Source organism: Arachis ipaensis, chromosome B5 (genome assembly GCF_059453495.1).
Source record: "Arachis ipaensis isolate K30076 ecotype BB chromosome B5, ASM5945349v1, whole genome shotgun sequence".
Classification (NCBI taxonomy): domain Eukaryota; kingdom Viridiplantae; phylum Streptophyta; class Magnoliopsida; order Fabales; family Fabaceae; genus Arachis; species Arachis ipaensis.
This window is the reverse complement of record NC_142440.1, coordinates 157,697,601-157,758,548: the sequence shown is the minus strand read 5'-3', so window position 1 is coordinate 157,758,548 and position 60,948 is coordinate 157,697,601. Positions and strand designations below refer to the sequence as shown.

Below are 60,948 nucleotides of genomic sequence, written 5' to 3'. Positions count from 1 at the left end.
AAATATAATCTTAAGAGAATAATGGATATTTTTAAAAATTTATTTGGTACAAAATACAATTTCAGAAGAATAATTAGGATATTTTTTTAATTTATAATATTTTACTTTTACCATTTTTTTAGAATTTGTCACAAATTATAATTTTAGGGAGTGACAAGAATGTTTTAGAAATTTATAAATGGTGTGCTTTGACAATTTTTTTTGGTAAAATTTAGTGAAAAATATAATTTTAAAAGAGTGATGAGCATGTCTTCGAAATTTATAATTTTATTTCAATAAAAAATTTTTTTTATTAATTTTAATACAAAATATCATTTAAAAATTAATGAATATATTTTAAAATTTTATAATATTTTGATTATAAAAAAATATTTTTTATTGAATTTTAAAAAATAAAATAAAAATTGAATAACAATATAAAATTAATGAGCATAATGAATCACAAAATCAATCTTTTTATAAATTAACGAGGCTTGAACCGATTAGTTTAATATAATGATACTTGCCTAATTGAAATTTAGGACACGCGTTCCGTAGTCATTGAAGAAATATTATTGTCTTTACCACAAGTTGTTTTTCGCGTCCGTATGTGAGTGGCGCCCAAATCAATTTTTTGTTTGAAACAAAAAAAAAAATTCAATACACTAAAGTAAAGCAACAAAATAAATAAATACAATAAAAAAACAAAACAGAACATAAAAATTATCAATTTCCTGTTATTTTTTACAATACTATCAACAATAAAAAAGATTAATACCATTTTATTTTTTTTAACTCAAAAACCCCTTCTTTATATGATCTCAACACCTATTTTTTTATTGTTGAAAATTCTATCATTACGTTTTAACCAAATATTATAAATCACTGCAAAAAAATCCAATCCCACATCTTCTGCTTATCTTTTCTATTAGGTATATTAGTCCAACTCTCAATAAATTCTTTGATGATTCTCAAGATAGCCCAAACTCTATTAAAACACTTCAACCAAACGTACCACACCTGTTATGTAAACTCACAGAAAAAATAAATAATAAATAAATTTTATCTCCTTTTTACACAGAAGACATATATTATCACCTTGATGAAGAACGCTTAATCTTTTTTTTTTTTTTTGGTTTCCCACGGTATCCCCCAACCCGGCAGGTCAAGGACTAATCCGTCGCAGTACTGAGCTCCATTTAAGGGTTTGCCGCTGGCCAATGGGTTGCTGCATGCACAAGGCGGGATTCGAACCCCCGACACTTGCTTAAGCAGATTAGTGAGCTAACCACTAGACCAACCCAACTTAGTTAAGAACGCTTAATCTACTCAACCTCTCTTTAGTTTTCACTGTTTTTGTTGGCCTAGTACACAGCCCACATCATAAGGTTCAATTTTTGGTGCTCAAATTTCTATTTTTCCCTAACATTTGATGACCGCATCTTTATCATTCTCAATTTCTCACTACTAATTAAGCAAGTTTCCTTTCATAATCTTTTGGCCAGGTATCACATCTATTGGTGAGTCAACAATTGGCCACCACTAGGCACTACTTCTTGTGCCACCATAGACCTGGCCATATAAATATACACCAATGCATAATGAAATATTTGGTAGTTGGCTTTTACTGTGCATATAACATTTTTTAAGAACAAAATACATACGAATGGGCAAGATGTAAACCTATGCTCATGTCCTTTTAGATCACTTTTCCAAGAGAATTGATAAATGGCAAACCTTCTAGCCTAAGTTATTCACAATGTTTGATCTTTTACTCTTATTGTCATAATTTGAATTCAATTTACAAGTTTTCTGGTAGTGTAGATGATTTATAAATACTTCTATAAATTTCTTATGAGCTCAAAGGTATACCTTAACAACAATTTGAAGCAATTCATCCCATTAAAATAAACCTTTAAGATACCCAACTAAAAGGCAATTCGGCTTGGCAATCCAAAATTTAATCTCTTTCTTTTTTTAACTACAACACTCAAACCCATTACCTTTCACCAGAAGAACTTGTATGGTAGTTTTCTTTTTCCTAACCACACTATTGACATTGACGTTATAATAATGTTGGCTATGATTAAAAGACCATAAGGAGAGATGTGATTCTAGCTTATGATAATCCATATGAATTTCTTGGCTTGGAACTTTAGTATTTTCCATTACTAACAAACAAGAAAATCAACGGGAGATAAATGAAAAAATGAAAAAGTGAAGCCAAAGTTACTTCTTCTTTCCTGCTTTTCCTTCTTTTCTCCTTATAATTTCATCAGCATATTTGATACCCTTACCTTTGTATGGTTCCGGGGGTCTCCATCTACGAATTGAAGCAGCAAACTGGCCAATATCAGATTTGTCATATCCGCTGATCGTGATTCTGGTGTTGTCTTCTACCTTCACTTTCAGGCCATCAGGAATTGTCATCTTAACAGGATGAGAGAATCCAAGATTCAGCACTATCTCTTTTCCTTCTACCGTGGCACGATACCCAACACCGACCAGTTGAAGTTTCTTTTCGAAACCTTTAGAAACTCCAACAACCAGGTTGTCTGTTAGCGTCCTGATCACATTCATTCATTTAGTTAAATTCTCCTAAGAAAAGCATATCCTAATTACTAGGTCGTCTAGTCAACACTTAATTACAAAGCATACCCTACCAATGTTTTCTTGTCATAGTTCATAAGAATTTAACATCTACATATGAGTAAAAAATTTTATAAATTTACCACCATAAGGCGCAAGCATAGAAAACAAAACATTTGTTTACTACTAATAGATTAAATCTTGTAGCAAGAGGTGTTCCCAAGTCTCAAATACAAGAGGGATCAGTAAAATGAAGTACCTAAAAAGTCCATGCATTTGATTGGCCCTTCTAGTTTCGACTGCCTTCCTAACCCTTAGAGCGCCTGATTCCTGCGTCTCAACGATCACTTCGCGAGGATAAGTTAATCCAAGTTCTCCCAGGGGACCTTTTACCCGTATATCCTGCCCTTCTAATTTGATTGTAACATTGGATGGCACTTCAATTGGTTGCTTCCCAATTCGTGACTCCTTACATTCTGTAGTCATTTTACGGAAGCCAACATTTCTCGCAGTAAGAGTTGAAACTCTGAGCTTATTTTGCTCACCAAAAACGGTAGTCTTCAAATTGCTGAAATAGGATAGCACATGACCAGTGAGGTTTTTCGAGAAGTGCAAATTTCAAACAGAAGTAAAGTGCAATGTCCTACTAGAAGACAACACAAGCTTCACATAATAACAATAATAATAATAACAATAGCAGGAAGAATCTATTAACCATGTAAAACTTTTTGGAGGATTTCATGTTGAACTCCTCTTCAAGCTTTCACATGTAGCTCAAACAATATAAAAAACATATTCAGATATGTACCAACATTCCTCAAATGCTACCCTTCTCCTCACAAGCATTTCATCGAATACCAAGAATGCATCTTTCTTTCATTGACATCCAAAGACATGAATTATCACAGTATTGTCTACAATTATGGTCATCTTGATAACCAGACTCAGTTAACTCAAAACCCACTAATTTCCCCAAGTATGAACATAATTCGTCGACCCAAGCTTGTACAAGAAGTAAAAGCAAAACTATATCTACATGTTGAAGCAATGAGAGAGAGAGTTCAGAAAAATTGGGCAGAGTCAAAGTTTGAGACTGTGTGCTCCTATGACAAGAGAAGCTGAATTTCCAGAATGGATGAGTTTTGAATTCATTGTAATTCAACATTTCAAACCATATAATCAGCATCATTGAACAACAGTAGAAATGCAAAATTGCAGCACAGCAAATTATTATTTGCTTGAAGAGGAACTGAATTCGCAAAGAGGAAACAAGAAATAGTAATAGTAAGAGATAAAGGTAAATTTTTTTTACCTGATTTGAAGAGAAGAGGTAACCGAGGACGCCATTGTTAGGACTCAGAAGCTTGTGCTTCTTCTTCCACCAAGTGAAAAGCCTTATCCAAATAGCTAGCGACTGTTATTTGCTATGACGGATGGGTAATTTAGTAATTACACCTTCCGAACCAAAATTGAAATGGGTTCCATTAAACAGGCCACAAAAAGAAGCCCAATTTCAATGAATTTTTTGGTCCTAGGCCCAAAATAATCCGAGTTTTTTTAATTTTTTAAAATTAAATTAGATTTATTTTTATTTTTTAAAACTTATTGCTATTGGTTTCTAATTAACTTAGTGTTGTTATTAGAGAAAAGGACAAATAGGTTTCTGACTTTTTGTCCTGCAGACATTTTGTTTGAAAAATACTTTTAAGTATCTGACTTTCATAAAACTTGGACAGATTAGTCCCTCCGTCTAAATACTTCCGTCAGGGACTGATCCATCCAAGTTTTGTAAAGGTTAGGGACTTAAAAATATTTTTCAATGATCAGGGACGAAAATATTCGCGGAGCAAAAATTAAAGACCTATTTGTCATTTTCTGGTTGTTATTATTATTTTTTTCTTCTCTGTTTACAACCATTGAATTTGAGACTTGAGTCTAGGAAAAGTTTGGCAATGAATCATGTGTGTAAGCTTTATCTATTTTAGTTAAGAGAGCATGGAAAATATTTTCCTAGCGAGATATTTTAGGATAAAAATTAAAAAATTATGGAATATCTTAGTAAACTAACTTTTAGTGTCAGAGATCCGTAAAAAGAGAAAGGGAATATGGCATCACCAAACCAAAGGATGTGGATACATCAAGCAGTATTAAAAAAATAATAATTACATAGACGAAACATGATAAAATAAAAATAGAAAATTAGTGGGATTTTTTTATTTAAATAAATATTAAAAAATATTTTTAAAAAACATATGAATTTAAATTGTGTCAAAATATGTTGGATTTATTTTATATGAATCGTCTGTGAAATGAATTTTAACATCCAAAAAATAAAAATTAAAATGTATTTTATAGACTGTTTATACGAAATAGACTCAGTAAATTTTGGTATTGCTTTAAATTTATGTGTATTTTTAAAAATTAATTTTTTTATATTTATTTAAATAAAAAGGCTAAACTAGTGGTTTACCATTAAATAAATAAAGTTTGAAGAAGCTCTTCCACCACATTGACCACTCATAAGTTGAGGCAAGTTTTTGTAGCTCAAATGGCAAACACCTCTTCCTTTTGCATATGGAGTCATGTCAACCTGTTCTGCTTTTTCTACCAAGTCACTTTCCTTTGTTGTTGTAGTTATTATATTTGCTAACTTTCTGAGATTATTCTATTTTATTAGAGATTATTTCCTCAGTTAAATCAACTAATTATAGAGATTATTTCAGTTAGAACACTCTAGTGATTCATTGATAATAATTCAGTTAAATACCAATGTTCTATTAGACATGCATTGTCCACATCATTCTTGTATATATGAACTTATATAAATATACTAAATTAATATATTAGTACATGCATGTTCAGATTCTTTAATCTAATTAACAAAGTCTATAATGTGTTAACTAACTAGAGAGATCCTATTAATATAGGTGCACTTAGATAGATGCCATAGCCTTATAGGTTTCTCATGATAAAATCTATGATATAAAGGGTTATATAAAATTGGGTAAATTATAATAACTTTTCCTAATGGTAGATGATTAGATTTTCAATTGCATATGAGGTCCATGTTTCAAGAATATCAAAGTGTGTATTATATATATATGGCTCTGGATACAGCAACCTTTATGCTATAAACCATGTCAAGTCCTTCTATCTTCACATTTTCTTTTTTCTGATTTTCTTTCTTTGACTTCTCTCCATCTGCTGATAAATTGGTGTCAAAGTGATGATGATGATGATGTGTGTACTTTGCTCTTTTTCATCACATGCATGCCAGAATATATTGTTGCTGCTGCACACTGATGAATGAGGATATTATGAAGATATATATATATAGGAAGTTTTTGAGTTGTTCACCATTTTCTATACACAATCCTTCTTCATTATTGTGTCACATATTTTTGTTAAAAGTTTTATTTATTTAGTTTGCAAGAATTGCCTTTTCTTTCTGGAAAGATGCTTTGTTGAGAGAGATATTATCTGCTTTAATTCTTTTGTTTCTAAAGAACATATCATAGTTGGTCAAAGCTTTATTAAAATATATGTATATATATCTAGATTAGTTAATTAGTCTTAGCTAGGTCCATATTAAATTTATGTAGTTAAAAGATCAGGCTTCTTTTGGATTAACTTTTTGATAAGGACTGCAGCAACAAGCATAAACCAAACTTTAAGGGGCAATAATGAAAAGGATTTTGAATTTTTGGTGCATTTGCCAATATAAAATTATGCTGATAACTATCCTTAAAATTGTGCACTGATGTTGATAGCAGCAGAAATTATGCAATGTATGTCATAAGCACAAACATCCGCTCTTAAACATAATCATAATACCTTTTTCTAATTCAAGAAAGATCATGTTTTTCTTTTTGTTTTTCAAATATAAGTATACCCTTTGACACATTAAAAGAACTAAAATTTTAACAAGAATATTTTAACTTTTTTGACATGTTAAAACACTAATGTATCTAAATCTATTTAACATTTAGTAGCATTGACTTTTAAATGCATAAAAAAGTTAAAGCTACAATTATTTATATAAAATTTAATTTTGATGTACTATTAGTGTAAAGTAATTTTACATGTGCATCTAATTACGCAATGACACACCAATAAAAATAACTACTTTTTACATTGACCGTGTGATTGATCATCTAAAAGAACGACGCTTTACACTGTCAGTGCATCAAAATTAAATTTTTATTTTAAAATAGATGAAATATATGGTTAAACCACCACTGTAATTTTGGACAAAAATTCTAGTTAAAATTTTCTAATTTTGTATGATTGGTCTGCATAAGAAACTCTACATAGAATGCTTGGAAGTACATGATTGCAGATTTTAAATTGAAGATGATATCTATAAATTAAGTGAAGACACCCCATGCAGCATCCTTAGAGAATGTCCTACACAACAACATATGCAGGTAGTAATCATTTTGTGTTGTGTCACAAACAAAAGAGAGAAAGCTGAAAAGCAAAATGGTACATGGTGGTCCAGTTTCAATGAAGAGAGAAGCAGACACAAAGTGAGGGACTGTGCCTCAAAATTGGGATCCACTTCCCACGCCTCAAATATTATTATTAACTATTTTATTATTATTACTTCTGCATGCTATCTTTTTTTTTTTAATTCCAAGACCTTAATAAAACTTTTTTTTAATTATTTTTTTTCAGCCTATAACTGTTTAAAAGAGACCCTTCATACATCAACTTTGATGCTATATTCCATTCACTTCTTCATCATTCTCTCTCACAAACTGGTTTGAATTTGGTGCTACTTCAAAGTCCAAACTTCAAAAAACAAAGGGACTTGAATTGCTTGTTCATATTTTTTTTCTAAGACTTAAAAAAACTAATAACAATGTCTGTAAGTAACTATTCTTTATTGTTTCTCTTTTGTGACACATATAAACACAGAATGGTTAGCATTTGTGACTGAGATTGTTGCATGGATCTGCAGAATATGGTAGAGGTGAGAGTTCCAAATCTTGATTGTGAAGGATGTGCTTCAAAATTGAAGAGAGCTCTCTACAAGCTCAAAGGTACATTATATTTTTTTTTTTTCAACCTACTTTTTTTGTTTATATCTATTATTTTTATATATATGTAGACATATATATATGTGCCAGAGGAACAGTTTTTATGTTAAGTTATTCTAAAAAAATCCCATGTGGAATGTTTGTGTTACAAGTTGGCAAGTGCACAAGTACAAGCAAGTATTAGAAAGCCAAGATTTTAGGCTTCTGCATATGCACTGAACTATTATCATCTGACACATACAATTCCCCCATTCCTTTTTGTCCATGCCATAAAGATTTAATAAACTTTTAACAAATTTATTTTATGTTGGTTGTAATATGCTGAAAAATTTAAATATGGTAATGTTATTAGTGTATATACTAAAAAAATGAGTCCGATGGTGTAAAACACTTGAATATGGAATCACAACTTTTTAAAAATATTTTAAAAAGTGTAATTCAAAAATTTAAATAAAGAATAACATATTGAAGAAAGTGCTTTACTAACAGACATATTTCTGTATAAATATTTTTTGTTCTAAAGATTTATCTGTTTATAACTGCATATTTTACTAGTGAAATTCGTCATTCTGTAATAAAACGGAAAGAGTACGCAAAGATAATAAAATTGTGAAAGAATAATGAAAGAAAAGAAAAGATGAAGAAATTTTATTGATGGTTGATTGATTGAAAATTGTAAACTATGAAGGTAAAACTAAGTATATATAGAGAGCATTGTCCTATGAAAGATAAAAGCAAATAAAAATAAGATAAAATAAAGACTAAAATTATAATTGAATTTGTGTATTCTGTTGGGCTGGATTTGTGGGTTGTGAGACGTCTTTATTGTTATCATGGGCAAAAATGGAAGAGTGGTTTAATATTCTATAAAACATTATTTTTGCCCCATGTAGAAAATAAAAAGTGATGTAATGGTTTAGTACATTTGTTTTTAGAGAAAAATCCAAAATAACTCTTAACAATTATCTCAAAAGACAACGAGGTCCTTGACAAAAAAAAATACCAATCTGGCCCCTGAGATTTACTTTTATGGGACTGATTAGCTTCTGTACCAAAAAAAAGTCAATGTTATTTTTTTGGCACAGAGACTAATCAGTACAAAAAAAAATCAGGAACCGAATTGGATGTTTTTTTCTTTTTTTTGGATCTCATTGTCCTTTCGAGATAATTGTGAGGGACCGTATATGGGTATTCACTCTTGTTTTTATAATGTTGAATTTTGAAATGTGGTACATTTGCACATAATAGGAGTAGATGAGGTAGAGGTGGAAATGGAGGCACAAAAGATAACAGTTAAAGGGTATGGCTTAGAAGAGAAGAAGGTTTTGAAGGCAATAAAACGTGCAGGGAAGGTAGCAGAACCATGGCCATTCCTAGCAGGCCATTCTCATTTTGCATCATTCTATAAGTACCCTACTTACATTGTTAACCATTACTACAATGATGCATACAAGAGTGAAGCTACAAATGGAGTTCATACTTTCTTCCATACACCTTCTGTTTATTCTGTTGCTGTGGCCTCTGATGAGGCCTTTGCTTCACTCTTCAGCGATGATAACCCTCATGCATGCTCCATTATGTAAGACATGTTCATATATCATATCATATGAGTCATGTTTTTCCACAATCATCAAGGTTTTTTTTGTCTGTTTTTAATTATTATTTGTTTATTTTTTTTTTCTAATTTTACTCAAGATTAGAGGTTATCGGTTCCTACAAACACACAACCATTCGGTTTGCTGCTTTTACAATAATCAAACCGAATCGAATCGAACCAACAACGGTTTGGTTCGATCGGTTTTTCGGTTTTAATTCCTAATGAGAAGAATATGAATCACAATAATTAGATGTTCAAAATAGTCAATAAACTGAAATAATAAGAGTAAAACATTGAAATGGTTAGGGGTTGAAAATTTTTGTTGTTAGGTTAAATGTTAAAATGGTTAAAATATTGAAATGTATGTATATCTTCCGTTCGGTTTGGTTCGATTCGATTTCTATCGAGCCAACCGAAAATCGAACCGAACCGATCGGTTTTGTAAAAAAAAAACAAAAAAAAAATTTCGGTTTTCAAATCAGTTGTTGTAATTTTCGATTCGATTTTGCGATAATTTTTAGTCCGGTTCGATAACTTACACCTCTACTCAAGATATTCGCAATTTGAATTTATAATTTTTTTAAAGTATCTTTTTAATATTTTTTTACTAACGCAATGATGTGTCATATCATATCAAACACATTTTAGATGATTGATATTATTAATTGAGTTTTTATATTTTAAATGAGGTCTACTCGAATAAAAATATCTTTATATAAAAATGATAATTAAGATGTCGAGAAATATTACGTTAAATATGTCAAATTATAGGTTTATATTAAAGGATAATTGCTTACAAAAATAGTATATAAGGGTTAATAAACAATTGATACCTCATTTAGTAAATTCAAATTTTCCCACCTAGTTATGTACTTATGTTCAATACTGATTACTGATACATCATATATTTCAATATTTCATAGATTACATTATTTCTCTTGAATCCCTGTCATACTGCCACTGACACAAAGTGACACATCATTATGTCAATTGAAATTCCATTATTGACCATGGCATTGGCAAATTGATAATAAAAAATCTTGGTATCTGACTCGGTTACTGGGGGGGCTGTACATTTTTTAACTGTTTTTTTTTTTTTTTTCACATTTGGAAACATAGGAAATGTTAAAGTTACAAGATGATTTATGAGAATTTAGAAATGTCCAATATAACTTTTGTTTCCTTTTTGTTGCTGAGACAAATTCCACCTACTTTGTTTGAGTGATGACTGCTATTCAAAGTTGAACATCACATGTGGGGAAAGCCACATGAATTTGAAGCAAAATAAGAAAGAACATCACATATGGGCCCTGCTTTCTTCTATGCAACTGTAGATTTTATCTTATTCTTATATCACCCCTTGTTGACCACCATTATAGTCAGATATCCATCATGCTCATACAGAAAATATTATTTCATTTTTCTCAATAAATTTGTTCAAGCGAGCTCATAATATTACAAAACCACTAAACTCTTTGACTAACTAATTTTTATATACTTAAAAATCAATATAATATATTTTTTGAAATATATAAATAAAAATTCTTTAATTACATAATTATTGATGTTCGATTTCAGTGGAATTTAAAGTAAATAATTTTTAAAGATGCTTCCATAAAGACGCTTAAAACGTCTTTTTGTAAAGATGCTTACGTTTTGCATTATTATTGGAAGTATTAATGAACCGGTTATTTTAAATTTTTTAACAAATTAGAATAAAACCGATTTTTTTTTAAAACAATAACAATAAACTCAATTTTTTTAGAGATTTAATTGTATTTTTAAATTTTTAGGAATTTAAATGTCCACAAAACAAAAAATCAGGGATATATTTATCTTTTTATCAAAAAGTTTAAATATATTCGGTTTAGATTGTGTAATTCGATCGGATCAAATCAGGTCTAATAATTATAATGAAAACAATTAGGTTTATTATTATTGTTATAATAAACTGATTTTGTTCTGGTTTATTAAAAAATAAATTATTAACTAATTTAATAAAAATGTCCAATAATAACATAACAAATATAAACATCTTTAAAAAAAAAGACATTTTTAGTGTCTTTATTAAAGTGGTATCCTAATTTTTATTATATGTTATTATGATTTAATGGTTTGGTTAATAAAATATACTATATATCTTATACATATAATTTGTATCTATATTTACTAGAATTTATACATATGAATTAATATAATTTATATTTATATTTTTCTAAATTTATACACACAAATTAATAAATTTTATTTATTAAAAATAATTTAGTATTTATACTAATCAAATAATTAAAAAAAATACTGAAAAAATGATTGGTCTCCAAGAATTTCTGAAAACATTTTTCTTGCATTTCATTATGAAATTTATTATTACCACCAATGGGATTGCTAGTTACTGTTGTAGTATAGATGTAGGGTAGTAGAAGTGTCTTGTAGAAGTGTCTTTTACATAAATAATTCCATTTCGACTTTTTGAGTAAAGAGAATATTGATTTAGAAAAGGAGCAGCAGAAAAATTAAATAATGGTACCTTCCAATTGTTGCCCTAAATAACTTGACCCACCAATACACTGTAATTTCAACTTCGAACCATTGAATTTGAATGAACCATTAATTTATTCAACCACTTTTCTCTACACAAACAATATATATGAACCACTTTTCTTATTTTTATTATATTACTATCATTTAGTTAAATATTTTCGTTTCTTCATGTAAAAGTTGTAGTTGAACAAGTAAATAAAAGTTCAACAGATAGACATATAACTCATAAGATTTATAATTCCATAACAAATTTATATATGAATATTCATTGATTATATATAGATATGCTCGATCTAGTGAACTTACAAAAAGATATCATTTCAAATTCCTTTTACATATTAGAAAGGTAAGAAAAAGCAGTAGAAAAAAAAATATGTGTATATTTATGTTGTATAAAATGATATAATATAAAAAGATTTGTACTAAGAGAATCGAAATAATAAAGATGTAATATTTTATAATAAATATTTAGATATTGTTTCACTTAATTTTTTGGTACTGTTCAACAGGGTGTCGAATCGAACTTGTATTAAGATATCAATTCGGGAAACACATACTACTCTTCTAAAAAAGAGTGAACTTGATCCAGAAATTACTTATCGAAATAACTTGCGTTAAAATTACTAGTGACAAATTTATGATAAACAAGGTAAAATAAATAAATAAATGAACAGAAAAAAGCTTTAAATCAATAAATATAAAATTGAATTGGAAAGGAAAGGAAATAGAATAACGACAAAATGTAAAAAAAAAAAAAAAAAAGAATCAAACATAAATAAATTAAAATAAAATAATTAACTTCTAACACTTACACACACTTACATTCTATGTTTTTTTATTGCGTTTGTGAAATTGAGAAATGTTTATAAATTTGAGTGATGATTTAGTATTGTTTTTCTTTATAAATTCCTTCTATTTATAGATTACAAAAGTAGACCTATTCTTAAAGAATTTTGATTACTATCTTAGTTTCTTCCTTTTTTTTTATGCCATGATTTTACCTTAACCTTGAAAAATTTTCATATGGTACTCCGATCCTCAATTTTCTTTCTTTGTTCTTCAAATCTCACATTCTTTGTATCGTGTCTGTTTTTGGGGTTTTTTATTTAAATAAAATATTTGGGCTCCTATATTACCTGATTCCCCTAAATGGTTTTCTTGAACGTGAATCCCCTAAATCATATAATATATAAATCGTCCTAGGGTCGTGTGTCTTAATGAATATATAAATCATTATACTCTGGGACGATTTATGCATGAATTGCATAGGTGAATAAGGCATAAATCGTCCCAGCCCACTGTGTGTTATGAATAACACGTAAATTGTCCTAGACTAGGATGATTTATACATTTTAACCTAAAACACTCTACCCTGACACGATTTACATGCTTCTTCCTAATCCTCTATCCCCTAACACGATTTACGTGCAAATTCCAAACCCACAAGCCCCTAGGATGATTTATGTGAAAACTTTTATGTGTAATTCGAATTATAACTCATCTAGAGTAAAAAGACATGTGTTTCTTTAATATATGACAACCATTTTTTTATGCAATCACACCATATTTACTACTATATCAAATTTGAGTTCAATTAAGAAGTTAATTTTTTAAGTTACAATTTTTTTAATTTATTTTTATTTTAAATTTTAAATTTTAAATTTTAAATTTTAAATTTTAAAAAAATAAAAATAAAAAATTAATTTACAATAAAAAATAAACTAATATTAATTAAAGTTAATTTTCATATATTTATTCATCAAATTTATATTGTGTTGACTTATTTATTTGTTCTAGAATATTCTACTACACAAATATTTATGTAAATCATATTATGGGCTTGATTATATATATACTATAAGAAAATGAAATATTTGTAACAAAAATTTTGTAAAAAATTTAAAATTGTTAAAAAAAATAATTTTTGTAATAAAAATTAGTGATTATTACATAATAATAATATTTTATAACAACAATACAATTTGTTACAAAACGTTTTGATATTTTGTAATAATTTGATTTTTTGTTACAAATTATTTTAGCTTTTGTAACGAATCGGTGTGTTATTGCAAACATTTAAAATATTTTGTAATAAAAAATTAATTTGTCACAAAATTCAATATTATTTGTAACAAGTTATTTGTTTGTCACAAAATATTAAAATTTTTGTAACTAAAAAAAATGATTTTAAAATGTTAAAATATTTAAAATAATTTTATTTTGTTTCCAAAATTTAAGTTTTTAAAATATTATTTGTATTAATTGATTATTTTTTATGAAAAATCAAAGATTAAATGATTAATTTTTAAAAATGGTATATATTATTTTATATTTTTTATAAAATTAATATATAATTTTTACTAATAATCAAGTGTTAAATGTTGATTAGAAATTAATTTTTAAATTAAAAAAATTATTGTTAAATACAAATAAAAATCGTCCTAGGACTTGTGGGTTTGTGATTTGCACGTAAATCGTGCTAGGGGTAGAGGGTTAAGAAGAAGCACGTAAATTGTGTCAGTGTAGAGTGTTTAGGTTAAAATGCATAAATCATCCTAGGCTAGGACGATTTACGTGTTATTCGTAACACACAGTGGGCTAGGACGATTTATGCCTTATTCACCTATGCAATTCATGCATAAATCGTCCCAGGGTACAATGATTTATATATTCATTAAAACACACAACTCTAGGACGATTTATATATTATATGGTTTAAGAGATTCACGTTCAAAAAAACCATTTAGGAGAATCAGGTAATATAGGAGTTCAAATATTTTATTTAAATAAAAAACCCCTAACCAAGTTGGGTTGGTCTAGTGGTTAGCTCACTAGTCCGCTTAAGCAAGTGTCGGGGATTCGAATCCCGCCTTGTGCATGCAGCAACCCATTGGCCAGCGGCAAACCCTTAAATGGAGCTCAGTACCGCGACGGATTAGTCCTTGACCTGTCGGGTTGGGGGATACCGTGGGAAACCAAAAAAAATAAAAAATAAAAAACCCCTGTTTTTGACTATGTATGTAGTATTGATACAACTTTTTGACTTACTCTTAACTATTAGCCTTTCGACTTTAGCCTCAAATGCTCTTTGTTTCTTTAATTTAGTCGAAAGAGGTTTTTTCTATAACCAAGAAACACTTATCATCATTTTGATTTTGCTGTATCAAATATTTATTGGTCAAAATTTATATCAATAGATATACTAAATGATTCTAATAAAATTAGTTGATGTTAATATATTCTAACCTTTCAAAGTTTAATTTTGCGGTGCCATTATTAAGAAATAGTTTTGTGCAACATTGAGAAAATATTCTGATGAAAGCATATAGCATATATTAGAACAGACAACAATCTAAAACCAACATTATAAATGTAAGCCGTGCCCATGTCTGCTGTTAAGTAAGTCACAATGCTTTTCTTCATATTATTTTATATTGAATGATTCTTTGTCTTGATAGAGAAATTTGGGTTGGTGCCTCATTGGCACTGTAAAGAAAGCATAAATTTCGAAATGACTTATCATGGGTTTTTAATATTATTAATTAACTAATAATTAATATTTATCTACCACCAAGTTGAGTATTGCATTTTGTTTTTATTTTGAAACACCATAGACTTCTGAGCTTGATCTTGTTACATAATTATTAAAAATTCAATAGATACTTTCAAACTTTCCTGCTACAAAAGAAGAATAATAAGAAACATTCCCTAGAAATTACCTTCTCCAATATACTAGCTTTCTTTTTTTTTTTTTTCTTTATTGAAAAAATTCATTTTAGAGAAACATTCCCTAGAAATTACCTTCTCCAATATACTAGCTTTCTTTTTTTTTTCTTTATTGAAAAAATTCATTTTAGAGAACATTCATTTATTTATATAAAGTTAAAAATAAAAAAAAATGATCATGATGTCCAAATTTTCTTAAACTTTTGAATTTCTTTTGATGAAACAAATAGACAGGGTAGAGCGGGGGCGGGGATGCCTCTCTACTCTCCATTTCTGCCCTCGGATTTGTTCTCCATCCCCGTCCCTATTCTCTGCTGTGGGGAAATATTGCTTCCCATCTCCATTCTCCATGGGGCCTCATTCCCCGCGGAGACCCCATTCCCCATCTATATAATAGTTCTAACTAATTATTAATTTTCATATGAATAAAGCTGCAAGTATCTATCTTATACAAAAACTGCAAGATTTTATACAAAAAGTCTAAATGACACGATGGTGACTTCTTTCGAAATGACGCAATGGGGTGACGCAACGACGAATCAAAGGACAAAGCAGTGGACGAGGTGGGAGACGCGGCAACAGAGAGGAGAATGGATACAACGGCAGAGTTACGAAAAGAAACGCCGCAAATAGAAATTACGACGCGGTAAGGGTGATGGCACGGTGAGGTGTGACGATGCGGTGAGAAGGGTGGCGAGGAGGTGGTTGCAGAGAGATTGGATGGAGTATGGACAGCGTTAGAGATTTCTGAATTGAAAAAGGGGTTATACAAATAAAGATTAGGAATTTTGGGTTTATATATATATGTGTGTGAGAAAAATGACTAAAAAATATATATGAGAAATAAACTATTAAGAATAATTCATGAAATTCATAAATTTCAGGGAATAAGGGAGACGGGTGGGGATCCCCGCTCGGATTTCCACGCCTGCTTCGGGGGAATTTTGTCCCCATCTCCATCCCCACTAAAAAAATTTCTCACAATCGAATCTCCATTCGAGACCGTCCCTGCAGAGATCCCCGCGTCACGGGAGTTTTGCCATCCCTAGAAACAAACAAATGTCTAACCAAAATCCATATAGCAATTTTGCTATTTTATATTTATTTTGATCCTTTTCAATTCTCTTACGTATGAATATTATCATCATTATTATAATTATAATAAGTACAAGTGTACAGCCCTGGCGTGACCAATTTTTTTTCCCACAAGGGATGATAACAATAACGGATGAAATGAAATTATTTAATTGGAAGTGAACTGATTCATATAGATGACTACTCTTAGTAAAGTTAAAATTCTAAGTTCTTATAAATTGCATTATTAATATAAAAATATTATATATGCACAAAAAATAAACTATTGAATTAATCATTATTAACTTATTTTTAATGTATATTTTATATTTTTAATATATCTTCTATATATATAATTTAGTTATTAATTTTAACATATATGTAACATAATTGAATATTTCTCATTTTAATCATTTTTAAAGAATTTTGTATTAATTAAAGATCTTAAAATAAAAAAAATTTGTTATCCAATAAAATAAAATTAAAATTTTAATTTTTAATATATAAAATTTATCAAAAACCTAAAATAAAATAAAATTATATACATTAAAAAAAAAAAGATTGAAGATGGCATCACCATGTCAAAGATTTGTCGCATGTGGGATAGAATTGCACCATGCGGCAAGAAATTTGCATTTAAAGGGCTCCATCTGTTTGATATGACTCTCTCACAGTCACACCCCATAACCATTCACCTAACATATAGTATTAGTAACATAAATATATATATAAAGTATAAATAATTAACTTACCCTCTTAGTCTTAGTACATATTTAAGGCCTCAACACTCTACTCCCAAGTTTGTTTCACACCATTATTCTAGCCTAGCTAGATCCTCTTCAAATGGCTCAGGTACATTCACTTCTCTCTCTTTCTTCCTCTTGGATCCAATACCATATCTATGATTAATTAATTTAAAATTATATGTCTTTACTAATTTTCTTAACACCCTTTTGTGTATTCTTTCTATGGATCCATATAGCAGAAGGTTGTGTTAAAGGTTTTGACTATGACTGATGATAAAACAAAGCAGAAAGCTATTGAAGCAGCTGCAGATATATTTGGTGAGTATAGTTTGTGTTTATTTATTTATTTATACCTTGAATTCATATATAATTTCATATTAATATGTGACTAATAATATAATATAAGGTTGTGATCTGATTAATTTTGATGAACACATATATATATAGGAGTTGATTCAATAGCAGCAGATATAAAGGAGCAGAAGCTAACAGTGATTGGACAAATGGACACAGTGGCAATTGTGAAGAAGCTCAAGAAAGTTGGCAAGGTTGATATCATATCTGTTGGACCTGCCAAAGAAGAGAAGAAGGAAGAGAAGAAAGAAGAAAAGAAAGAGGAGAAGAAAGAAGAGAAAAAGGAGGAAAAGAAGGAAGAAAAGAAATGAAAGAAAAAAAAAAAAATCCCCAATACTTATCTCATTGGTCTTATCAAAATTCTTCACCCTTTTATTTTTATTTTTTATTTTTAATTGGTTTGCATATTTTTCTTATATTCAGAAGCCATTATAAGATGCATAGTTGTCTATAGTTTTTTTTTTCCCCTTCTTCTTCTCAAATCTGCTGTTTCCTGCATAAATCAATTGTCAAGATGCAAATGAGTTTTTTAATAAGTATTCCCAAAATTTGACTAACAGAGAATAAATATTAGACAATGTTTTTCAATTTTGATAGGATAAAATAGTTTCTTTTCCTATTCTCTCCATTTATTTTTTCTATTTTCCTTTTAGCATTTTTCCAATATAAGAGATGCTTTGGTAATTGACAAGCTGCAAATTTCAGATAGCTCTAGTTTTCTACTTATTAATTATTGCATGATATTTTATTTTAGTCTTATTATGCAAATGGCTATTAGGGTATTGTTATTGTGACTATGACAACATCTGTATCTTTTTTATTCATAATTTCATATCATACGGTTATGAATTGTGCTAAAGTTTGGTTATGTAATAAGGCCAAGAAGTTATTTGGGCATCACGAAGTTCCTTTCCTATTCGCTTGTGGGTCATTTTCTCTTAACTCAATGGCACCAAAGTCCAAAGATGCTAGCAAAATCCAGCCTTTCTAATAAAACAATTGATAAAGACAAAAGTGATTTTCAAATGTTTCATAATTTCTTTATGAGACGGCTCGTGCACAATATTGCTTGCTGAGCAAAGCATTTTGATTTAATCATTTTCTAAAAGTAATTAGTTAGGTATGGCTTATAAGCATGGTAATTTTAGTATTGAGGCTCAATATTTTGTTCTAAGAATGCCTAATCAATTTGGAATTATGGCATGGTTTCAACAGTTCCAATAAATATGACTGATATTAGTATTGTGCATCTTTAAGCATAGAAGTGCCACCTTGATGAATTATAGTTATTGACCTTATATTTAACATATGTATTAATGATGGATCTATATATTATCAACATTATCTGTGGCGACTAGTGTCCACAGTCCACAGAAGAATTTTGGGGACTGGCAATTATCATGACATAGCCAATGACAGATGATGTTACATTGTTACTAAATATAGGCCAAGATTGATCTATTTTATCGGATGAAAGAAATTGTCTCATTTTCCTCTTATAACAATCAATATTCAATAGGATGCATGGAAGGCCAAAGATGTAAAGGCAAAGAAAGTAAATCAATATATAAGGTTCTCTCTCTTCAATCTCATTAAGTCATTATTATATGTAAAGTAGGGCAAAGGAGTGAAAGGACTTGCAAATTTAAGGGTCTTTTATATTTATTTTTTGAGTAGTTACTGAAAGATACGTGCAAGAGTGCAACACCATATCACCAATCAGTCAAACCTATTCATGATGCTTGCATCAACAAATTAATCTAGACATCAATGAAGCCTTGAAAAAAAAGAAAAAGAAGAAAATAATTGGAAATTGGAAATTTCAAATTTCCAAGATTAGATTTTTCACTTAGCGGTATTCAACTAGACAACTACTAAGGGTTCATGCCTTGATTGCATGGATAATGGATTGACATGTCACCCTGCTAACCAATATAATTGACCAATTTAATCAACAAGAACATAATACTCATTCCCTTCCAAAATATATCAACTTGTAAATTTGGTATGCTTACAATTATATGTATGTGAATACAATTTAAGTTACAATGTATTTGGTAAACATAAAAAATAGACAATTTGTTTGGCCTATATTTAAATCTTGGAGACATAAAAAATAGTAAGATAAACTGGAAAGACATCGGCATATATAAATGAAATGAATAATATTTTTTCTACCTTGTAAATTTTGAATTGAATGAGAAAGTAATGGAAGTTGGTATACAACAAAAATCAACTTCAATGAATTGTAGGTTTAGATATGCAGATTATAGAAGGGAGTTCTTTTCACTTTTTTAGAGGCAAAACATTATATTATATCTACAGGAGCGGACTTCAATATGCCCAACACCAAAGGCATCTACAATAGCTTGTTGTGAGCCTATTTGCATATGCACAGCAGTAACACATGCCTAAGAAGATGAATAATATGCATTGCACCAGCAAATACCATTCATAAGAGCCAAGGATGGCAGGTTACGAATCAGCATGTACCGCTTACGGTGAGATAACAAGGTGCAAGATACCTAGCCGACAAAATGAGCCAACGAAACAATAAAGCAAGTGAACGTGCTGCTCAAGCTTTATGTTGGAAGTGGTTGTCCTTGAAGCCCCAGCAACAAAGACGTGTGATTGGATACCAGTAAAGTGAAAAAATGCTCATGAAGGTCTTCAGAAACAGCTTGCAATTCTAATATGATACAAGCTTGCTTCGTTTGAGAAATTTGATCAGTGACTGAGATGACCAACAACTCGTTGCTCTCATTGTTTCCAATCATAAGGTCAAGCTGCAGGAAAATAATGTAGAAGTGAGTATATGCAGCACGTTTTGTCATTTATTTTCTTATTATCATTATCATTTTAATACCATACAATCATCTGTACCTCCAAAATACCTGCATTATTGCTTGCCGCCAGTTTCACCACCAGCTATAGGATTGAATCAACCAACTGAAAAGTAATATTATGAAGGATAAACACAAATAACAAGCTTGGCATTGATCACATATTAAAATAAAATGATAAGATTCAGGGTTACATGTCGTATAATAGTCACTAAAGAAAATATATATTAGAAGGGAGAAATCACATACTTTGGTTCTCCGGCTTAATAACTAGCTGCATAACCATCAGAGTTACTTGAAAACCCAGTGATTAAAATCCCCTATGAGACAATCTATATCTGCTATTTCTTGCGCCTTTTCACCTTGATGCTTGAAATAAGGTGGGTATACTTCCCCTTCTCCATCATCTGCCTTATCACTTTATGTGCTAAAGCAAGCTTTCCAGCATTCCGTAAATTACTCACTAGTGTAGTATAGACAATAAAATTTGGACTACAACCTTTGGCCTCCATTTCCTGTAGCATTGAGCATGCTTCATCAAACTTTCTGGCCATACATAATCCGCGAATCATGGAATTGTATGTAAATACATTTGGGATTTGTCCTCTAGAAATCATCTCATTGAACATTTCCTGAGCTCTTTCAAGATCACCAGCCACCACATATCCTGTGATCATTACAGTGTATGCCACCACATCTGGCATACACCCATTTTTTATCATTTCGTCAAAATAATATTTGCAAGCCTCTAGATTTCCAGCTCTGCTTAGTCCATCAATTAATGTGGTGAAATGAAGAACAGTTGGCTCTATACCAGTTTCTTTCATGCTATTTAGAAGATTAAGAGCTGCAAGAGGTTTATCTCCTTTACCAAGAACATGAAGAAGAATGTTGTAAGTATGAAAATCAGGAGAATGACCATTTCTACCCATCTCATAAAGCAACCTGTTAAAGTGATTGAATTTTCCAAGTCGATACTTTGCTAACATAACAATGTTGTAAGTCAAAACATCAGAGGAAAAACCATCAAGCAACATCTGCCTATAAACCCACTCAATCAAACGGTACTGGTTTAAAACAAGAAGACAGTGGAGAATTGCATTGTAGGAGTGCCTAAAGGGCCGGTAGTTAAATGATTTTGACTTAATGAACTTCATCACCAACTTCCTAGCAAACCCTGCCTCACCACAAGTGCAGATCAAAATGTGGAAAGTGCGAGCAGTAGCTGGAAATCCTTTCTCAATCATCTCATCAACAAGCCTCCACATTGCTTGAAACTCATCACACTCGGCAAATATCTGCAGAACCAAGTGATAGGAATTTGCAGTGTGCCAGTAACCCTCCTGCTGCCCACACCACAGAAAAAATTTGTATGCCAGTTTAGCGCATCTCCCCTTGTTTTCACAGTTTATGCCTTTCAACATCCCATACAGAACCTCCCTCACGAGAAAAGCTGATGGCCTAACACGCAATCCATCCAAAGCCCGTCTAAAATCTAACTCGGGACTATCCTGTCCAAGAACCTCGAGAATTTTCTCAGCATCCATTCCCACATTTTCTATGGACCCATTCCTATGCAAAAAATGCTTCCTGTCTAAGCTAGCATTATCCTCATTCGGATCAAAATCAACAGTGTCACAAGAGGTAGCACACATTTTCTTCAAAGGCTCCTCAACCAATTCAAAACCACTCCGAACCTCATCATCATCGCAGTGAAAAGGTTGATTGCATAAATTCCTACAAATGTTCACACAATGTGAAAACTTGTGAACCATCCTATGACCTAAAAGGACTAAAGAATTCATTGCTCGAACCCATTATCATGTATGAAGCTCTGAAACACTTAAAAACACAATCGATTTTCTTCTTTGCAATGGTAGGTTCGATACGCCCATTGAGCTAGAGATTTGACACGAATCCATTGAATTGAAAACCTGAGAGCTCAGAATAGATTGGGCCTAGGATCTCAACGATAAAATCAAGTGATAAAAAAGCGTACCGTTTTGGAGCGATAATTTAGAGTGTAGGACGATAAATTGAAATTCGTGACGGGAAATGGTGCCATTGCGGGATACGGTGCATGGTCGCCGGTGACGACGGTGGTTGGGAAGAAAAAATGGGGTCAAATTTGACTCTGTAAAACCCTAAAGGGGAAGGAAGAAGATGTACACTGCTCCATCGAGCTCGCAAATTCAACCGCCGTCGATCAGCGCCATTCGTCTGGGGAGAACCTAGTTGAAGAGGATCTCCCGCCAATCTTTCCTCGTCGGGGTTCGAGTTCAGGCGGCGATAACTCAGTCTAAGCAACGTGTCTTCCGCGAAGGAAAGTGAAGTGGTGACGAAGGTGAAGGCTAGAATGAGTGGAGGCAGGCTAGCAGAGATGAGAACGCTGGCGTTGAAACCAGAGAGGGGATAGCAGTGGTTCGTGCGGCGCGACACGATCCTGGAGTTTCAGAGAGGAGGAGAATGGAGATGGCACATCTCTTCAGCTGGGTTGGAAGGCGGGTCGGGGCGGATGGGGAGTATGGGCGGGTTTGTCTATTGGACCAGAAGCCGATGACCAAAATTCTCTGGGTCTATATTTCACAAATCCCATTTTGTAAGACAGTTTATTTAGCCCTGTAACCAAATTCAAAGCAATTGGGTCTGAAGTCGGAAACTATTATGACAAAAACTCATCAGAGGCCTGATGAAGATTATGCACTGTTTACAGACCAAAATGAATATCCAGAATTACATGACCAAATATATATATGTCCAGAATCTCGCAGAAGTTATCAATTAACTTTCGGCCAGGCAACCGTTATTTTTTGCTCATTTTACACACATAAATCGCACTAGAGATATAAGATTTTCTTATTAAGAATAAGAGGTTCTAGTTGTAAAACAATTCAGCGCCTAATTATGAGGAGGAGGGGAGGGAAAAAAGAGAAGAAAAGAGACAACATATTACATGTGTTATATTGAGTATAATCATCCAATTACTAATGTAATTAAGGGCTTGAGAGTTGAGACTCAACAATGGGCCGGATATTAAAAACAACCCAAAACGTGGAAAACAACCTTTTGCGTTATATATCATTCTGAGACAGAAATAAAAAGAAGAATTATACTGGGGATGCTCCCATAAAGACGCGTAACGTTTTTGTAAAGACGTTTATGTGTCGTATTATTATTGGACGTATCAATAAATCGATTATTTTTTAATTTCTTAACAAATTATAATAAAACTGATTTTTTTATAACAATAACAATAAATCTTTTTTTTTAGAAATTTAATTGTATTTTTAAATTTGTAGGGATTTAAATGTCCGCAAAACAAAAAATTAGGGATATATTTGTCTTTTTATCAAAAAATTTAAAGATATTCGGTTTAGATTGTGTAATTCGATAGGATCAAATCGGATCTAATAATTATAATGCAGACAATTAAGTTTATTATTGTTGCTATAATAAACTGATTTTGTTTTGATTTATTAAAAAATAAATTATTAATCGATTTAATAAAGATGTCCAATAATAATATAACGTCTTAAAAAAAAAACATTTTGAGTGTCTTTATTAAAGTGATATCCATTATATTATGCCATCATTAGCGAAAAATTAACTGCCTCAAACTCGACAAGAAACAAAAATTACATCTGAGCAAACATGGTGCCCTGAACTGTGAACTGAAAACAGAAAACATATAATCCACACAAAAGTACAAAACACAGTCAACTTGCATTGGTCTTCTTAATCTTCAATTACGATAATTCCCTTTCCCTTGGAAAAGTTTGCAGTGCCCTCACTCACCTTAAACCTTTTGCCCCCACTCTGATAGGCCTGATGAACTGCCTTTCTTTTGGTGGCCTGAATTTCATTTTCAGATTAAAAAAAAAAAAAAAAAAAAACAACCGGTCAAAATAATCTTACTTCAGTAGTAGTACTAGGTACGAATAAGGTAGTTGATTAGAATTTAAAAACATGACACTATTTAGTCAATGTATATAACACGTACTGGCATGGTGAGCATCTGAGAGGATCCAGCTTCATCCTCGCGTGGTGCGGGAAAATTGAGATCGGGAATTTGAGGCTTTTTGAACGGAGCCATTGCCATTTTTTGTTCAAAATCATAGAAGCTTGATTAGTTGATTTGAATTTGAAAACATAACACCATTAGTTAACGTATATAGCACGTACCTGTATGGTGCGCATCTGAGAGGGACCAGCTTCATCCTCGAATGGACCCATCGCCATTTTCTGTTTAAGAGCACAGAAGCTTGCGTAGGCATAATTCTCGAGTGTCTCGTTGGACATTCCCACTTTTTTCGTAAAGGGAAGTGCTAGGGAACAATGAAAATTTTGAACAATATGAACAACTACCAATCAAATGAAAATACACTACACTCTAATTTAATGCTACTAATTAAATTTACTCTTTTAATCTTATTAATTCACATTGTTTACACATTGTTCAAAAATCTTGTTAGTTACCTATACTTTTCCTTTAAGAACGGCATAACTGGAGGAATATGGCCACCATCTTCCTTACTGCATCCATCAAGGAGGAGAAAGAGAGTAAATGTATAGAATATGGTGATTATACATATTATACATAGTGGTGATTATATAGGGAGACCTATCTATTGTTTCCTTCATCAACGTCTCTATCAATAGTAGAAATTATGGTGCTGGAGTCTCTATCAAAGCCCTTTTGAAATTTGAAGTCTATACATGAAAGCTAACAATGTTTCCATTAAACTTTTTATTATTTTTTGGGTATCAAAATTGGTCAATCACCTATTAAACGTATAGGAAAAATCTAAGGGCCATCAATTTTATTGAGTTTTGGCCAGCATGTAACCAGTAGAGAAAGGTGAACCATTGGATGAAATCTCACACCATTAAATCATCATTGATGGCTATTTGATGGCTACTAATCACAAAAGTTGTTGGCCCCTAATATTGCTCGTAGCTATATATAATGTGGTATTGTTAATAATAATATTAAGTTAGGTGTCTAAAAAACTGAATTATTTGTTCTTCCAAGATAGTGATCGATGAAACGAAAATAATAAATTCAGTTAATTTGTCTCGTTAACAAAAATAAATCAGACGTGTATTCTCTAATTTAATGGAAAAATTTACGAAATTAATCAACAACCGAGTGGAAATTTTAGTTTAGAGTCGAGCTAAGCCTCAGAGTGGTCCCTGAAGTTACACTCGTGCTTCATAGTAGTCCCTAAAATTATTAATTACCCAAATTGGTACCTGAAGTTAAACGCCGGGACTCAGTGTTGTCCTTCCGGCACATTTCCTCCAGGTGGCGTCATCGGAAAGCTGATGTGGCTAATTTGGTGACACGCGGGCAAGCATAAAACGACGTAGTTTTGTTGGTGGCGCGTAAATGGCTGAAAACGACGTCGTTTCACTCCAAAAGTTGGTTTTGAAGACTCCCCCATCAAACGTTAACGTAACGCATTGTCTTCCCTCCCTCAAAATACAACACAAACCCCTCCTCCCCTGTACTCGTCAATGGCGGTGGCTGGATTGTGGTAACTGTTGCGATTTCTGTGGAGCACGACTGCTATATAGGATCGGTTATCATCATCTGCCTCAAACGAAGACTGTATCGAAGGCCTGTCTCTCTGAAAAAGGTAAGGAAAAAAGGAAAAATATAATGTGATATAAGGAATGCTCTGTTTTTTGTGAAGGTTGTTAGTTTAATCTCTTCAGTAGTTAGAAACGATTTTTTGGAGTGTTATCTGTGGGTATGCATGTTTGTGTTTCGCAATATTTAGCTAGGGTTTGATCGCAACTAGTTTTCAGAGTGGTTAGGCTAATGAAAGTGTTGACTGTATGAGGGCTGTTTGTCATGGGAAAATGCTATTTCTTATCTATTATGCTTTGCTGCATTTACAGTTAATGTGGTTTCCAACTTGTTAATATGGTTGAAGATGATGAGGTTGATTTAGAAATTTTGTTTCTAAATTGCAGATGGGAGATCCTTGGATCACCATCATGTTTCACCATGGAGGCTTATTTGTGACAGAGCGTGATGGAACTGTGAATTACAGTGGTGGACAGATTTTTCAGTTGCCGAGAGTTGACGTAGACACTGTGGATGTATTTTTTATCCGAGACTACTATAAGACACTTGGGTATGACAATGTGACTCACTGTTGGTGGCTGGTGCCTAATAGGCCATTGCAAAGAGGGCTTAGAGCTTTGACACATGACAAAGAGCTCATGGAGATGTGTTATGCTGCTCAGACCAACAAGGGAGTTGTCCATGTGTATTATGAACATGGGGTCTCTGAACCTGTGTTTGATGAGAAAACAGGACTAGCATCATCCAAAGGCAAGGAGTTGATAGTGCTACCAGACCCTATTCCACATACATACTCCAGCATCAATGTGACAGCCAATAGAATTTCCACCACATCACCACCGATTCCAACCTCAGAACCAATGAACACCACAATTCATACTCCAACAACAATCCCCCCAACTATGCCTACTGGTATTTCACAACCAAAGCATAAGAGTTACCATACTGCAACTTCTGTTAGTTATTCCAAATCACCACCCAAAGAAATGGCAGCACCCACAGCTGCTGCTCCCAGTGTTAAGCTCACCCCACCACCAAAAACAATGGCCAAACCCACAGTTGCCACTACTTCTAAGCCCAACCCACGACCAAAAAGAATGGGCCAGTCCACTGCTGCTCCTACTACGAAGCCCAACCCACCACCAAAGTCAATGGCTCAGCCCACTTCAAAACCTGTAACAAGATCAACATCACAAAAATCAAGGAGGTCTGATATACCAAAGAGAGGCCCTCAGAAAGTAAAGAATGCAGCATTACATGCTAGGAAGCCTTTAACAAGATCAGCTGCAACTGGAACTTTTGGAAGAGCATCTGTTAAGGGAAAGGATCCTGAGACTGTGTTTGTTAGCTTGTCTAGTGAGGAAGAATCTTCAGACTCCCATGACAGTTATGACAGTGTAGAGGATGAACCGTATAAGCCTGCTGCTGATGATGTCTCTAGTGAGGAGGAAGAAGTGGTTGGGAAGAGATCAACTGGAAAGAAGAGTGATGCTAAAAAGAGGACAGATAATAGAGAAGTTAATGAAAAGAGTTCAGTTATGCTTGAGGATGATGGGATTGTGTGTGCAGAGTCAGGGTCTGAAGATGATGAATTCTTCTTTGGCCCGATTCCGAAGGTTGGTGAAACGGGAGCATATTATGATGCTGAAGATGGAGCTTATGATGAATCTGATGGTGGAGAGTCTTGGCACTCTGAGGAAATGAAGACTCCACCGAACTCTGAGGATGAGTTAGACGAGGTTGAGTCAGATGAGGTGTTTCCGGTATTTAGGGAAGGAGGAAGGTTTGGTGAGCTTAAACTAAAGGTTGGGATGAAATTTAATTCTAAGATGGAATTCAAGGAAGCTGTTCGTGAGTACTGTATCCAGGAGGGAAGGCGGATCTGGTGGAAGAAGAATGACAATTTAAGGATGAGGGCTGTTTGTAAGGGAGAGGAGTGTGGGTGGGTAGTATATGCTTCCATGGATAGTGAGGGTAATTGCTGGCAGATCAAGACCTTTATGGACGATCACACTTGTCCTAGAGAGACTAAGAACAGGCTAGCTAACAGGAAGTGGCTGGGTTGCAAACTGGTTAGGAAATTAAGGAAATATCCCAACCTTAGACATTGTGAAGCTGCCCAGTACTTTAAGAGCAAGTGCGACTTGGACCTCAACAAATCTTCACTGACAAGGGCTCTAGGGGATGCTAGGGCCATAGTTTATGGAGATGCTGCTGCCCAGTATGGTATGGTTAGGGATTACGGGTTGACATTACTGAAAACTAATCCTGGCTCCACTGTGAGTATTAGTGTTACACCTCATCCCAATCCTGATGAAGATCCAACCTTTGATAGGATGTACATTTGTCTTGATGGGTGTAAAAGAGGGTTCAAGGCTGGCTGCAGACCACTTATAGGGTTGGATGTAGCATTTCTAAAAACAAAACATGGTGGTCAAATCCTCTCTGCAATTGGTCAAGATGCAAACAATCACATTTATGTGATTGCTTATGCAATAGTGTCCATTGAAAACACGGAGAATTGGCGATGGTTTCTGGAATTGCTACACCAAGACTTGGGTGACTACAAGCAACATGGTTGGTGTTTTATTTTAGACATGCAAAAGGTATGCATATCTATTGCTAGTTATCCTAAGTAACAGTTGTAATTCTTAGATATAGCTGCTGCTGAGTAGTGAATAATAGTAGTATAAATTGAATAATTATTGTGTAAATTAAATAATTGATGGTTGATGGTTGCATAGTTGATGGTTGCATTATAGTGGGTAGTATCTGTGTACTTAGCTAACCCAAGGACCAAGTTGTGTAAATTAAATAATTGTTGACTTGGATATCTGCTGGTTTATAAACACAAATCTGTTTACTTAGATTGGGTAATTGTTGTATGCTGCATAGTTGATGGTTGCATTATAGGGGGTAGTATCTGTGTACTCAGCTGTCCCAAGGACCACGTTGATGTCACTTACACAACTTTAGGGACCACTATGAGTTCATTAAAACAACATTAGGGACCTGTTTGAGGCTCGATTTGAAACTGTGACTGGCTTGTTGGATTTGCAGGGTCTAATTCATGCAGTTCAGGATGTGTTCCCAAATGTCCATCACAGATTCTGTGTATGGCATTTATGGAGGAACTTCAACAAACAGTGGAAGGATAATCAGCTTAGAGGTTTGCTTTGGGAGTGTGCAAGGTCTACGACTCAAGAGGGATTTGTGGAAGGGATGAAAAAATTGGAAAAGCTAAACAAGGATGCTTGGAGTTATCTATGCAAATGGCCGAAGAATTCATGGAGCAGGGCATTCTTCAGCATTGCACCAAAAATGGACAATATCTGCAATAATGCATGTGAGGTTTTTAACTCACGGATCAAGGACCCTAGAGCCAAGCCTATTATCACACTGTTGGAGGAGGTCAGGATGTACATCATGAGATCTATAGCCAGGAACAAGGTGAAGTTGAGGAACAATGACGGGATTCTACCTCCAATACAGAGAAGTAGGTTGGAAAAGATAAGAAAGGAATCAAAAAAATGGGTTCCCATGTGGTCTGGTGATGCAGATTACGAAATATTTGAAGTTCATGGGTGGCCTACAAATATGGCTGTTGACTTAGGCAAGAGATCATGCACCTGTGGTTTTTGGCAACTAAGTGGTATGAATTTTTTATGCATGTTTTTTAATTTTTTTTTTTTTGATTTGCAGTTCGAATTATATTTATGTATGGCTGTGATGTTCTATGTAGGGATGCCATGTGTGCATGCATGTGCCGCTTTGGCCAGGGCTGGTAGAAGGTCAGATGAATTCTGTCATAGCTGGTTGACCATGGAAGCATACAACAACACATACGGCTTCCATATAAATCCAATTCCTGGGCAGGCACTGTGGGAGAAATCACCTAATAATAGACCTCAAGCACCAAAGTTCAAGAAGAAGCCAGGGCCAATCAAGAAGAAAAGAAGAAAGGATGCTGATGAGGAGCCAAGTAAAGGCAAGAAGCAGAAGACCTCAATGAAAAGAGTTCATAAAAAAGGACATTGTCGCTATTGTGGTGAATCTGGTCACACAAAGAGGAACTGTCATAAGAGGGCCGTTGATGAAGAATCAGCTGCTGTGGCGGCGGCTGCTGCTGCTGCTAATTCTGAAGCTAATGGAGGTGAGGTCAACAATTCTGCTCCAACTGCTGCTGTAAATGGTGGTGATGCCCCAGCTGTGTCACAGGATCAGGTTGAGATTCAGCTTGATCTTAGTCAGCCTATTCTGTCAGAAACTGATGACTCGCAACAGGTGGGTAATATTATTTACCCATATATATACATGTATTGTGGTCATACATTAATTTTTCTTAGTCACATTAATTTTTTGGTGTTGCATACATAGGTGCAACAACCTCCTGTTCGGCCACCCAAACTACCTCCTAAGAGAAAGTTGTCCACACCCAGTGCTACCACCCAGCCATCCAGCACCCCATCTGCAAGCACTGCATCCACTCCATCTGCAAGTACTCCATCTGCAACCACTCCATCTGCAAGCACTCTCCCAACAAGCAGTCAGCCTGCAAGCACTGAAACAGCAACGAATCTACCAGCGATGCGATTTGTGCCTAATCCGGGATTCAAGCCACCCAGAACCAAGAATTAGTGACTTAGTTTTTTATATTTGGGGATAGTATGGTGTATTTATTTCTCTATTTTGCTGAAGTAATGTACTGTGTATGCTTTCTTGCTTACAATTCCAGTGTTGGAGATTAAAAACTTATGATATTTATGTTTTGAAAACTCTGATATAGTTGGTGACTATTGTTCTGGCTTTATAATGCCTTATTTTGGATGTAATCACTACAATATGAAATATGAATTATGACTTTCTTGAAGAGATCTGTGACATATTTTTGGTTTTATTTTGCATTCTCATATGTAATTAAGATGCTTTCCAAACACTATAAACTCATATTTTATTAACAACATATGCAGGCACACTTGTCTCAATCACTTTAATTTTCATTTCTTTCAAACAAACTAACAGGTACAACCACAGCAACAACATGCATAATTCATGTGTTTCTTCCCAGATACAATTGGCCAAACTGCCTATCTAACTTTAAGACAAGAATAGCTACTGTAACCAGCAGCATAAATAAAAACACCAAAACTCCACCCACTTTTAGAACCCTAACTTCATACTCTAATCTTCGAAGTTTCCAAGCAAACTTCATCTTCCATTCTTCATTGTCAATTGAAGGGCTTGCTCTACCATCACATGTCATCACATCTTCTTCAAGAATTTTATCAATCCACATAAACAAACCACACCACTTCTTGCCTACAGTCTGCACCAAGTTTAAAGAATCAACCAAATTTATATCCAAAATTACAGCAAACAACAACAACAACAACCACTTACATTGTAGTTTGGGCAACCCACAAAGGGTCTCCCTGGATTAGAATCCGTCATTGACCATCGCAGCACTGGTCTCAAACCGCATCTGCACCATTCTGGCAAACGCGAATCCCTGTTCCTGTTCATTCTTCTCATGATGCTTCCAAACGATCGTGGGTTGTTCGAGCTTCCAGTAGCATTGCTCGCGCTAACCATTGTCGTCTAGGTATCAAGATGCTGCAGAGGAACCAACGGAAGAGACCAGAAGAGAAGAGAAGGGCACTGGAGGTTGATCTTCAGATTTGGGAATTAAGGATTTTAAACTTCGAATTAGGGACCAAATTGAGTCAATAAAATTCGTTCTTCCACCTCAGCTAGCCGTTATGCTTGCCCGCGTGTCATCAAATTAGCCACATCAGCTTTCCGATGACGCCACCTGGAGAAAATGTGCCGGAAGGACAACACTGAGTCCCGGCGTTTAACTTCAGGTACCAATTTGGGTAATTAATAATTTTAGGGACTACTATGAAGCACGAGTGTAATTTCAGGGACCACTCTGAGGCTTAGCTCGAAATGTTCGCATTGTTATGGCTTTAATTAGTTATATTTTAAGGGTATATTTAAGAGATTTACATTATGGAATTAATTTTGAAATACTATTTTAAGTTTCAAATTTTAGATCTTAAAATTTTATTTTTCAATTTTAAATTTTATAAAAGAACGGAAGTTAGAAAACTAACTTTACAATAATAAAAAATAAAATTGAAAATTTAACTTTTTTAATCTCTTTTATAAAGTTTTTAATCCCTTTTTTAATCTCGGTAACAAATTTTATGGTTATTTTCAATTTTTATTAAGTAAAAAGTATTATATTTTTATTAATTAAATAAATTTTAATTGTTTATTATATTTTATATTAATAATTTAAATTTATAATTTTAAAATTTAAAATTTAAATTTGTGATTGCAGTCTTTTTTTTTTTAATTAACATCTGCCAAAAAGTTAAGTTTCCATCCTAAATTCCTTTTTTTTTTATCTTAAATATAAATAATTTTTTCATTTAATTAAAATATAAGTACATTTGAAACCCTTATAAATATGTCACCCACTCAAATGAAGATGATAAAAAACATCTTCATTTGAAGATCCTTGTGTTAAAAATATACTTTATTTATTTAGCTACATTTTAAAAAAAATAATATTTTTATAACATATCAAAATCAAACCTTACAATTTATCGTCTAATAGTTAAAAAGAAACATCTTTATATAAAAACAATCATATAAAAATAATTGTAAAATCTTCATAGTATAATAGTTAAAAAGAAACATCTTTATATAAAGACAATCATATAAAAATAATTATAACATCTTTATATAAAGACAATCATATAAAAATAATTATAAAATCTTCATAGTAATATCCACCTATAAATATTTACATGTAACATACTAACATCTTTTGATAATGCACAATCCCAAAAAAGCAATACAGTGAATCTGTGATGGATGCAAAATGCCAAAATCACAAGTATTGCTTAATTTTGGTAATAACAATAGTACAATAAGACCCTTTGTCCGATAATACAACATCACATGATTCACATGTACAGAAACAGATAGACAGACACACACATTCACACACGTACAAACTACAAATCACAGGAATCTAATTTCTCAATTACATGACTCATGGAGTCGTCTTGCATCCGCGGCTTGGTTCACCGCCTGATCCACGTCCACAGCACCAGAGTTCTTGGGGACCTGTTCCCCACCTGAAACCAATACACACATTAGAATTAGATTATTGCTACGGTATCTATAAAACAGTGCTTAAATTTCCAAACAAAATATAAAAAATAATATTTAATTCAAAAATATAAAATAAATAAGTTTTAAAATAATTTAAAATTTACCATAAAAATAGATTAGCCAAAATTTAGACACCTACATGTTACTCTTCATATTTATTCTTTAAAGTTTAAAGAACATAAATTAGAAAAACGACAACTCTAACGGTCTAACCTTCTGACGGTTGATTTTCATCCGGTTTGGTAAACCAAGAACCAAAAACCACATCCTTAACCTTATCAACCACACTCTTCCCAGGACTATTTACATAGCTCTCTTCATACCTCTCTGTCTCTTCATTTCCAACCCCCAACCTTCTCTTCACTTCTTCAGACTCTGTCACCTTCCCCATTGGTATCTTCTTCCTTCTCTCATGCTCCTCCTCCTCCTCTTCTCCTCTCTTGTGAACTACATTTTCCTCTTCTTTGTTCCTCTTATGATGCAGAGTCTCTGATATAACCTCAGATAGAGCTCTGTCTTCATCCCCAGGCCTCAACTTCTCTGCAAAATAGTCCTTCACTGACACTCCTCTATCGTTTTCACTGCCAGTTGAGGTTCCAGGAACCTTTGATTTCACTGCACTTCCTACACCAGCAACCTTTCCATAAACCGGTGCAAGTTTATCTGTCAAGGACTGTGCTATTCTCTTCCCATATTCTGTTGTGGAAGTAGCAGCAGCATTCTCTCCTTGTGTCTCTTCGTGGCTGTCACCTTTGTCGCCATAACCTAGTTTCGAAGCTACTGTGTTCTTAGCTGACACAGCTTTATCGGCTATTGCTGAAGTTGCGGACGATATTTTCTCAGTGTAACTGCTCTGGTTCGATGGTTTATCACTGCTTATGTTTTCTTCATGGCACTTTGTTTTATCATCTTTTTCACCATATCCAAGCTTGGAGGCCACAGCATTTTTAGCAGTGATGGCTTTATCAGCTATAGCTGAAGTAGCTGAAGAGATTTTGTCAGTGTAACTGCTTTGACTTGATGGTTTCTCCATTGCTTTATAAGGTGGTTGCGTTTGTTCTTCAAATCTTGCCTTGGTGGTGTCGGAAGCTGGTTCTTGCAGAGGATTTTGTTCATATATATTAGAACTTCTAGGAATTGTTTCTGCTGAAAACTGATTATGGCTTTCAGTAGAAGGATACTGAACTGTTGACTCTTGTGTCAAGTTTTGGTCATGGCTTTTAATTGGAGGGCAGTGTGTGTGAGAAAATTCCGGCACGAATTGATCATGGCTTCCAGCAGACGGGTATTGAGTTTTGATTTCGCCTGACAAGTGTGGCAAGTGCTGATAATGGCTTTTATCAGCTGTTGGGAATGGAGTTTTGGTTGCTGTTGAAAGCTCAGGTGAAAATCGGTGGTTGTAGTGGCCAAGCCCACCAAGATGAGAAGGATATTGAGTCTCTGAAATAGTTGGAAGAACCTTGGATTCTTGGTCAGCTCTTGGCTCATTTTGGATATTCATTCTTTCCAATGATCTCTCAACTGGGGTGATATCAATTTCTCCACCACCTATAAGCCAAAACCACACCAAAACAATAACTCGATAGTTTGGTACTAACATGTTACATAAACTTGTTCCTTGAATGCTATGTAACAATCAATTTAGTTCCTAAAGTTTGTCTCACCTATTCAACTTTTGAAAATGTTGTATCAAACAAATACATAAATATCACAGGCATTCCATTATAGTGTGACTATATTAATTTTTTTCTACTTACCTGCTCCAGTAGGATCAGTGACTTTGGTTTGGTAATTGGCATGAGCATGTGATAGAGGACTACTACGTGGCGCATGAGGATCTTCCTCCAATCCCATTGGTCTCTCCAAATTAACCTTATGATGCATTGCCTCGTCTTCTCCAACCCCAGCAAATGTTTTACTTGGATCAGTGACTCTGCTTTGATCAGGTTCAGCAGTTGAAGAAACAACCACAACTCTTGGCTGGTGATGATGGGGTTCTACTCCCATAACTGATGTACCTCCTAAATTAACATTAGGACTTGCCAAGTATTGTGTTTTCCCTGGTACAGCACTTCTAAAAGCAGTACTATCATAAACTGCAGAACAATAAAGCATATAAATGATGTGATGATCTAAATCAACTTAAAACAAATATTTTCTTTTATCATTAAAACAAATATAGAGACAAGCAAAAACATTTTTGTTATAGAAGGTAGTCAGTTATAAACAGGGCTAAGTTCTTCTATCATGCTGAAATTTTTCTTGAGAATTTCAGTTTCTGTTTGATTGGATCAATAAATTAAAGGGCACAAGACACAAATAAATGAAATGTACTAGTACAACAACATACTTGGTGCACCATGGACTTCAGGGTCTTCAATCATTTCTTCATCTTCATCATCTTCCTCATCCAAATCATGATCATCAGGGATATGTTGACCTTCATAGTGATACTGATCATGATCATGTTCATTGTCATGATGACCATGCTTGGTGACTTTGTCCTTGATTTTCTTGGCCTTTGCCTTCACTTTCTTAACAACAGACTTCTTCTCATGGTCATGTTGGTGCTCATCTGAACCATGAAGAACTAAAATCAAGGACAGAACAACAAATATAAAGCATTCACATATCTATTAAAAGAAACATTATAAATGAATCAAAAGTAAATGAGATTTCTACATACTATACCTTGATGTATGCCAATGCCAACATCATGGCCATGTGGATGATTGTGATGTTCATCGTAGTCATGACTTTGGACTTGTCTAGAATCCATGATTAAAAGAGAGGAAAAAGATTTGTGATAACCGAAGAAGGAAGTTACTTCTTACTTCAATTGACAAAACATGGTTCTCAAAACAGTATATAGAGGAAGACATGTTACCCTGTTCTGCCACATTTGCATGGACGTGGGCACTTGGCATGTGAAATTTGAGGACACGTGTGACACAACCACGCGTCCATTTGCATGTACACGTGTTGGATAGTTAGTGCACGTGGCTTAGGAATAACACTGTTGCTTTCGTATTGGATATGCAATAATCATTTGTTAATGTATTTTTGTGATAAAGAAGAGAGAACATTGGATAACGTTACCTGCTAAAGTTGGCATCGTGCTATATTTAGAAGGCTAACGAATCATCAAATCTAAGCACAGGGACACGCACACGTAAATTGTTCGAATAATCTCATTTCTCAAAGCTTTCGATAGCAATTATCATATACGTGTATACAATCAAAATTAATTAAAAATAATAGATATATTTATACATAAATTAATTTACATATAATAATGTAATATTTTTATAATTTTAGTAATAGTTATACAGTTCTAAACTTCTAATATCAAAATATAATTGTCGTTAACCTACTAAAAATGTGTCGAAAAAAATGTTATGTTGATAAAATTATATTTAAAAGATTAAAATAATAATATTTTTAAAACATTTAAAAATATAATGAAAATTAAAAAAATATTATTCTTTTATAAGCATCAAATATTTGTACTTCTAAACTATTTATTATATATTTTATTTGATTTTTTTGAGAATATTTAATTAATTATCGAAGAAAGACAAAAAATTATAATAAAATATAATCAATAAACCTCTTTTTTAATTTTATAAGACAATATTCTACCATTTACAAAAAGAATCCCCAATTTTCTTTTGTCGCCGACTAATGGATTGTTCTATACATGAGATTGGAACTCGCATTTGCTTAAATAAAAAAATAATGAATTAAACCAATTAAAGTTAGATAAAAAAAACTTTCATTTGATATTAATATACTACACACATTTTGTTTTTTGGTCATGAAATATTACACATATTTATTGACAAAAACAACTCACATTTTGGTCTATTAGACATAGAATAGAACCAACGAACTTCAGATTCAATTTGGGCCAGAGGAGCGAATATTGACATTCGTACCCGAATTGATTAGATGCTCCAAGGTCCGAATGCTATGTGCTATAAATACCAAATTTAAAGCGCGAAATTCAATTCAATTTCAAAATCCGTTATTCTTCTTCGCCGGAATAATGCGAACTCGCTTTCTGAACAACGACTACTTCGCTCTCCCTCCGTCGCAACGGTTCCTCCACCTCCCCGTCCCTCGCCTCCACGCGCCGCCTACATCTGCCGTGCACATCCTGCGATTTGACTCCACGCTCCCTGTCTCCCACCACATTGAACCACTGGCGATCGCCGGCGCTCTCTCCACCTTCCTCTCCTCCGTGCTACCTCACAAAATCCATCTCGAACTTCTCGATCTCAAAGATCCAGCTGCTGTTCCGTCTCCACCTCGAGATCGAGATCGCTCCTCGTCATTCAGCTGCGGAAGCTATGAAGATCGGAATCCCCAGGTGAGTTGAGCCTCTGAAGCTTAGAAGCTTGTTTACATCTGCATGAGTTTGATGAGCAATAGTGAACATCTTGCGCCTTGTGTGGATTATATCATCAGTACCATAGTTTTTGCTCTGAAACTATATTTATGTGCATTTCTAAGTGATTGTGCTTTTTGAATGATTTGATTGCTCTTCAGCAAGAAGCTGAGACGTCATTTGAAGAGGATGGACGCCAGAGCTGTAGAAATGTTTGCTCCGAAGCTGATACTGAATTTCCGAAGGTAGCTACGTGATTCTTGTTCTCTTCGTTTCTTTTTCCTTTTATTTTTGGTTTATGGCTAAAGTCTTAGTGTTATTGTTCATAGGAGACTAAAAGAATTGATTGTAGTGATAAGAGCACGAACGCGTACAAAGTGATTCAATTCGAAACACCTGAGCTAGATGCACTATTGGTGAGAGATGCTTATTTTTAATATTTGTTGTTGTAATTTGTTATGTATTTCGGATTACATCCCTATTTGTTTATTTTCTCTTTGGATTTTAAAGAACACTGGTTGCTTCACTGAGAGGGAGTGGGTGCAAATGCTGGATCAAATGCCGGAGGTTGAAAATTGCCTGGTAACAACACTATACGTGCAGCACGCTTACATAATCACTTTGTATTTTGAACTATAAAACATCTTCATGAAATTAGTCTGTAAGTTGTGTTTAGAATATTTATGTTATTTTCTTTTTGTAAGCTTGAATTTACTTTACATACTCAGTCAAAATTAAATAATATCCGATTCATTTGGGTAAAAGTATTGTCTCATTTGGTATGATTTTTATAGTACAACAGAAGTTTATAGTCCAACCTTCACCGTTTTACAGACCATAGACATTTAGGGAAAATGACATTCATTAACGAAGATTTTAACTGTTCATATGCGCATCTTTGAAATTCACAGAGAATTACTTGTTCTGTTTTCTGAACAGGAAATGTTCAAGCCTGAGCCATCAATGCAGTTTCCTTACGAGGCTCTAGAAGCAGTACCTCGTGCTGAAAATGCTATTTCAGAGTACCTAAAAGTGGAGGATGCATATTCTTTTGAAGATAACATTTCTGCTCGTCACCCTTCGCACTCAGGCCAAAACATGTTTCTGAATTTAGAAGTGGACGAAGAAAGTTTGGGAATTCCCTCGTGCTTATCTCTGATAGAAATTCTTGGCACGTACTTTGATTTCACCAAATCTCTTAATTTTGATGAAGAGTGCCAATCCATCACGGATGACAAATCTATGAGTTATAATATGGTGAAACTTTTCTCTGATGAGTGCACATCAAAGCAAAGCCTGGTGTTATCACCCATGTCACCAGAGAGTGATCTTATAAACATGTTGGAAACTGAATATTTTGGTTCCCTGGAGGGTACATCTCAGGCCGATTTAAATTTGTTCATGAATCTAGTAACGTTTCAAGAATTTGTGTTCCTTGATGAGGATTTCACTCAAACCATTGAAGCCTTCTATCACAAATCATCATCAGATATTCTAGAATCAACTAACTGGATGTTCGAGAAAGAGTTTAACTTAAAGAATTTTGATGAATTGATTGTCAGCAATGAGATGGCACTAATGGATGACAAATTCAAATCATTGCCTGTACCTGTTATCTCTGATTACAAAAAGCTTATAGCTCTGCATGATATCATTCAAGAACTTTTTTCCAACTTGAAGACCCGTCCCCTATCTGCATCTGATGGAATATACTTAAACTGGGATCTACTAGAGGAAGATGAATGCAATTACAAAATTTCTAGTTGGCATCAGAACATATGGGCCAAGATAGATCTGAAGAACCAAGGTTTCATAGAGAAATTTTGTGAGGATGGAAAATCGGTATTTGATCTTGTTTTATCTGAGGATACTACAGATGATCATGACAATAATCAAAGTGAAGAGTTGCAGAAGTTGCTTTCTGATAATATGTCTCTGCTTGACATTAGTCTTACAGAATTTGCTTCAGTCAAACAACTGGAACGTGGATCTTCTACAAAAGAGAGTCAAGAGCCATTACCTGAAAAAGGTGCTGAGAGGGCTTCTAGGTTATTTAAGTCTGTGTCAGAGATCAGCAGTCTTGATTACTTCTTAAACCCTCAAAAAGCAACTATTAGCCGGGAATGTAATTTTGCAGTAGAGTCTACAGATGCTAATGCTCGGGTTCCAGAATTTACACCTGCCAACATAGAATTTTCACGTGTTGCAGCTGAAGCAGATGATTTTGTGCCACTAATAGCTGCATTGAAAACTGACCATGGTCATCAAGGCATGGAGCTTTTTACCGGATCAGTTATTATTGTGAATACTCAAAACGTAGATAAGGAAATGATATTCTCTAGAAGAAGCTCTTACCAAGTAATTCTTGGGATGGAGAAAGGAGGAATTCAAGTTGTTGAACGTGATTTGGATTTACCTGTAGATATCATACTAAGTTCTGCAATTTGCTTGGCATGGTACGATAGTACAAATCTTGCGATGAAAGCAACACCAGTCACTGAAGCATCTTCAAGCTTGCATTTATATATTGAGAATATTGCAGCAGATGTTCTGACAATGCTGAGTTTTTACTTCCGCGGCTGCTTTTTGGTAATTTCACTTTTATAAGTTGTACTATACTTATATACGTGCGTATTAATATTTATTTCTGGCTCAACTTCCACAAAATACTGCAATATCGAGTAAGTTCGAAGGTGATCAATTGCTTGTCGATGACTTGTTAATCAGATGCTTTCTTTAGGGGTTACTTGTGAAGCCTTTTGGGCGAAATTTTAATTTCCTATCTCAGCCTCAGCTTTCCCATTTTAGGACCTTCCTATAGACAATTTAGAAGAACAGCATCTCAATGAGCAGACAATCTAATATACACCTCGTGTAGAAGGGGGAATTTTATGCTTGGAAGACAGTAGGCAGTTAACACGAGGGAACAGGCAAAATTAAATTGCCGAATCTGCATTTTATATGATATAAACATGATCCTTAAAATAGGAGAGTCGTTGTTGTGGTGCTTGTTAGTTGAGCTTCATACTTTATCTACTAGTGTTTTCATATGTTTTCTTATCTTTTCAGGTCTTTGAGGGAGAATATAACTTCCTTTCAACTGTAATGGAATTCTCAGATGCACTTTATGCTGCAGCATCAAGCTTGGGAATTGATTTACAGATCTTCTTCTCTTACTCACCAGAATTGACAACCGAAGTTATAATAAGCTGCATTAAGAGTGTCACCAAATCGAAAATGGGTCTGTATCCTAAAATGACTGAGTCAGTAACTCTTGCAGAATCATTTCTTACACAATTTCCTGGAGTAAATCCTTTAACGGCACACTGTATACTATCTTCAGGGGTCACGCTCAATGAGTTTCTTAGTTGGTCACATGAACAAAGGATGCATGTTTTAGAAAAGTACAACGTTCCAGAAGAAAGTATTTCTCTGTTCAGTGTTTTCTGTAAATATGGAGAGCGGGAGGATTCAAAATCCATAATGACAGACTGCTCCTCTTCGGTGTCATCAGAACCAGACTCAGATAAGTGTTCTCTATATCGTCAAGTTGACAATCAAAGAAAAAGGAAAACTCATGCAAGTAGTCACCAGATGGATGAACTACGTCTTGAGGAGTTGTTGCAATTCAACACATTAAATCCAGTAGTTGAGGCTGTTCCGGATTCCTCTGCTATGCCAAAATTCTGTGATCTTGGTATGCCAAAAGATGCTGGGAGATCCAGTGAGTTGGCAGAGGCTAGTTTACCTATGGGAGAATTTTTCGAGCCAAAGCAAAGATCCAGCATGACTACAATGAGAAACCCTGCCAGCTTTCCCCAGTCTTCGTGTGATCTATGGAACTTCAAAGATGAAGAACTGCAGGTGGAACAGCCCCATTCAACTTTAAAAAATAGAGAGTTTGCTCAAAATGATATGCTGGACACTGCAACGATCAGCACAAAACTGAATTGGCATAAACCAAGTGATTCTAAGAAGATGCATGAAGACATTAGAGGTGAGGTGGTTAACTTCACTGATTTTCCCTTATTAGATAAAGACTTCTCTGTTTCGGATTTCATGAAGTTCCCAAGTTTGACGATTGAAACCGAGAAAGATCACATAAGAAAGAACAAAATTGCAAGGAGATTGTCATTCGATGATAACTTTCACCCTGAAGGCAACCCATCAATGGCATGTAGATCTTCAAAAAATACACCACAGGAAGTTGATAACTATGCTGAACCAGATTTTGGGAAAGATGTACTACCTCTTGGTTTCAAGCATGGTCAAAACATTCTCGAAGAGGGTTTAGCTCAGACATCTATGGGAAACCTACAAAGATTACCCTTCCAGGAGGAAATGTCACATTTGGGGAGAACTCCACTTTCACGCGCACGCTGGTCAACTAATCCAGTGAATTCACCTTGGACAACAGAATTTATGAACAGGTTTAAAGAGAAGAGCAAATTGCGTCAAAAATCGTTTTCAAGTGGGAAATCTGCTCCTTGTTTTGGGTACTCAGGGAACACGTCCACCGTTTCTAAGAGAAGTCCTTCAATAATTGAGTTGTTCAAGTACCAATCCGGTGAGACTCTCGGAAACATTCAACAGAAAAGGCAGAAGCAATCTGGGCAATCTTCAGAACCAGTCAAGAGAGGAAAATATTCTGCTTCGCTACCCTCACATACTCCAAATGATAAGATATCAACCAAGGTAAGTCCAACAGGATAGTGTCTTTCTCTTTCTGTTAAGAGTTTTCTGTTATGTGGGGTAGACTAGTAAACTGACAATACTCGAATTGTATATAATATATTTAACTGCTCTATGGAAAAAAGTGGCGGGAAAAGTAGAGTTCTAAATACGATTTTGTTTATGGGTTTTGCCTTACACCAAGCATGTTAATGAATGCATAAAATAATGTAACACTGTGGGTGTGATGTTTTCACGGGGGATAGTCTTCGTCCAGAACGGTAGATATTTATAACTTTATGTCGCCATCTTCATTTCAGCAATAATGCTAATTGCTTAAAAATTAAGATGCCTGCAAGTTACAATTGTGTCCTTTATAAGTTTAGCTTAGTATTTGATATCCATACTACGCTTCTGTTCTATTATTCATCGACATTTGGTCACTGCAGACACTTACTTTTGGGAGGAAAGGAAGTGGAAGCCAAACTAAGCTGGTCTGGAGTGATAGAGATCAGTCACGGTATCGGGCACAATAATCTATCATTGAAGTAACGAATGGAGATTTACTATTATACATTTGATGGGTATAACCTTTGAAAGGTTTTTTGCTTTGAAACGTTAATTACAATGAAATTCTTGCACAATAGAAAGTTTCATACACTAAGGTTGTTTTCCTTAAAAAAAAAAAGATGCTTTCAGGACTAGGTATACATCGTCTTTATTTTGCTGCTGTACCACTTCACAGATTCTCATAGTCAATGACTATGGCAGTTTCTGATTTATATGAATGTTAGTTGAAGTATGCAGGTTTCAAGTGATGGAAATAAATTCATCAATTCAATGTCAGTGCGTTCATAAATTTAATGGTAGTCGCATCTTAAAATGGGAAAGCTGCATAATTCATAGGAACATAACCTGTGAAAAATACCACCCTTTCCCCCCTGAAAAAAAAATTGCGTTTTAAAGCTAGCTTTTGCCATGATACAAGACATTGTTTTAATTACATCAAACATACAAATAGGAACTCCCAAAATTTGCTTATTACAATAACTTCTGAAAAGCACCAGTACCAGCTAAGATGATGGTTTTCTGGATTCAATAGGCAATAGCTTTTGAGTTGTTTTTTCTCTTTTATTCAACCAAAAGTTTTCCTCTGAACATCATTTTTCATTTGTCTGTGTATTGTTCTCATATTTATATGCCAAAATGATCAAACTGATGACATACATTTGCTACATAGGCATATGAAGCAACATCCCAAACCACATTGTCCATGTATCGTTTGAGGAGAAATACTGGAAATGATATTTCTGATCAAGTGACAGTTTTGGTTGACATACATTATAAAGGTCTCAAACCTCTAGTAGAACCCATTGTGATTAAGATATCCTGTTGCCTCCTTCATGGCCCTTGTATGCTTTATAATGTGATTATGTAACAACACCTGTTAAGAATTCAAGTTCTTACCATTCTTGATACTACGTAGAGCCATAACAAGTTGTTGTCTTTCTCCCTCTACCTCTGCAAATTTTAGACTAATATCCGAATACCTTTCTTCTAATTCTTTCAGCTCATTTTCCATATATTTATTCCTTTCCTTTAGGAGTGCCACTTCATTCAATAATTCATTTGTGTGGCACCGACCACTATGATCATGATTGAAGAGAATCACCTCATTTGCCAAGCAAGTTTTCGCATCACTGTCAGAGTAAAATGGAGGCAAAAGAAAGCAACAATTAGTTCCTGGATGATGTGCAACATAAATAGAAATTTGATTTCTTCATCCCAAGCTGCAGTTTTTTTGTTTTTCAATTTTAATGAATATATTGAAGTTCATGGATGTGTTCAAGAGAACCTGGAGTTTAGATGGACAGAAATGAATTCGATTTTTACCTTCTGTGCAGTGCTTGGCAAACTTTTTTCTCAGCCAAATTGCCTATTCCTTTTTCTTCCAACCCATCAGCAGTATTTCCAGCATCCATGCCCTTGTGTTCATATATAACAACACAGTAAATATTTAGCATCAAGTCTAACAGTGTGTGTATTGAAGCATGCATGCCCTAATATGTGATAGAAACTTATGTTCTTTATGATTTCAAGAATTGAAGCTGGACATACCTTGTGCCATTCTGAATTTGATGTCTTCAGCTGTTCCTCATTGGAAGGAGATGCACCACAACGCTCGCTGTCTCTTGGAGTCATATTCATGTTTGCTGCTGCTGGTTGTCTTTTGTTATTCCTCTGCTTCTTTTCCATAATGCTTAATTCTGCTTCTTTCTTCTTAAGCTCTCCTTCTAGTTGAGATATTGTTTTGCACATATTTTCTTTCTCAGCATGTTCTTTCTGCAGGATATTTGTCAATTCATTGTGATGGTTCTTCAAGATTTCCACTTCTGTCATCAGGGTACCAAGTATCTTATCCACATCTTGGTTCCCTTGCAATACCACCTCGGTCATTTGCTCTGTTGGCTTTGCTTTAGAAAATGCGTGCTTTTCTACCATCAGCTTCTTAATTTCAATCCTAAGAACCTGAATTTGCTTTGATAATGCGTGATCCTTTTCATCCTTTTGGCTTTGCACATTTTCAAGTTGTTTAGATTTACCCTCAAGTTCTTGTGTCAACATCTCTACTGTTTTTTCTTTTGAGTTTATTTGGTTCAAGAGCTCTTGCAGTTTCAAATCGTTCTGGTTTGTAATTAGCCTGAGCTCTTGATTGCATTTCTGGAGTGTTTCTTCCATAAGTTTGTTCTGCTTCTGCAATTCATCAGCTTCTGCATTGGCTTTAACGATCATCTTTTCATTTTCTTCTACTTTCGATGCCATTTCAACTGAAAGCCTTCGAAATTCATCCTGAAAACGCTCAGATATGAGAGCATTATTGCGTGTCATCATTCTCAAGGCCTCCTCAGCTTTCATGGCCTGTTCTTCTTGCTCAATCTTCGCACATTTCAAAGAATGGAGATCTTCTTCAAACTTGTCTGCCTGTGTTTGCAGTTCTCTCTCCAAATTATTGACTTGATTTTCAAGCTCATTGATGTAGACCAAAGACTCTGAAAATTCCTCTTCCCGATTCTTTATCTTTTCTTCTAATATCTCTACCTGTGATTCAAGTTGTTCTATGGCAGTCAACGAAGCTGAATGTTTATTTTGTAACATCTTATGTTGTGCTTCTACTTTCTTTAATCTCAAACAGATATCCAGGTTTTCCCTCTTCAATAGCTCGTAGTCCGAAGTGAGCACTTCTATATGCTCGTTTAACTCATCAAGTTGCTGACTATAAGTGTCGATTTCACGATTCTGATCTGCAATTTTCTGCCTCAAGAGGTCTATTTCTGTCCAATCACTGTGCTTGTCAATCTGGTCCAAGATTTCCTTATTCTTTAGTTCCAGCACTGCTTCAAGCTCCCTCACTGCCGAAAGCAGTTCAGAGTTTGAATCTTGTGTCTTCTGGAGCTGTGAGCGAAGACTGGCACTAAAAGATTTTTCATGTATAAGCTCTTCCTTTAATGCTTCTAACTGAAGCCTAGTATCTTCAATCTCAGACGGCAAGGATTTTGAGGCTTTGTTCTCATTATCAAGGTTCTGCTGGGAATTGAGCTGCTCATATTTTGTTTTGAGCATATTTCTCTCCTCTCTTAGGAGGATTATCTGTCTTGCCATATTTTGTCCCCGAATGCTTTCTTTCTCTAACTGCTTCTGAAGTGATTGATGCTCTTGTTCTGATACTTCTACTTGTCTCTTTAGAGAAGCAATTTCTGTCTTGAGGTTTTCAGTGGTACTATCAGGAGGCCCTATTAGCAATCTTTCTCTGGGAAGATTATCTTCCAAGCTGTTAGTCCAGTCACCCAAATTCCCATCTGACGCTGAACCAGTTGACACCTCTGTGTTTGACCTCCTATGCCTATGGGTTTCTGAGGCAGGGACTTCAACTCTTCCATTTGATGGCATTGAAGTCGTTCTGATGGGCGGTGGTAATAGTAATAGCCTAGAAGAATCCTGCCATGAAGTTAGCACAAGAGTGATGCCATTGGATTATTCAAAGGTGACATTTTGCTGAGTTCCCATAATGCAAAATGCTAATAATACTTTTATTACTTTAAACATATACATTATTTATTTTCTTAACTAATCCTCCTAAATAGTTTTTGTTTAGAAAATTTTCAACTTTGTTGAATAGAAAGTGCTGGCTATAAAATGACGAATATATATATATATATATATATATATTCATCTCATATGAGAAAGAGGTCATACTTCAGCATTATAGGAACTGTCATCTGTACTGCAATTGCTCTGCTGGTGTTTCAAGCTTCCACCTCCACCGTCTACTCCATTTCTGAAACTGAGGTGAAAAGTGAGCAAGCACATCAGATATAAAATCAAGAAAGCAAAATAAATAAACTTAAAACAGATTATTTTCACTGGAATTGTTGATTGGTTTTTCACCTTTGATCTGTATATCCTTCAATATTCTGAATCGTCACCTGTCTCAACAATTATGTGAGGTATTATGTTTTGCAATATGATGGTATTATATAGGCTGTTAATGACTTAATGTTAAAATCTCCCCCGAAGATTAGATTCTTGAATAGATAGATGCCAACATTAAGAGAATGAATAATGTGTGCATGTTGAGAGAGAATAAACGAGTAAGGGAGTGAGACAGAAGGTACTAACATGTAGAATCGCTCCTGAATTGGCAAACTTCAAGGGTAGAGATATAGTCAGTGGCTCAGTTTCTGCAGCAAAATCAGCGAAGTCAACTGAGGCTTCTCCAAGAAATCCAGACTTTGAAGATCCCTGCAGGGGAGGTTTAAGGTTAGACCCTCCATTCGACATCCTAGTCCGGTAGACTATATAGTATGCAATTACAAGTCTACAGCTTACAGTTGAAACGATGAAATGATAGATTTTTTCATGTAGTTTTCCTGATTTTGTGTCTCTAACGAATTTAACTGTTTCAAAAATTGGTTTATCCCATAAACAGGATCCACCCTGGATAGCAACTTTCTCTAGTTTAACTGTTGGCTTCCCAGCACCATCTGGAACCAAAGCTATCATCAGTGCCGGCTTTTTCATCTTTGGCACCTGATAGAAAGGAGAAGAGAACAAGGTAAGATACTGTATACAGAATCTGTTCATAGGCATGACATGCCCAGTATATGTTAGCTTTTATACTCCTTAACCATCTACGGGATCCACAGTATCTTTCAAACTTCCTGGTAAATATGTTTTGAGTAAAAGCTGGGACAAACCCCATTTTTAGATTTAGCATAAGATGGCATAAAAACTTTGTTATGCCTCAGTGAGTGTTACCTGAGTTGCCTGAAATTGCAGTTTGAATACAGCTTTTATTTTGTTCTTCTTGCTCCATGACCTGAACATGATTTTCTGAATGATTGAATAAAATATTGCACTTTGGATTTATGGAAGACTGACAGTGTTTGATTCCTAGGAGTCCCAGTGACACGTCATTGGTGAGTTGGCTAGTTGATTTGAAACCTGAAAGTACGTTTCTGACAGATTCAGTTACCAACTGGAATGAAATGTCGGTATGCTCTTGTCAAATCCCTTCCTTCTGATTTATTGGCTTAGTTACTAGTACTAGATGCTATACTGAACTTGTATCGTTAGCAAACTTAATAGAAGTTAATTTGATACTAAAAGCTTCTTCGGAAGACTAAAGGGACTAAGGAAATAAATAAAGGAACGTTTCTGAAATGTATGGTTCACTTTTTTGGTTTTAGCTTTTGTTTTTTACTTTAAAGAAAATGGAAGGGGTCATCTGAGGGAGCGAGACAAAATAAAATCACAAGATTGACCCATACAACTTTATTTTCTCAGGCGTATCTTTTCAAATGCAAAAACATAATGAACTGTATCTCTCTTGATGTAAGTTCAATTATTTTTCCATTGAAATAGATAGACCCAAATATTTATTATTTAATAGTGAGTAAATACTTAAAATAAGAAACATATATAGAATATGAGTCCTACTAGGGAGCCAATAGAATATTTGTACAATGTGTACAATGGGTTATTGAGTTAAAAAATGAACATCACCCATACTATCAGAATAACCATCCGGGTACTACTCATGATACCATGTCATGATACCACTCATTCCAAAAGCTTCAGCTGATGGGAAAAGGTAACACTAATGATTATATCTCTAATACTGAATCGGACATCCCTAAACCTCTATTGTACACATTGTACAAATATTCCATTAGCTCCATATACTTCCTCATAGAATATTTAATATTCTTAACAAACTTGCAGAACAAAATGTCAAAACTAAAAGGGAAATAGATCTATTTTATATCTTAGTAGGGGAAAATTAATAAATTTGCACTAATCTATATCTTATAGTTAATATATTAAGAGAAAATTGGTCTAAATATATAAGAAAAATATTAGTAATCATAGTAAGGCAAAAAAGTTTGAACAAGAAAAAAAATTACTCAAATATTAACCACGTGTAAAATTAAATTCGGTGGGTATAGCCGTATAGGAGTATAGTTGGAACTTGGAATGATGGCTTCTTTTATTAAGGTTAGTTAGTTACATTGAATTCCGTAAAATGTGAAGTCCGCAGTGACTTCTTATATGAGAATTATGAGTACTACAATGAATAGAACAATTTCTACTCTTACATAGGTTGATAATAATGTCATAATGTGCCATATTTCTCAATTTGAGGGACAACATGGTATTCCGTAGCGTAAGTAAATGAATGTGTTGTGTGATCTGTGCTAATAAGTGTCCCCTGGGGCCTTTTTTTCCTGTCACAATCAGCTCAAAGTGAACCACATGCATGCAATGATGCAAATAGGTAGTACAATTTAATGACTAAAGAGAAAACATCTGTACACCGTAGCTTCCACCAAATTCCTTGGCCAGCATATAGAGTAAAGTTCCGAACCCATCAATCATTAATGATAGCCTTTCAGCTTCCGTGCTGCTCCAGTGCAGTCAGCTTCTATGCTTTCCTTACCAATTCAATTCCCCACTCCATTCATGAACACATCATTGTCAACCAAACTGGTCTATTGGTCATTTCAATATATCAATAAAAAACCACCTTACTTCCATTTCTTCATTCAGTATTCGCAAGTACTTAGTAAAAGTCCTTATTTTAGTATCCTTTACACCTAAAAGAAGTTAATAATTCATTCTCCATCAGCATGAGTTTGTCTTTAATTCTTAGCAACCATATATGAGGGCTACAACACCAGCAGTTTCTTGTCTCACCTCTATTTGCAGATCATGACAATATGTTGACAAAATGGTAAAGTTAAATCAGCTTTTCATTCACCATCATTTATTCATTCACAAAAGGGAATTAGAAGAGCCCATGTAAAGCTCTAAGTAAATTCGTAAGCACTAATACTACTAAGCAGGCACTACACCGCATTTTAATGCAAAACTTGTACATTAAGTATTCCTATTTAATAGTATTTATTATCGTATAAACATTCGATTAGCTTTTCATGTTCACAGAAACATCTTCACTTTCTCTGATATGGAGAGGCCGACAGGATAACATACCAACACTTTAATGAGTGTCGACTTTAATTTGTTATGACCAAAGGGAAATTTTGTGCGCATGGGCCATGAATTTCTTATACTCTATCATATAATAGGACAATGTTTATAGTGCCCAAGTTAAAACAAACATATCAGAAGATATAATCTAAGTAATTACTTGCATATCAGTTATGGAACTGTGTGGATTTATTTTCTAAATTTAAACGAAAAAAAAGATTATCACTACATCTAAGATAGGAAAATCAGAGTTGCGTAAATCAGGCTCTCCAGTAATATCCTGAAGTTTATAATAATTCTATTATATGTTTTAAAACAAATTACCCAAAAGATTACCAAATTGGAAAATAACACTCTAAAAGTGTGAAGTGTCGCCTTCTGTGTGTGTAGCTTCACGTCAGTTAGTTTAAGTTTGTTGTTGTGTTGTACAGCTGAACTTGTAAAGTTGTCATCGCCTATGGCAATTCAACTTTCCATGGCACTGCTTGGTTTGTGTTGCTTTGCATGGTTCTTATCATGCAATGACATCATATCAATCGAAGCTTCAGAGATTGACAAGTGTAATCGGTTGTCAAGTGCTTATCCATTTTTCCTCTAGGATGATAGGTATCGTAAATGGATAGATGCATTATTGCAAAGTTCTTGAATTCTCTAGATAAGGAATTATTGGTTAATAACTTTCCTTTGTCAAAATTAAAATACCTAGCCAAAAGCCAAAAAATCTTGAGGAATTATGAATAAGTTCGATGGTTTGTCATCGAGATCATTAAACGAAAATTATTTATGTTTCACATTAAAAAAAGTACTTTAAATTAAAGAAAATGTTTTTTTATTTTAAAAGTACTTTATCTTTTGAATTAAATGATATATAAAAAGGAAAAAAAAAACACATTTTAAAGTAATAAAATTCTTGACTTAACCAGAAGTATTCTAAAACCAAACTTGAAAAGAATTCATTTTCCTAATTATTTTCTCGACCCACAATTCATTTCTTTCTCCTTTGATTAATTTTTTTTTTTATTTTCTGGTCGTGTCTATTTCTGTTTTATTGGGTCAATATGGATTGAAGGTATGGATCTTAAATAACTCAACATTAATCTCTTTTTTTTTTGTCAGATAAATGAGACAACTCCCAATCTTAGACAACAGTCACACTCACCCACAGTACACTTATACACTCAACGTTTATCTTTTGCTCATTTTGCCTAACATAGTCCAAGCTGCTGTGGCCCATATACAATTGGGTCAAATCTATTTGGATTGGATCAACCTAATACTCCTATCATATGTTGGACCTTATATTTAAAAATATTTATCATAAGAAGATTCTTGTTTGTAACAAAAACAAAAGGAAGATTCTTGTAACTTGAAGAAGAAAATACTAAAAAATTATTGAGGCCTACTGTGTATAGGCCCATTGTTTGGAGTGGACCATTTTCGTACTATTGCCCTTTTTTGGGTAAAAAACAAGTCCAATTACAAAAACAGAAAAAGAACATGGATACTTCATATGAAAGAAAGCTTCTAGTCATCAAAGTAGAGTAGCCTCTCAAATTAGCGAATATCATAGGCAACAAAAAAAATATATATGTATTGAGAATTAATTTAAATTAATCGAGTAATTAATTTATTCATTAATTTAAATAAGTATTAAAGATTGACTAGCAGCAAACTCTTAAATATAGTTTAAATCCGCGATGAATTAGTTCTTAGCGTGTCAAGTTGAAAATACTGTACTAAAAAAAAAGTATGTATTGAGAATTTGAGACCTTAAAAAAAAAAAGAGTAAAGCATGTATTTTGTGTTTTAAAATTATTTTCAATACCTAATTTTAGACACCACCTTCATGTAAAAAAATGTGTCAAGTGTGTGCATATCCAAATCTTAAGATTGAGAGATCGTATTCGTGCTTCAGAGTAATTTTTCTTTTCCTCCAATGTTTCGTTCTTATAACTTGTGCTTTCAAAAAATAGTAATACACACCACTAAAATAATGCAATAAACTAAATAAAAATTGTAGCGCACACAGAAGAGACACGAGGCCAAAACAAAATTGCTTCAAATTTCCAATGAAAACAAGCTACGTGGCGAGCATCTAGAAGTCAGTAAGTTTAGAAACTTCAGTTATAGTATCGGTGCTTCCAATCTCCACCTCAAGCTTATCAGTTATTACTTCACTTGAGTTCTTACTTCTCAGATTGGGAGACAAAAGGAGAAAACATTGAAGAAGATGGGGTTGGGAGTTTCTGCTCTTCCATTTACCTTTGTGGCTCACCTTCTAGCAGTGGCTGCTATTGTCATGGTCTTGTTTTGGAACATACACTTCAGGGGTGGCTTAGCTTGGGAAGCTACCAACAAAAATCTCATATTCAATGTATGTTTCTTGTTTCATCTTGCTCTTTACTCTCTATTTGCTATTATTTTTGGGACTATGATGTATTGATATATGGCTCTTCTTCATTCTTACTCTGTTTCGTTTGGTCCTCTGTTGAATGAACCTTAACTGAATTTGGCATTTGAACCTTAAAAGCAAGACACACTAAACAATTGCCTTTAGTTTGAGTTCCATGGTTTCAGTGATTGATTACCTTAAAGTTATTAGAGACTAATATTGTATATTTTGTGGACAGTTTACACTTTACACTTTACATATCTACCACCATTTTTCTCAGTTTTTGCTTAGTATTTCATACTAGTATTTACTTCAATCTTGTAAAGTTTCACATATTTTTTTGTTTACTTTAACAATATTTTAAAAATGCTCTTAAAGTTTTTTTTCCATCTTTTCTATTTATTATCGGCCCCAACCCTCATAAAAAAGGGGTCCCAACAATTCATTGCTTGCAGGCTCCACATGCTTAATCCTTCGATTTCTTCGGTGTGAATTCCATATACTAACACATTCATGTGGTTTCAAATCAAATAATAAATGAGGCAAAGGGTACTCCTTAGTCCTTAAAGGCTTAAACTACTTTATTTAGATGCTTTTGTTATTTTTTTTCTCCTACCATTACATTGATGAATTAGTAACTAAACTGGTTTGGGACTGGGTTTAGTTTTTAATACAATCATTTATATATAACACAAGATAATCATATAATATTACACAAGTTGAAGTTACTAATCTATATTAAGCCCTTATATATCTTATATTAGTGACTATTATTATATATAAATGTCAATATATAGTTAGTGAAGTACCCCTAATCTTACGTATTCCTTTTTCTTGATACAGATCCATCCTGTTCTTATGCTAATTGGATTAATAATCATGGGAGGTGAAGGTAATCAAAATACTTTCACAAGATACCGTTTTATGAACTAATGTGTAACTATTTCTACAATTCTCTATTTTGTCTTCAACTTGCATAATTATTATAGGTCTCATATTTTTTTCCCTTTATATTTTTCGGTTACTTGTAGCTATCATAAGTTACAAAGCTCTACCCCTGAAGAAGGAAATTAAGAAGTTGATACATCTTATTCTCCATGCAATTGCACTAGTACTTGGAATAGTTGGAATTTGTGCTGCCTTCAAGAATCATAATGAAAGTGGCATCGCCAATATGTACAGCTTGCATTCATGGCTTGGCATTGGAGTTATTTCCCTTTATGGGATTCAGGTAAAACCATTGAAATCTTAGACTAATTAAACCTTAAACAGTTAAACCTACATGCATATAAAGAGTTTGGCATGCATTAAGAAAAATACACAGTGAGAAATTTTGTTATAATAAGGCTTGTCAAAATGACATGATATCAATCTTAAGCTGTGACAAATTAAATAAATAAGAGTAAAGTATCGGTTTTGTCCCCAACGTTTGGGATAAGTCCTATTTGTGTCCCTAACGTTTAGATCGTCCTATTTGTATCCTTAACGTTTATAAAAGTGATTCAATGTTATCCTACTATCAATTATACTAACAAATCATATTATATTTTTCAATTATTCTCACTTGGATGTATTCATTCTCAATTAGGTCTCGCTTGGATATGTTCGATTTTAATATTATACCCACTATTTGTGTTTAGATTCAATTATATCCCTAGAAAAGTGAATTATGTAAATATTGTAGGAATTAGTTTCAACATTTGATGAGCTATTTTTGGGAGTAGATCATCGATTCTATCCCAAACATTTGTATTCTAACTTTAAGAAGAGATTTTTAAAACTCAAACTAAAGCGCTCATGATGTGTAATTGACGGCAGGATAACACTGAATCACTTTTACAAACGTTAGGGATACAAATATGACTATTTAAACGTTAGGGACACAAATAGGATTTACCCCAAACGTTGAAGACAAAAATGATACTTTACTCAATAAATAATTAATCATATAGTTTAGTTCGATCTGATTGTCACAATGATTTTGAAGTATAATCTCTATTATAACAAAGTAACTTCTCAAGATTTCAAGTTAGATAATGGTGGAGGACAAGTTTGTTTTAGACCAATTTTGTCCTTGATAAGAATGAGATTTATTCTTTAATTAATACACCTGCATGCAGTGGATATTTGGGTTTGTGATGTTTTTCTATCCTGGAGGGAGTGAATCACTAAGGAGCCAATCAATCCCATGGCACGTGTTGTTTGGGCTGATAGTGTATGTGCTTGCACTTGGGACAGCTTCTCTTGGGTTCTTAGAGAAGCTCACATTCCTGGAGAGTTCAGCAGGTGTGGCTAAATATGGTTCGGAGGCACTCCTTGTTAACTTCACTGCCATTGTCACAATCTTGTTTGGTACTTTTGTTGTCTTGTCTTCTATTTCTTCTGCTCCCGGTGAAGATGACTATTCACCCATATAATATGGTAATATACTCTCAATTCCTTTTCATTTTCATATACATCACTTTTTGTACATCAATGTTCAATCCTATGTGTATTTAGTATTTACTAGTGGGAAGTAAGTATTGTAATTTGTAACTGAACGAAAATAAAATGGCATAATTAGAAATAATGTTTATTATTATTATTATTATTATTATTATTATTATTATTATTATTATTCATCTGAGATATGAGTTTTTACTTTTTAGTGTACTATTTGTTTAGATCATTGTTAGAGACTCAATCCAAAGTTCGGGAATAAGGATTTAATTTGTAAATGATCTCTTTTGACAATACATAAAAAATAAGTATAAATTAAACAAAAAATATATCACACTAAAATAGTCTAAAAAGCTAATAACTAAAAAATATACAGACATTCAAACAAACAATAAGTAAAATTACATGATTTTGTTGTTGAACACTATAAATATTATATTTATCTTGTTTTAATGGTCTTTAGAATGATTTTACCATACTAATCACTTAAATCATTCTAATTTTATAAATTCGCCTTATTCATTTCACTTTTATTATTATGTACTTATATCTATATGATTTACTTCATCTAATAGTTATTATTTATCATAACTACACTCTTTTATTCCTTTCTTACTTTAAAATTACTGGCGTTCCTATACCTTAATATTTTGCACCAAATGTTTTTAGTGTACTGTAAATAGGAAAATAAAAATATTATATGCACACCAAAAATCAACTAACAAACTAATTATTATTTATTTATATTTTAATATATATTTTATACCGATATACCGATAGTTAATTTGTTATCTGATTTTTTTGTATAATTTTTTTTTGTTCGTTTGTGTAAGTTTAAAAATGTTGATCATTAATAGTGTAATACATTCTTTCTTTCTTTTTTGGGCCCTCAAATTTGTATCTGATAGAGGGAGAGTGGGACACATTGCTAGGTTATGGGGTAGTATTTTTTGTAATATATTTGGGCCTTTTTTTGTAAAATATTTGGGTCTTTAGGAATAAAGAAAAATGGGTCATGCTCCTAATCAAATTTGGGGGTGTCCCTCTAGTCACTCTCACATGGGCTAGCTCATATATGCTTGTAAGTTTCAGCTTACAAGTTACAAGAGACATGGACATTTATATACACCTAATTATTTTTCTCTGACTTGAATTTCTTGTCTTCAGTTTTACACAAAGTCTAATAATGCATTCACATTTAGTTGTATATTATATATGATTAACAAATGTTTTGGCTAAAAGGAATTAATAAGGAGTGACAATGAAAATTGAGAAAATGAAGTGTCTTCAAACCTCATTTACGTGCTACATTTTACCTTTTCCTTGCCCATTGCTTGGGGACAAATTCACGTTGATGTTTACTTCAATGGCTATACAATTATTGAATATGGCATGTGCTTTGTACAAGTTTATTAATTCTCTTCAATTATGTGGTTATACTTTTGTGTCATCACTTGTTTATTATGTCACTTCTCTCAAATTAAATGTTATTCATCTATCTATAATAGCAGTTGAAAGAAAAGATAAATTATTATCCTCATAAGATTATTAAAGAGAGGATAAAGAAATGTTATAAGAAGGGGAAAAGGAAAAAAACTTTGAATGTTTGCTTGGAAATTTGTTAGAATATAATTAGGATCAATTAGAATTATTTAGTATATCTGAATATTTATTATAGAATATTACGTCTTTATTATTACAATTCTCTTAGCCCTTATAAATATCTTTCTGTATTGTATCATTCCACACAACTTAAACACACACTCAATAATATACAAATCATTTCTCTAATTTAGTCTTTTGTTTCTAACAAAATTAAAGCGAAGTCATAAGTTTTAAGCAAACAAAAAATATAACTTTGTTGCACTCATTAATTCTTACCATCTTATCTTACTCTTAATCTATCTTTTGGTTTCTGTTTCTTGTGCTTGCACTGAATATCTCTAGCTAGCAACCTTTTGGAATAGTATATTTTATTTGCTCTGGTGCATGTTCTTTTAAGCTACTTTTTCAATTTTTTATTTTTATTTTTATTATTATTATTATTATTTTTCTTTTTGACAATGAAGATTGTCATTGAAAGCAATGTTCATCCATCTCTTGAAAACAATGAATATCTCTCGATAAACTGTGTTTTCAAGACAAGCTAAATTAAAATGATCATAAAAATGTGTGAGATTTTGAATGAATAATGTTTTCATCAAGTTTCTAAGGTCAAAATAATTCTTCAGTAGCCATCATTATCCATTTAACTTTCAACAAAATTTGTCATATGTAAACGTGTAATATTATTATAAGAGAATGACTTAATTAAATACATCAACTTAAACTTAGTACACAATGCAATAAGATAATATAATACTATTACTTTAATAGAAACTACATGTTGATGTAAAGTTATGCTAAAATCTACATGATGCACAAATTTAGACCCGAAAATGTTTGATAACAAAAGAAAATCAATCAAAAATAATCATAACTTGCCTTATTTAGTATTCATTAATTGTTACGACAATTAATTAATACTAAATAAGGCAAGTTCTGACTTTTTTTTTGTCTACCTAACACATTCACTCTCCATTTTTTTTTTGTGCGTAACTTAAAATGTTTACTATTTTTCTATTATTTTGTTTCTCAAAGACAAATTCAACAATAGATCTCTGAAAATAAATTAAAAATATTTGATAACCAAAATAAATTAACTAAAAATAATCAAAATTTATCTTATTTAATATTTATTAATCATTAAATAAAATAAATTCTGACTTTCTTTTATTTCCATAATATTTCCAAAAATAAATAAATATAGACACAAACCACCAAACTGCCTTTCTAGTACAAAGGTGCAATAATATCCTGGGATCTGCATCGAATGATGATGTCATTATTGATTTATTTTCAATATGTTATTTTATTTTATTTGGAATTCATGATATCTCAGTGGCTCTCATGAAGTTATAGTTGAAATGATACTTTATCCTACCTTACCATTTCTGAATGGCTAAAAATAAAACCTTACCATTTCCGAAAGAGCCAGCTTCAAACAAATTACAAATATTCTGTCTTGAAGCATGGCATGTGCAATTCCAAAGTAACAACAAAGTGATGGAATATGAAAACCGATGGTCTTTTTTGTCGTAACTTAAAGAAAGGCCAATACAAAAGGGGGGACATAGTTTCAAATAGTGACAATCTCCCAATCAATTTCTACACTTTGTTCTTTGTACTTTGTTTCTTCAACCAAACCTTAGTCCAATTTTCTTCTTTTCCTATTTTTGTCCTAACCTATTTAGCACTAACCATAATCCAATGTCCCCATCTATTTATAATATTTATAAAGAGTTTAATTTTAATGTATTAATAGTATAAAATATTTTACATAATAGTATAATCATAACCGTTTTTTTAAATGATTATTTATGTAATTACTGTAAAAAATAGTTATATTTACTAATGTGGCATTATATGATTGAATATACGTGTAAAACAGTTTATACTGATAGTTATTAAATTCTGTCTATAAAAGTTACAACTAAAGTGGTAATATATTGAAAAATTACGAAAATGTTTGATAACCAAAGAAAATCAGCCAAAAACAGTCATTAACTTGCCTTATTTAGCATTTATTAATTGTTGCGACAATTAATAAATGCTAAATAAGGCAAGTTCTGACTGTTTTTTTTTTTTGTCTCCCTAGCATTACCTAAAAATTAATACATAATGTTATTAAATATTGTTACATTTTCTTAATTGTGAAATTGACATCATTTTCTTGATTCATATACATTCTTTTACATTTATCTTTTAAGGTTTTAAAGCGATGACAAGTTATGAGAGAATAATATTGATAATACTTATTAAAATCTAATTTAAAAAATAATCATGTTAACATACATATTCATATTTACTTGAAACTATATTTAATTTCACAAATTAATTGTTTCATGCAATAGTAAATATATTTTACTCTTTTAACTATTGGATCTATAGCATTTACAAATATAAATACAATTCTAGTTCTTTTTCTAATAGGGATACTTTAATTTTTCTGGTTTGTGTTTCCTTGTGTGAGATATACATTTTCCTAATTTTTTTTTCTTCAACAAAAAGAAGAATAGTACCTTCGATTTTTTTTCTTTTTTTTTAATTGGAGGACCACAATAAAATTAGGTTGGTTCACCCGATTTTTCTACTATTCATAATTGGGTTGGACTATCCTGATTATCTCGAAACAAAAAATAGAATTTTACAAATAATATAATTTTATTTGTTTATGAAAATATTATTACTTTTATCTTGCATCCAACATTTTATATTTTTATTACATGACTTAAAAGTTAGATGAACAATAAATAAAGAAATGGAGGACATGCTGTTGTACCTGTAGTTTGGATTGTCGAGAATGATCCTGAGAACTAAGGAGAAGCCCAATAATGGCTGATATTTTTGACTAACCAATATAGCTTGCACTCTCTAATAAAGTGGAAGCTAATGGGATAACTATTGATGATAACAAAATTAATAAATTATGCTTTAATTTATAAAGTAAAACTATTGATGATACTACTTTTTTCTACACATTTCCCATAATAATTCTCAGGATTAGATACCCTTCTATGAGAAACAATCCTATTTGAAATTTGATATGCACACTCATCACTAAATAAATAAAAAAATTAATAGAAAATATAACAACCAAATATTAATTAGTTAATAATATTAGTATTCGGTTGCTCGTCAGGATGAGAGGTCGGTTGGGTGTTGGATCAAAAATAACTACTAAAGAGAGGAAGGTATTTAGACTTGGACGCGGCTTTACGAGAAAAGGTGCTACTACGATCGTTGGTGGATCGGCGGACGAGGCCACCTACAAAGACACTTTGATGCCAAAATAAGGGTGCGTACGACGAGGCGATTAATTAGGGTAAAGATGACGTACTTTTAGAAAAGGGTAGGTCCCTCCTAGTTTATACCTTGTACTCGGTTGGGCCCTCTGATTTGGATCCGTTCGCCTGAAAGCTTCTGTCAACTGTCCAAATCTTTCTCAGGAGGTAGAGTAACGATCGGGTCATTTTTGCTGGGTCAAGGACCCGTCAGCTCGGTAACCCGCAAAATGGATCTCCGGTCTTTATTGGGTTGGGCCAGAACAATTAATTAATTTTAAAATTTAAATTTATAATTTAAGATTTAGGGTTAATAATTTATAATTTAGAATCTAAATTTAAAATAAATAAAATAATTTTAAAAATTAATTGAAAAAGTTAATTATTTAATATTATTCAAAAATTAAAAATCCGTTATCAAGTGAGGTATGCACTCCATTTTGTTGTTTATGGTATCAATTAGTAATTAGTAAGATTAATTTGCAATAATGAGTTCAGTTGCTTTATAAAATCACTTAAATACTAGTATATATTATTTCAAACAGTTATTATCAACACTTGGAATGTTTATAATAATTTTCAGTAAATATAATTCAACAATAAAAAGGACCTTCGTTACTTCTCAAAGAGAGATGTAGTAATAATAATTAGTAACAATCACACCCTCAACTTTATTGCAATAATCAATAAAAGGACCCTCACCCTTATAATAATCTTCTATATCTTCCAGCTAAGATTTGTCTTCAAAATGATAAATACATTGAAAGCAAAAGAAAATTATGAAAAGCATTATTAATAAATAAATATATAAATAAATAAAGGGTTGGACAAGTTGAGGAAGAAACCAATGTTAGTCGATTGGGATTGATTGTGAGAGATATAATGAGCTGTGTTTTTCTAAGGTTGTCCCACAAACAAAATAAGATTCCGTTTTGTGTACGATTATGAAAACTCTAAAGAATCTCTATGAAGTTATTGAATCTTTCTCCGTTTTCTCTTTCATGATGGAATAGAAGCTACTCCACACACAAATTTAACACCGTTTTGATATACTATATATTCTAAAATTAAGTTTAATACTTAAATGAATCTTTAATTTAGGGGTGAACACGGGTAGCGGGTACCCGATTACCCGTCCGAATCCGAACCGAATCAATTAAATTTGTTCTGAAATTAACGGGTAATCGGGTCCAACTCGAATCAAACCGATGGTTTTTGTTAGTGATTGGTTTGAGTATCGATTTTCGGAGTGCGGAACCCGAACCAATCCGAGAACCCGATCATATATTAATTAAATAACAAAAAATAAAAAATATATATATAGCTTTTCTATTAGACAATGATTATACATTA

At 33.2% G+C, this 60,948-nt stretch overlaps 9 protein-coding genes across 16 annotated transcripts; 5 read left to right on the top strand and 4 right to left on the bottom strand.

The window, feature by feature from the left end:
• Window positions 1-2,091: 2,091 nt before the first annotated feature.
• LOC107644831 (large ribosomal subunit protein uL6c) lies at window positions 2,092-3,999 on the bottom strand. The gene is made up of 3 exons (XM_016348769.3): window positions 3,881-3,999; window positions 2,828-3,136; window positions 2,092-2,545 (listed from the first exon to the last, which is right to left on the bottom strand). The coding sequence occupies exons 1-3, from the start codon at window positions 3,913-3,915 to the stop codon at window positions 2,209-2,211; spliced, it is 681 nt and encodes a 226-aa protein (XP_016204255.1). The 5' UTR covers window positions 3,916-3,999; the 3' UTR covers window positions 2,092-2,208.
• A 3,291-nt stretch (window positions 4,000-7,290) lies between these two features.
• LOC107642217 (Heavy metal transport/detoxification superfamily protein) lies at window positions 7,291-9,239 on the top strand. 2 transcript variants are annotated; one of them, XM_016345514.3, is made up of 3 exons: window positions 7,291-7,438; window positions 7,532-7,613; window positions 8,859-9,239. In XM_016345514.3, exons 1-3 carry the CDS (start codon window positions 7,433-7,435, stop codon window positions 9,191-9,193), a joined length of 423 nt encoding a protein of 140 aa, XP_016201000.1. In that variant the 5' UTR covers window positions 7,291-7,432; the 3' UTR covers window positions 9,194-9,239. The 2 variants fall into 2 exon arrangements, with proteins under 2 accessions (XP_016201000.1, XP_088345039.1); XM_088488913.1 differs by lacking the exon at window positions 7,291-7,438 and having other exon boundaries at window positions 7,465-7,613.
• A 7,979-nt stretch (window positions 9,240-17,218) lies between these two features.
• LOC107644830 (Copper transport protein family) lies at window positions 17,219-18,240 on the top strand. 2 transcript variants are annotated; one of them, XM_016348768.3, is made up of 3 exons: window positions 17,219-17,400; window positions 17,534-17,612; window positions 17,742-18,240. In XM_016348768.3, the coding sequence occupies exons 1-3, from the start codon at window positions 17,392-17,394 to the stop codon at window positions 17,957-17,959; spliced, it is 306 nt and encodes a 101-aa protein (XP_016204254.1). In that variant the 5' UTR covers window positions 17,219-17,391; the 3' UTR covers window positions 17,960-18,240. The 2 variants fall into 2 exon arrangements, with proteins under 2 accessions (XP_016204254.1, XP_016204253.1); XM_016348767.3 differs by having other exon boundaries at window positions 17,277-17,400; window positions 17,531-17,612.
• A 1,354-nt stretch (window positions 18,241-19,594) lies between these two features.
• Window positions 19,595-22,959, bottom strand: LOC107644829 (pentatricopeptide repeat-containing protein At3g60050). 4 transcript variants are annotated; one of them, XM_088486650.1, is made up of 4 exons: window positions 22,491-22,959; window positions 20,741-22,228; window positions 20,532-20,597; window positions 19,595-20,434 (listed from the first exon to the last, which is right to left on the bottom strand). In XM_088486650.1, the coding sequence occupies exon 2, from the start codon at window positions 22,144-22,146 to the stop codon at window positions 20,833-20,835; it is 1,314 nt and encodes a 437-aa protein (XP_088342776.1). In that variant the 5' UTR covers window positions 22,147-22,228; window positions 22,491-22,959; the 3' UTR covers window positions 19,595-20,434; window positions 20,532-20,597; window positions 20,741-20,832. The 4 variants fall into 4 exon arrangements, with proteins under 4 accessions (XP_088342776.1, XP_016204252.1, XP_016204251.1 ...); XM_016348766.3 differs by having other exon boundaries at window positions 20,543-20,597; XM_016348765.3 differs by having other exon boundaries at window positions 20,741-22,944.
• Window positions 22,960-27,784: 4,825 nt separating this feature from the next.
• On the top strand, window positions 27,785-30,722 carry LOC148566375 (uncharacterized). The gene is made up of 4 exons (XM_088487518.1): window positions 27,785-28,690; window positions 29,145-29,736; window positions 29,827-30,368; window positions 30,462-30,722. The coding sequence occupies exons 1-4, from the start codon at window positions 27,785-27,787 to the stop codon at window positions 30,720-30,722; spliced, it is 2,301 nt and encodes a 766-aa protein (XP_088343644.1).
• Window positions 30,723-32,852: 2,130 nt separating this feature from the next.
• Window positions 32,853-36,113, bottom strand: LOC107644828 (low-temperature-induced 65 kDa protein-like). 2 transcript variants are annotated; one of them, XM_016348763.3, is made up of 5 exons: window positions 35,964-36,113; window positions 35,623-35,862; window positions 35,030-35,368; window positions 33,486-34,820; window positions 32,853-33,235 (listed from the first exon to the last, which is right to left on the bottom strand). In XM_016348763.3, exons 1-5 carry the CDS (start codon window positions 36,049-36,051, stop codon window positions 33,138-33,140), a joined length of 2,100 nt encoding a protein of 699 aa, XP_016204249.2. In that variant the 5' UTR covers window positions 36,052-36,113; the 3' UTR covers window positions 32,853-33,137. The 2 variants fall into 2 exon arrangements, with proteins under 2 accessions (XP_016204249.2, XP_088342774.1); XM_088486648.1 differs by having other exon boundaries at window positions 35,623-35,847.
• A 1,207-nt stretch (window positions 36,114-37,320) lies between these two features.
• SHOC1 (shortage in chiasmata 1) lies at window positions 37,321-43,177 on the top strand. The gene is made up of 7 exons (XM_021103228.2): window positions 37,321-37,644; window positions 37,824-37,907; window positions 37,992-38,078; window positions 38,173-38,244; window positions 38,602-40,251; window positions 40,732-42,357; window positions 42,783-43,177. Exons 1-7 carry the CDS (start codon window positions 37,321-37,323, stop codon window positions 42,867-42,869), a joined length of 3,930 nt encoding a protein of 1,309 aa, XP_020958887.2. The 3' UTR covers window positions 42,870-43,177.
• Window positions 43,178-43,289: 112 nt separating this feature from the next.
• Window positions 43,290-48,167, bottom strand: LOC107644825 (uncharacterized). Of its 2 annotated transcripts, none has more exons than XM_016348758.3 (8): window positions 47,650-48,167; window positions 47,221-47,421; window positions 47,011-47,133; window positions 46,780-46,817; window positions 46,588-46,675; window positions 44,452-46,329; window positions 44,227-44,318; window positions 43,290-44,033 (listed from the first exon to the last, which is right to left on the bottom strand). In XM_016348758.3, exons 1-8 carry the CDS (start codon window positions 47,716-47,718, stop codon window positions 43,781-43,783), a joined length of 2,742 nt encoding a protein of 913 aa, XP_016204244.1. In that variant the 5' UTR covers window positions 47,719-48,167; the 3' UTR covers window positions 43,290-43,780. The 2 variants fall into 2 exon arrangements, with proteins under 2 accessions (XP_016204244.1, XP_016204245.1); XM_016348759.3 differs by having other exon boundaries at window positions 44,452-46,318.
• A 3,853-nt stretch (window positions 48,168-52,020) lies between these two features.
• Window positions 52,021-54,872, top strand: LOC107644826 (transmembrane ascorbate ferrireductase 1). Its single transcript, XM_016348760.3, has 4 exons — window positions 52,021-52,255; window positions 53,117-53,165; window positions 53,305-53,504; window positions 54,394-54,872. Exons 1-4 carry the CDS (start codon window positions 52,112-52,114, stop codon window positions 54,688-54,690), a joined length of 690 nt encoding a protein of 229 aa, XP_016204246.2. The 5' UTR covers window positions 52,021-52,111; the 3' UTR covers window positions 54,691-54,872.
• The last annotated feature ends 6,076 nt before the right edge of the window (window positions 54,873-60,948 follow it).

Excerpts from the sequence above, each read along its gene's own strand:
- LOC107644831 (XM_016348769.3), bottom strand. The coding sequence starts at position 3,915 with ATGGCGTCCTCGGTTACCTCTTCTCTTCAAATCAG. Across the intron at positions 3,137-3,880 it reads ACCTCTTCTCTTCAAATCAG|CAATTTGAAGACTACCGTTT; the intron begins GTAAAAAAAATT and ends ATCCTATTTCAG. Across the intron at positions 2,546-2,827 it reads CAAATGCATGGACTTTTTAG|GACGCTAACAGACAACCTGG; the intron begins GTACTTCATTTT and ends GAATGTGATCAG.
- SHOC1 (XM_021103228.2), top strand. The coding sequence starts at position 37,321 with ATGCGAACTCGCTTTCTGAACAACGACTACTTCGCTCTCCCTCCGTCG. Across the intron at positions 38,245-38,601 it reads CGGAGGTTGAAAATTGCCTG|GAAATGTTCAAGCCTGAGCC; the intron begins GTAACAACACTA and ends TTTTCTGAACAG. Across the intron at positions 42,358-42,782 it reads ATGATAAGATATCAACCAAG|ACACTTACTTTTGGGAGGAA; the intron begins GTAAGTCCAACA and ends TGGTCACTGCAG.
- LOC107644826 (XM_016348760.3), top strand. The coding sequence starts at position 52,112 with ATGGGGTTGGGAGTTTCTGCTCTTCCATTTACCTTTGTGGCTCACCTT. Across the intron at positions 52,256-53,116 it reads ACAAAAATCTCATATTCAAT|ATCCATCCTGTTCTTATGCT; the intron begins GTATGTTTCTTG and ends TTCTTGATACAG. Across the intron at positions 53,166-53,304 it reads AATAATCATGGGAGGTGAAG|CTATCATAAGTTACAAAGCT; the intron begins GTAATCAAAATA and ends GGTTACTTGTAG.
- LOC107642217 (XM_088488913.1), top strand. The coding sequence starts at position 7,520 with ATGGATCTGCAGAATATGGTAGAGGTGAGAGTTCCAAATCTTGATTGT. Across the intron at positions 7,614-8,858 it reads AGCTCTCTACAAGCTCAAAG|GAGTAGATGAGGTAGAGGTG; the intron begins GTACATTATATT and ends TGCACATAATAG.
- LOC107644825 (XM_016348758.3), bottom strand. The coding sequence starts at position 47,718 with ATGTTCAGGTCATGGAGCAAGAAGAACAAAATAAAAGCTGTATTCAAA. Across the intron at positions 46,818-47,010 it reads ATTCAGGAGCGATTCTACAT|GTGACGATTCAGAATATTGA; the intron begins GTTAGTACCTTC and ends TTGTTGAGACAG. Across the intron at positions 44,034-44,226 it reads TGCCAAGCACTGCACAGAAG|TGATGCGAAAACTTGCTTGG; the intron begins GTAAAAATCGAA and ends TTACTCTGACAG.
- LOC107644828 (XM_016348763.3), bottom strand. The coding sequence starts at position 36,051 with ATGGATTCTAGACAAGTCCAAAGTCATGACTACGATGAACATCACAAT. Across the intron at positions 35,863-35,963 it reads TGGCATTGGCATACATCAAG|TTCTTCATGGTTCAGATGAG; the intron begins GTATAGTATGTA and ends CCTTGATTTTAG. Across the intron at positions 33,236-33,485 it reads TGAAAATCAACCGTCAGAAG|GTGGGGAACAGGTCCCCAAG; the intron begins GTTAGACCGTTA and ends TATTGGTTTCAG.
- LOC148566375 (XM_088487518.1), top strand. The coding sequence starts at position 27,785 with ATGAAGACTCCACCGAACTCTGAGGATGAGTTAGACGAGGTTGAGTCA. Across the intron at positions 28,691-29,144 it reads TTATTTTAGACATGCAAAAG|GGTCTAATTCATGCAGTTCA; the intron begins GTATGCATATCT and ends TTGGATTTGCAG. Across the intron at positions 30,369-30,461 it reads AAACTGATGACTCGCAACAG|GTGCAACAACCTCCTGTTCG; the intron begins GTGGGTAATATT and ends TTGCATACATAG.
- LOC107644829 (XM_016348765.3), bottom strand. The coding sequence starts at position 22,296 with ATGAATTCTTTAGTCCTTTTAGGTCATAGGATGGTTCACAAGTTTTCA.
- LOC107644830 (XM_016348767.3), top strand. Across the intron at positions 17,613-17,741 it reads AGCAGCTGCAGATATATTTG|GAGTTGATTCAATAGCAGCA; the intron begins GTGAGTATAGTT and ends ATATATATATAG.